Source organism: Numenius arquata, chromosome 2 (assembly GCF_964106895.1).
Source record: "Numenius arquata chromosome 2, bNumArq3.hap1.1, whole genome shotgun sequence".
NCBI lineage: Eukaryota > Metazoa > Chordata > Aves > Charadriiformes > Scolopacidae > Numenius > Numenius arquata.
In genome coordinates, this window is record NC_133577.1 from 10894401 (window position 1) to 10966489 (window position 72089).

Sequence of the window (72089 nt, forward strand, 5' to 3'; positions counted from 1 at the left end):
CCTTTATTTTTATCACTTCAAGCAAATATGTCTACAGCTGGAGACATAATTATATGCATTACTGAAACACATTTTTGCTATTCTTTAATTATATTTTGACAGGAAAGAAATGTCAAGGGAGTACCACTTGCTTTTTAGCTCTGAAACATTTCTATCTGTTGTGCACATTTGTCTCTGCTTTGTCAAGCTATCCTTTCAAATCTTACTTTTGTTGCCTTGCAGTCAGTGTCTTGCCATTGTTTCATGACTTAATGTTAAGATTTTATACAAAGATTTCATAAAGAGCAGCTACAGATTGTCTTCTCTGAAGATATGGGCCATCTTCGTTCAGTTGCAAAAGTATGAAATCCTGTAGAGCTTTCTTGATTTATTCCAACTGCAAATCTGGCCAGTCTCTCTAAGACTTCATCCCTGGCACACACTCCTCTCTGTCAAACGCCTGTGGAGTCTCCATCCTGTGTGACAGAAGTCAGAGGCATTAGTAAGGGTTACACATGACCAGGATTTGTGTAAATATTTTGATTTTGTTTTTCTGGTGTTTATTCTGATATGCATCAAACATCTGGGAAGAAGAGATAAAAAATGGGAACGCCAAAAATTAATCCTGTCTTACTGCTATATAAGAGGTACTGTTTCTGTCTGCTTGGGTTATTCCCCTGCGCAACAGCCAAGAACCATTCTCATCTGCAAGCATTTGTACGCATCTGAAACACAAAGTAAAATTTAGTCTGGCTTTGTACCAATTTGTTAATGAAGGTAGAGTTTGTCCAACCATCAGTAATTATTTCTATTTTCAAAGACATATTTCTAGGAGGAAAGCTCACTTTTAAAAAACATCCAGAGCCTATTAAAAGAACACAGCTGTAAGGCGATATGGGACAAGCTGTGTCTCATTAAAGTCACTGAAGTTATGAAAAGTTATGACAGCTAAGCAGCTGTCACTGTATCCCAATCACAAGAATTTACTAACAGGTCTCTTCAGTAATGTATGGCATTTTTATATCTAAGCTATACTGAGGAGCTGACGAATAGGACATGATGTTCTATGCTGTTTTCTTGAGATGCTACGTTACTTATAATTGAGAAATACTCTAAGGGAGTGATACACTGTCCGTAAGTGATGCTGATGATTTGGGTGTTACATTTCCCATAAAGTAATTACTGAGCCAGAGCTCCAATATGATGTTAGGAGACACTATTGCTTTGAAGAATTGTCATACAAGGCACAAAAGAGGCACAAACTTTCAGGATCCTGCTGTTATTGTCCTTGATGGTGCTGCTGTACATTTTTCTAAAAAAAATGCAAGCAGGCATTCTGCTGAGATTTCTGCCTGTGTAAACATGCCTTTTTAACCTAATAATGGCCTACAGTTGAGGTTGACCACTGAATTGCTGCTAATTCTTCTTTTCTAACTTCTTTCTATCATACAATTTGGAACCACAATTCAGAAAGGTCTTGTAACTAACCTGCCATCCCAGCCCTACAGGGGCTTAAGGTCATGAAATCTGCAATACAGAAAAGATGCACAAACCCCCAACTGAATGAAGATGTGCCACACACGCTGCCAACAGCTTCTGCTCTCTCCCAGGTTGAGCTCTTTCACATTTGTTTTCTTAGGCCCTTCTTCCTAGAGCTGAGAGAAGTAGTATTAATGAAAGGTTGTTTTAATAGTGTTGTTCCCTTCACTTTGCAACATGCCTTCAGGAAAAAAAATGGCCATTTTTAAAATGATGCTAACTGGGAAAAAATTAATAATATTTTGCACGCTTGTGTTTAGTCTAGGAGCCACCACTGAAATCAGCACTTGATTGATCAGCTATGATTGCACACTACTTCATGGTGCGTTAGACCATTTCTCTGGGACACGAACTTTTGAACATTGCATCTCATGAATAAAATTTCAGATCAGGTTCTTGGCAATCTCAGAGAGAACCCTACTGAACTGAGAGGAGAATAGGAGTAAAAAGGATGATGGAGAGAAAGTGGAGACAATTTAATCTCCTATTGTTTTTTTCTTACTGTTTGTTTGTTTTATTCAAGGAACCAAGCTGACAATGGCATCCAGGGCTTTCTTCAGCTTCATAGTTCCTGCTTTCGCTCTTTCCCCTGGTATTACAACCTCAGCCGAGCAGGGTTCAATGTTGTCCAAAAGCTGCTTTCCCCAACTTCACTTTTCCCCATCTACTCCCAGGGAAGGTGCACTAGTCGCTGAGCAACTTCAGAGGGTTGTGAGATGGAAGGAAGAGGCAACAGGAACATTCAAGTACATGGCGAAACCTTTTGCTTAGCAAGAAGATACAAAAAAAATGTGGGGCATGTGAAGTAATGGTTACACAGGAGTCCTGGCATGAGAAAAAGGGACCGTGTTAATGAGCAATGGGGAGACCTTGTGTGTATTAATGTGGAAAACAGAAACGTGGGACCACAGAGATGAAGATGAGATGTTATGGAGGAGGGTGAAGAGGGGAACCCCTTGGATGAGTTAGAAGCAGAGGCAGGGGGATGGACAGCACACAGGGAGCTGAGGGAATAAAATGGAGAAAGCAACAAGCTCCTGCCCATGTAACACTTGCTCAACTTTCAGAAGCTGTGAAGAAAGTGATCTTCTATTGCTGGGACACAAGTGACATCTGACTATTGTAGTTCCAGGTTGGCATGAAAGCTGGTTGACTGTAATCAACTTTCCAAGTAAGTTCTTTCAAACACTGAGTTTTAAATCCACTTACCTCAAGTACTCAAGGATGTATGTCTAAATTTACTTTCTCAAACTACATTATGCTGTTGAAAGCCGGTTGTTTTTTACCTTAGCAGGAAGAGAACATGCAAGGAATGGGAAAACACAGCAAATTAATTAGCATAAAAATCTGAGCAAATTTTTTCTGCTTTTGGTTCTTGAATAAAGCCTTTCCCATGCTTGCCAGGGACTAATAAAAAAATAGAAAGAAAACTCAGATTAGTTTTTCATGTCTATGGGACATCTGAAAAAATGTAGTGGATTGGTTCATTGGTATTTCATGTCTAGCTATTTAGCATGGCAATGATATATTTAAATTTAAATAGATGATAAATAGATTTTCTGGTGTGGCATTGTCTATGATTTAGATTATCATAATAATATTATTCTAATTTCCAATTAGGCCTTGTAGATTTGAAGTCTGAAACTTCTCTTATGTCAACCCTCTTTTTGATAAACCATATAAACCAATGAAGTGATTATCAGTTTTTAGTGGGAAGAAAAACATTCAAATGCTGTAGAATGTAAGACCACAGAATGAAGGTGGAAAGGATGACTTGTGTTAAGTTTGCTTTAGTGTGAGTTTTAGAGTAATTTTGGGTCAGGGAGTAGAATTTAATGTGCAACTGAAATATACTCTTGCACTTTACACAGACTTAGAAGTGGGAGGTCACTGTCCTTGTCCTATGTGTGTGCAAATGCAGTTGAAGATCTTGTTTTCCTCTTGGGCTTTGCTAAGTGTGCATTTGAGACCATGGGAAGAAAAGCAGATGTGAATAAAACCACTCATAGAGATTAAGGCTTGGTTTAAGACACACAGCCTCAAAATTGTTGTTTTTTCTTACATGTATGTAAGCCTGTTTATGTGTGTGTGTGAAGGGTGTATGCCTATGACAGCTTATGTGACTCAGGGGAATAATTTTTCAACTCAGTCATTTCACATTTCCTGTGTATTGTTCAACCTCCAACCCCGAAAGAGGACTCATGCAACCAAATAAGTTAAACTTGATGTTTCCCAAGATTGAAAGCAAAAGTGATGTGCAAATTAGATTCCACATATTACCTTTGTCCTTCAAGTACATTTGCACTTTGGTTTATGAAGGAAAGATGCAGGCTTCAATATGGGGCAAGATGATTGGAGAGGGCATTTTTCTTGGTTCCAATGCATAAGCTCAAATTCAGTATTTTCAGTATTTCAGTAATAATGAGTCTTTGGATCTGTGGTTTAGGTTTGGTTTATTATGATAAGGAAATAAGCAAAAAATATGGGTTCAAATCCCAATAGGGATTTCTTCCCCACTGCTTCTCCATGCCTAGTCCATCATGCTGCAGCTATTAAATAGTGAGACTAATCTAAAGGCAGAAAACATTGCCATCCTGCAAAAGGAAGCACAGGGTTTTAATGCTTCTTAGATAGAGGAAGAACAAAAACACAAATTGAAAAAAATAATCCATAATATAGAAATTTATAGAAATTTTATAGAGTTTTATAGAAAGAACTAAATCCGATTTCACATGTTTTTCACTCATGAGGGCACCTTAAGTTCTAGATGAGCAAGGGTCTTTTGGTCTACAAAATCTTCATGACAACTTAATCTCTTCTGAGTCCTGTCTATTCCATACTGGGGATTTCTGTTTATTTGAATTTAAGCTTGTACTTTATGCAGCTGGCCAGAGATGGTGCTGAGTGCTCAGGTACTGCAGAGTGAAATGCAGTGGGAACTGGAACAGAAGAGGTTTAGGGCATTAATCATAGCTACACTCAGCTGCCATGAGTTATGAATTTGAGTGAATTTAAAATTACAGAAAAGCACCCAACTTGTAATACTTAGCCAAACAGCAACAAATAAAATGATTTTAGAAAATGAGAGAAAAGGGTTGGGAAGCTGTAACACTTGGAAAAAGATTTATTTGTTTTGTATATTTGCGGATATTTTATTGCTCAGTGAAATAAAGGTAATCTTCTGGAGGTGAATTCATCTAGCCTTCATCAGATGGCTAGTGGGAATGGAAATAAGCTCGATTTACTAGTAGCATCTGTAGGTTACAGCTCATTTTTTACTGTCTTTTCTTAATTGCTCTCTCATTTCATATCTCCCTTTTATTCTAGTATGAAAGTCTGTGCAATAGTCTGGCACTTAGGATGTATGAGGAGTTGCACCATAAGTGGAGGTCAAGCTCTGCAAACCTTTCTTTTGTTATGAGTTCTTATCCAAAACCAACCCTATTGTCGTCAATGCCAGAGCTGACTGGGGTAAGGACCTCTGAGGCCTTCTGAGATGAGGCTGGAGAGTTGCTATGTATACTGGTCTTTAAAAATTCCTTCTTATGCTTTTATGGTCTGATAATGTCTTTTCTGATTCATGTAACTAACTAACACCAGAATGTCAATACAAAGAACAGGTTTTGCTGTTTGCTCCTGCTAGCAGCTGGATCAAGCCCTTCTGATGCTGGACCTGTGATATTGATCTCATTCATTAGTAACATGGACATGATGCCCGGATGCAGCTGGAGAGCATTCCAGTAGGTAAAGAAGGGCTTGTCCCCACTGAGCTCTGTTGGTGCTTCCGGATGGCTCCAGGATGTCCTTCTTGCAGGGGCAGCCGTATAAACTTGGAGCAACCTTAGGTGCTAGTCCCCTGCCTGTCCAAGCAAGGAATTTGTCTGAGTGGACCAAGATGCCTTCTGACCTGTGTCAAAGCCAACTTGACATGGAAACCAGAGCACAGGGAGAATGACGTGTATTTGAGTTTAGTCCTGACAGAGCCTTGGCTTGCTGCTCAGTCCCATGGTGTAGACATTAGCCAAGCAGGCATATGAGGCTGTTGCAACCCCATTCCTTTCCACATCCTTACATCTTTTTCATGTGTCATGCACTTACTAAAGTATGAATTCCTTTTGACCTTATTTACCAGACTACAGGAGTAATTTTTTTTTATTTGCATTAAAAATGTTAATTATGCTCCTAGATTTATATCTAGAAGATTGGAACCATGCTTTCTTCATCAGTTAACCTTCCTTTTCCTGTAGAGAGAAGGATCTCCCTCAAGGCAGAGCTTACCAGGTTTGTGTTGTTTCCTTCTCATTCAGCACAACATCAAAGTTCAACCCTTCCCCTCTCCTGCCGTACTGTGGCTTGTGCTGCTGACCTTCTGCAAGGATGCAAGCAAAAAGAAAAGTTGGAAAATGGGGAAAAAACCACTCTCACTACCTATATATTCTTAACTGCTGCTGAAGAATTGGTCAATATTCAAAACCAGGTTAGTAAAAATAAGCAATACAAAAGTGAAAAAAAAAAAAAGGTAAATAACTTTTTAGTTGTTCAGCAGTTGTATTCGCTTTACTTCAAGTGGGCTTTGTCAGTGAAAATCTTTGAAAATAATTTTCCTAATTAATAAGGCAGGCTTGTTATGATGGAACTATAACTAGTTTCTACATTTTCTACCCATGAATATTTTGAATGAGGAAAAGCCTATTCCACATCTGTGTTACTTTGGGGAAAAATGACAGTTTTAAAGGTTTGTGGACCAGTGAAAGGGAGCACTTCTTCCACCAACCCCTTGCCCATGTACATTACTTGTTGAAAATGCAGAAGTTGAAGGTAAATAAAGCCTATCTTAACCCAAAGACTCCCCGTGGGGGGGACCTTAAATTGGGAAATACTAGGTCTGCTCACAGTGTCTTGAAGATAAACAGGGAACAGAGATTGTTATGTATTTCAGTCCTGTATCATTTACTTCACCTAGCAAAATGAATCATAATTGGGCACAAGAGCGGAGCAACACGATAATAAAGTGTCTGATCTGATCACACTCTTTCTGTTGTGTATTTTGTCCTGCACAGCACATACACACAAATAACAAGTTAGTAGAGGGTAATTATGACCTAAAGGGTCATGTTTTGTGGGCACAACATGGAAGGCTCTTTGATGTTACTGAATAATCTAAATAATTTCCTACTTTGCCAAATATAACTTGACACCTTTTAAATATAAGTTTGCATTCCTTGACAGGCATAGTACTGGGCACCAGAAAATAATGCATGAATCATCCATGTTATTTAGACATGTGTGAGATAGATTAGGATACGGAAGGAAAGTAACTATGAATTAATATATTCTGTGCTCCATTGCATTCAAATAATAGCTAGAAAGACCTTCCAGCTGTCTTAGAGTATGAATTACAAGACTGCTCTGAGAGATTCTGAAGTAGGTGTCCCTATAATTTACTGTTTTCAATGTCTCAGAGATGTTGGAATGCTCCTGTCTCACCTGTCTCTCTGAAGCTTTGTAAAAGTTTCATTACTGGACTGAAATTTTTGTGCTGAGCTGGTGAGCAGACCTGCTGTTTGTTTTTTGATAACAATGTCACTTGTCAAATCTTCTCTGATGTGTGTTTTCTCCATTGCTTATCCTTACTGATCGTGTCTCTGGCCTTTTGTCAGCATAGCGTATTTTCCTCTATGATCTCTGACACTTGGGCCACTTTCCTGTATAGCCGTCATCAGCCTTATTAACTTGGCTGCTTTTTTTCATCTGAAAATACATACTTTTCCCTTGACTAAATTTGAGAAGGGCAAGGAAAGTGTGTGGTTTCAATTCCTGGTTTGAATCTTGGGCCCAGCTCCCACCATCCCCTTCCTCCATGCCCAAGGTGTATTTTGGGTGTGCATTTTCTTATACACCCGCCTCTAGCCTGCTGCAGCACAAGGCAAATTAAATCAGTATGTCAAAAGGCTCCAACTAGGGCTCTTGGTTGGCCGTAGCCTTTCTTTCTCTCTACATGGCCTGAGGAGCACTGGCAGAACCATGACAAGCCCATAGCTGTGAGAGGCTGTGTTATATCTCTAAGAGTCCTTCTCTTCACACAGATCTTTCCAAAAGGCAGTGAAAAGCATGCAGGAGAATAAAATCGTATTGTCCTGCTGACTACAGATGAGATACAGATGTGCAAGGCACCCAGTTTTGTATTACTGGGAAAAGCATTCAGCGCTGATGTGCACAGGGCAAGTTGTTTAAGAGGGTTTTTTTTGCAGCTTTTCCATTATTTGATGGAAATGCAATATTTAAGGCCCACGTACCATAAAGGAACAGCGAGTTTCTGGGCAGAGGTTTAAAGAAGCAAGCGAGGGTACCAATGCACAACGTTATTGACTGTGATGAGTAACCGCATGTGTTCACGGTCGTAGCTTCTGCCAACCTCCTGCATTCAAGAGGAGAGCTAACACCCGCTTCCCACCATGCTGGAGTGCACACGAGAGCCGATAAGATGTAGTGGCCACGCTGTAATTTCAGACCCTTGTTTACCACAGGACAGTTTGTCTGTGTGCGCCTGAGACCACCTGTAATAGATCTGAATTTGGTCATTTCCAGAAAAAACAGATGCATTCAGTTTTATGTGCATAGCAATGAAGCAATATAGTTCTTGGTTTTTTTAGAAACTGGTTTAGACGTTTAAACTGATGTTTCTGCTTTAACTTTTGTTTAATTAAACCTCTTTTTCACGCATTTAGGTAGCTGTGTATAATAGAAATATTATTAAATTATTTAATTATTATTCAATCTCATGATCTGAAGTTTAAGCAAATTGGCCTGCACAGGTTTTGCTATTTTGCCTCCCAAAAAACAGAGTAATAATTCCTCACATGGCTTGAAGAATAATTGTCTCAATGAGATTTGTTTTCACAGCTTTTGCACAAGCAGTCCTTTTGAACAAAATTGTTTGGAAAACAGTGTTTCTGTCTGGAGGAGAAAAAACAACTTTTCATGCAAAGCAGCATGATGTTTTAAAAACTATATTAGCCACACAGAAGCTGGAAGAAAAACTGTTTTGCATTTTTTTTTTAAATTGTTCATAAGTAGAATTAAAATACAATTAGTTGTAAAATAAGAAAGGAATTAGAAAATACATTTTATTATCTTCTGCCCATGAGCCAGTGCCCAGAAAACTCACTGAACTCTCTTATGTTATACTGTGAAGTCAAAAGACTAAAACAAGAAATTGAAGAAAAAACTGAGTCGTTACTAATGAACTATATAATAACTGTCTGTTTCTCTATTTTCCATTAGAACTAGTAACTTTATCACCTTTCTCTTCCCAGCACCCCCTTCTGCTTGGAAAATACAAGCCACATTTTGTGTGAGATTGTCCAATTAATGAAAATTATCATGCTAAATATGGGCCATTTATTCTTAACTAGCATTTCTATTTGAAGGTTTCTGCTTCTGTTTCAGTTCTGAAATAGAGCTTTGTTTTTGACAGCTTCTCTTTTTCTCGCAACAATAACAGCTGGTCTAAGAAAGGATGTCATCGCTTTTCACAAACTTTGTCACTCTTAAATATTTAAATTTTGGGGGAAAATGAGATTTTTCTTTCTTTGATGTTCTGTATAACAGGCCAAACTCTTTCCTGGTTGAATATTCAAAACTAATCTGAACTCTTTCCTTTTTCTTTTTGGAGAAATGCATTTATTTATTAGCATACCACCATATGCTACAGTGTTACTGCCCAGCTTTCTGAGACAATAATTTTGAGAAAGAAAACATGGATTTGTGATAGGTCCAATAGGATTTTTAGAATAAGAAGGGCAAGACGAGCAAGGATACACATTGTCTGTGCTCTACAGTAAGCTTTAAGCCTCATATATTAGAGCTGCAGTTATAATCAGTTGGCTTTTATTTCTCAAGAGTTTTTTCTTATCTGGGTTATAGTATTTCTTTTCTCAGCTGCCTGGAGGCCCCCTAGCCTCAGCCGAGCTTGACACTGCTGGCACCCCAAGTGAGTGCTGTGCTATCCCCAGAGAATGCAATGTAAACACGGCAGGTCTTGCCATGTAAAACCTCCTGGGTGGAAGGAACTTCCTTCACTTCAGTCCTGCCAGCAAGTGCACTTGAATTTGTGGGGCACAAATGCACCCCGTGGACCACATCAATTGGGGCTTTTCTGCACATCACACTTATCAATGTGAATCAGGCTGCATGGGCTGCTGCTGTCTTTCTGGGTGAAGATGTAGCCGTGGAAGGTGCAGGATCTCTAGCTGCAGTTGCTATGGAAACACACCCATATTTCACTTCCTTGTCCAACTTTCATTCCCATTATAAAAAAATACAGCTAGTTACATTTTAAGGGAGTAAATGAAAGTAAAAGTTTGGCTAGCTGGGATTGTTTCCATGTGGTACAGGAGGAGAGGAAGTAGCAGCATGTCAGACACCTCACAGGTTCAAATCCAGAGGCTCTGTCTGAGCTGGGAATAGGACATGATGAAATTCAATAATTTTTTTTTATAAGAAAGAATATATGAAAAATCCAGCAAAACACATCTCCAGCTTCACAGAAATGTTACCTGTCACAGAATCTTTAGCACTGATTTTTGTTGTTGCTGACAATTTCTACAAAATCAGTGACCTCTTTATTTAAAAAAAAAAGATTGTTCTTGCTATTCTGATAACAAGATTTCTTTATAAATTCTATATTCTCATAACTTTTAGGTATGTTTTTTCACCTCATAAACAATAACTTCAGACATATTTCTTCTTTATCAGTTTTGCGGTCTCCTTTATTTCTCCAAAATTTCACTTTGTTTCATTCTGTTCTTCCCAAACTAATCTGGTTGTGTTATGTGCTAAGAATCTCTGCTAAGTTCTCAGTAAAGCTATTTCAGCAATGTAAGTTGTAACTATTTTTTCTGACATGTGTATTGTGGGGGGTTTTGATGTACTGCTCTATATTTATTTAGAAAAGGAAAAAGTGAAACAAATGAAAAAAGTGATGTTAATTTTAAGGTCTAATACTGAAACGATTGGTAATTTAAGTGAAAGAAGGCAGCAAAATCCAAGAATACCATCCTCAATTATACTTAAGTTAAACTTCTTAATTTTACGTTTTGATAACTCCTTTAAGGAGTACTCTCAAAACCAGATCTATAAGCTGTGAAGACCAAAGCGGGAGGACCTGGAAGAGACAGAGCAAGCAGCACATAGATATTGAGGTTACCAAATACCCCGAGCAAGCAGGGAATTAGTCAAAACATTGTTGTAATGCATTTTGGTGCCACAGGAAAGGTGCTGCCAGGAGCAGCAGAGGGAACTGCTCACACCCAGTCTGGAGGCTACTCCTTTACAGCTGTGTTCAACATAGCCACCAAAACTTAATTGTGAAACCTGTGGAGGAATAAATGTTTTTATATCAGCTGTATCAGGTAATTTGGGGTGTTTTTCACCACCATGAGAGATGAACTTCTTTATCCATTATGGCTGCTTGCAAACATTTTGCCTGTGCAAACACAACCATCAGTGAGTCTGTGCTTAAGGCTGGTGGAGGAGAAGTGGAATTACCAGGCATCAGATGTAAAGAGCACCCTGATGCAGTTTGCATGTATAAGTCCAGTTTCTAGGAGTCTTTTCTGCAGCACATAGTACAAGCATCTCTGCAGGCAGAAAGAAATTGCATATACAAGTTAATCACAGTTTACATTACTGGGAAGACTAATGAACTCTCATATAGTGTGAAATGTTTTCTCTTCAAGTCTTCAGCCTCAGTAGAATCAGTAAGGCTTGTTATATGAATTTAATTAACATGAAAATCTGAATATATCACTTGGGTAAGGAAATAATTATTAGGAGTAATTCTACATCATCACTTATGCATGAATACCCCAAAAGAAGGAGCAGAGGGGCTCTGAATCACAAGTGGCTATCATTGCTCTATCTACTTTCATATGAACTTTCAACAAGCACTCAGCTGCTGGCACTATAAGTTGTCTTATCTTAAACCATTAAAAATCAACATACCCAAGAGAAGGTCAGCACATAATAATAAAATTTATCAAAATTCCTAGTGGTGATGAAATATCGTGTTGCTGAAGAACACACTAGGATTCAGACTAACATTATCTTTGAGTTTTTCTGCAATTCTGTCCCTGAAACAACTACAGTTAAGCCCTTTCTCTCTCAGCAAATCAATGGTTTTCTTTAAAGAAAATAAGCAGGCTCAAACATATGTCTAGAGAGCCTATCCTATGAATGAAATGTTCCTTCCAAAACATGGCAATCCTGATTTTATTAAGCTTTCAAGTTTTATGATTCCAAACTGTTCCTCTTTGGTTTTATGTGACTCTAAGGTAAAGTGCCTGCTTCAGATTATAAGCTGAATTTTGCAGAATATGCTAAACATACGTTGCATGCCTGCTGATGAAAGCTTTCTGCAAACAGCAATGGAACATTGCTGCCTGGACTGCTCAGCAGAAGGGAGCGGTGAGCTTCCACCTCTGCTGCTCAGTTACTGGGCTAGAAGAGCGAGACTTTTCAAAAGTATGCAATAGACCTGTATAAATCTCTATTCATGCCAAGTGGATTTGTTTCTCAGAGGGGAGATTTGTGCTTACAGTTTGGCTATTAAAAGGGAATTTTTTTACAGGAAGGAAGGGAGTGATGTTTTCAGTGTCCACTCCAAATTTCAGAGTTTTTGTTTCATGGCTAATGTCTTGTGCTTTCACTTGCAAGGTGAAATAAGTTCTCAATAAGTTGTATGGGTGGATAGGCTGTGCTTGAGGTATTTTTCTGATTAATGAAGAGAGTTTGGGACAGTTTGGAGTCTGATTCTTTAGCTATTTTGTTTATGAACTTCACTGGAAACTGTGGTCACAGGACAGCTGTGGCACATAGTACATAAACCACTTATGGATCTGTTGGTCCAAGAAGCAGTATGTAAATGTAGGATCATCACTCCTGTTCTATGTATGTAAAGCTTGATTAAACCACAAATGCACACAAAGATAGAATGACAAAACTAAAACAATGCCTCTCAAGCTAAGCAACTTAACTAAATTAACACTTATTTTCATAGATCTGAAAGGTCAAAACATTTTCAGAAGTCTAGTTAGGTATTCCCTAAATTCAATGCCTTCAACGTCTATTAAAAAAATAATTCAATCAAAATTATTTTCTAAATTTTTGTAGGTCATTCCCAATCAACCTCTTTTGATCACTTGATATTCATCATCTAAGCTGCACTGATTAATTAAGTTACTATGTTATTAATCAGGGTCATAAAGTATATTTTCATTACTTGTCTTGTTCAAAGACAAACTTAACATGTTAACATCTCAGAGCTTGCTTTCATTCAATACTCTGTCACATTTCCTTCATAATCACAAATTGGGAAGACAGTGATTTTGCTGATAAATGTTTATCTGGAGAGTTTATATGTTTATATGGCTTCAACAAAAGCCATATAGACACAGGCAAACTCAACAACAGTTCATTTGTTCAGTTTACAGACACAGACAAACACTAGCCCCAATATTCCATTGTTTATTATATGTCTTTATCTGCAATATCACTATGTAGTGTAGCATACTGAAGTCACTTTCAAAAATTTTCTTTTAGCAATTCTTAAACATGAAAACAGATGAAAGACCTTTCAGAGCAAAAAAAAGAATGAAAGGAATGTGACTAATCAGAGTGATTGAAATGGCCCCTTATTAAACAACAGTACAGAACAGGTATTTTAATTGTCACTGTAAATGGAAATGCTGACTGTCAAATTATATATATTACACATGTAAGGACAAAAGGGATGCAGCAAGATTTAAGAGGAACTGACAAAAATTGTTGATATAAACTTTTCTAGATTAAGTTATGTTGTGAGAGATACGATATTGCATCCCAGTGTCATCATAGTTTGAAAGCCTCTCTAACCACTCAGAAAAATTCCCTCTCTTAGCCCCTCACCTCCATCTAGAGGGTTCCCTTAATTAAAAATGGGTCATAATCTGCTTTTAGAGATTCAGAAATAGAAGGTCCTGCCTGTGATAAAAAATTAGGCTTTGGAAATACTGGCAACTTAATATGAGCAGTCAGTGCTGTCTGTAATAAAAATATTAATGTGATCCTAGGATGTCTAAATACATGAGCAGTAAGGTGATTTTTATGTCAACATATAGCAATGATAAGACTGGAATACTGACTATAACCCTACTATTGTCACTGTAAAAGGACTTCTAAAATTTGAAAGGAAGGCAAAAAAATAAAGCAGTGTAGTTCTGAGAGACAGGGAAAATGCCTCTCACAGTAGAGAGCTCTCAGTCTGCTAAGGGCAGTGAATTGCAATTCCTTTCTTGGGGTGTGTAAATATTTTCACTAAAAGAAAATACGAGGACCTAAAAGGCTACTTATTATGGCCTGCAAAGGCACACTGTGAACTCATGGCTGGAGTCTGCAATCTGAGCAACTCAAGAGTAGAAATGAGAAACCCATTTTTGACTGTGACAATGTTCAGCAGCTACAGCAAGCGACCAAGGGGAACACTAAAGGCATGTTGGTGTTTCTGTGGAAAGCTACTAGATAGCTGGAGAACAACTTTGAATGCAATAATTAAGATAAGAAAAAGGAAAACGTCTGTAAAGAAATTTAGGATGCATGTTTCCTTGACCATATTGACTTTGAAATACAGACTTCTCTGACTCTAAGCTGGTTATAGAAATAGTTGATGGAAACTGATTCATCGGTCATTATAATTTGGTTCCTCTAGTTTCATAATCAACCAAACATTAGTGACTGTCATGTATTTTATTATGAGCAATGTAGAACCCATAAAGCATTTTCCCATTGCGGAGCATCAATCTGAACTTTACAGAACTCAAGGAAAAAAATGTTATGATTTAAGTAGCAACTTCTGCTATGCTTCCTTCATATGGGAGTCAGTTTATTAATAACAGAAGCTCATCTAACAATGATGAAAGAACGTTAACTAGCTGGAAAACTGCTTCAGGTCAGAGCTTTTGTTAGAGCCATATGGCAGTTAACAATAAATCACTTATTACTTTCCCCTCTGGTAGTTTTACAAAAAGCAATAACTTGGACCAAATTAAAAGTAATGCAGGTGTCCATGAGTGGAGAAGATACAGCTACTCCTGTTCATCATTGTTGTACTAAGAAGCTGTAGTGTGGCTGCTGTGCAAGTAAGCCCTGCAAGTAAACCCTGCAAGTATCCCAAATGTCTCCAAGGGCTGCATAAAGTAAAGAAACTACCCTGCAGGTTCCTGGGGCGAGGGTGGTTGTACAGAGAATGTGCTGACACGTTCCCATGGACACAGGTAGGAGAGGGCACCTCCCAACACCACTGGCTATCCTCTGTGCTGCCACTGACTTCATTGACAGCAGGTTTTATTCCAAGCACGCTCTGAAATCCTAGGGCTGAAGATCAAGGGTAGTTCATCATCGGCTCAGTTTCCTAAGAAGTGTAATTAGCTGTCCAGCAGGAAGGCTGTAAAATGCCCCACAGAATACACAGTCCTAAGAACATAGTGTTAGATGTCACACTAAGACCAGTTTCAATCCATTGTTTCCTTTTTTCTGAGAGTTTTGGCCAGAACTGTGGCAATAATCCTACAGGCTGGGGCAATTGCTGGGGGTATTTTACAGTGTTTCGTGGACTCACTAGATTCTGAACCAGAGAACTAGGGTGGGTTTTTTTGCTCTAGGAGAGGAAAAAAAAAAAGAAACAAAAATACTGATTACTAGACAGATTAGACATCTCTAGATAACATTCATTTACAAATGATGGCTTTATATAAAACTAACCTGTTTGGGGAAAGTGGTTAAGCATCTTGCAAATCTTACAAAGTAGAAGAGCAACTGGTCTTCTCTCAGCAAGATGACAAGGAATAAAACTCTGCTGATGCTTTTCTTAGTTTGCAGCAAAGAGCTTCTTTTCTTGATGTCAACAACTTACAAAATGGAAGGAAGCCACTTAATCACTGACAATGTGTCTATTTATTATGCAGCGTGTAGAAAACATCTGTGAATATTCTTATCATTGGCTTTGAAAATACCCGTTATAAAGTAAGCCATGCAATTACCTCTTAAGGTGATAAAGTGCTCATATTCTTCCTGGAAACTGCATCTGAAGAGTCTTCAGTTTTCCAGAAGGTTTTCTCCTATCTCATAAAATCACTTTATTAGGAGATCAGTTAGCATTTATCAACTATGTCCCATCATGATACTTTCAAGACTCATCTATTTGAAGACTAAAGGCTACCATTATGCAACCTTAATGAAAGTACATGGGCCACTGCAGTAGTAGACACTGAGAGCAATACAATACAAGTATCATTATATGATATTATTATGTAAATAAGCACTGTGTTCTGCCTTTCAAATACACTTCAAAGGAAGTTAGAGGAAATCTTAAAAGCTGAAAGACTTGAGAAGAAAGTACAGTAATATCAGGCAGGAGTTCGAAATGCAATACTCTCAAACATACGCATATGTCAGTGTCTCACAAAGGCACTACCAGGTTGTCTAGGTGATGTTCTAAAGAAAAAGACCAGGGAAGTAAGAGTTCCATGTCTCAAGTAAGCGTGGTTATTTGTAAGAGACTACTGACTGATTCTAAGAGGATGTTCAGACAAAGCTTATTGAAGAATTTTAATGTGAAAGCTCTCCACAAAATATTTCTGTACAAACTGCAAGGGACAGAATGCCTGTAAGTACTATTTTGTAGGGCATTTTGTCCCCCAAGTGGAATTTAGCTGAAGGTAGTGTCACATTTCAAATTACATCCACAAGAATATAATTAATACAAGATAGCATTTTGACAGCATATGTTTGATCTTGAATATTCAGCAACTATTTTTACCCAGACCAACTGAAGAGCTGAAGTGAAAAACTACAATTACTTTTAAGTAGCGTATAGGTGCTCTCACCCAGCTACTTTTTTCAGTCAGTGCATGAGAGCGAAATTAATCATGTGCTGGCTGCTTGCTGTTAACCTTTTGCAGTGTTTGAGGGGAAAGCATTGAAATTCTAAAGCTCAGAAGGGTTGAGGTGAACCTCAGCATGTGTTTATGTAGTTATAAATTCCAAGAAATCACTTCCAGAAGGTAAACAGAATTTGATATATGTTTTACTTGTTTTCCGTAGGTGGTAGTTAACCCATGGTACTATTGCTGCTTCAGCAACTGCCTATTCAGGTATCATAGAATCACAAAATGATTTGGGTTGGAAGGGACCTTAAAGATTATCTAGTTCCAACCCCCCCGACATGGACAGAGACACCTCCCACTAGACCAGGTTGCTCAAAAAACCATCCAACCTGGCCTTGAACACCTTCAGGGATGGTGCGTCCACAGCTTCTCTGGGCAACCTGTTCCAGTGCCTCACCACCCTCATCATAAATAATGCCTTATTTGTTTCTAATCTAAATCTCCCCTCTTTAAATTTAAAACCATTACCCCTTCTCTTATCATACAGGCCTTGGTAAAAAGTCTCTCTCCATCTTTCCTATAAGCTCCTTTCTAATATTCATGCCTAAATATCACTCACCAATATTCTGTCTGTTAATAAAAATGCCTTCTGTTTACATTAAAATCATACTAAAATTATTTTTACAGTGTCTTTTAGCTTACTGGAAGTGGTATTCTCCATATACCACCATTTTACTGCTGAGGTTTTCCCATTGTTATATTTCAATGTGCTTGTTGGCCAAGATCTGGACTTTTCTTAAAAACAGACCTGGCTTCTGCTTCAGAATAAGGGTATGTTTGAGAGAGAAGACTTGTATTTAATATTGTCCCCTAATTTAAATCATCTGCATGGCATATGTCTTCAGTCCTTTTTTATTACTAGAAACTCTTAAACTTTGGGGTTTTTTAAAGCAGATTATTTTTTTTAAAGCATTGTCTTTGGAGGAGTGAGGGTTGACAGGATTTGTGAAAAATGAATGCTTTTTAAACCAAGAATCATCTGAGAATGACAAACCTTGTGCACATAGCCCATTTTTATTGATGATATATATACACGTTAGCAGTAGAGCTGGCCTGCAGACAGTAGCTCTCTTTTGTAACCTACTGAGGTTTCAGTGTGTGTTTATTTCAGATTGAGAGGAAAAATAGACCTTATTATCATATTCATGAGATAAAACTGACAATATGCCTGTTTTTATATTGAAAGGGTCAGACTTCTGATTTTACATCAGTCCTGAATAAGAAATGGCTAGTGACTCCTGCTCCTCAAAGTCTTCCCTGTAAATCATGTATCTAAATAATCAAAAATCTGCTTCTCAGGAGTATCTAGGTAAAAATGCACTCAAGCTAAAAATAAGTGTATTGCTTCTGCTTTAAACATTGAAGATTAAATGTTGAAGATTTGCATACTTGAAAACCTAATTTTTATTTTTTTTTTCAGTTCTATCAGTAGACCTAATAAAACAACTTTTTTTGCAAACCCTGCTTCTGTTACATTATTATTCTTATGCTTGCACAGGAACAAAATAACTGAGTTGAAATAAGAACCTGTCGACATGCAAGGATAGTCGTATTCTCACTGGAGTCTGAATTGGTGCATACATTTATGCTTTCCTACTGTATAGCCAAGATAATTTTAAACTGCTGACATGGCCTGTAGTGCTGGAGTACTGATTTCACTACAGTGGCACATACTGAAAATGAGAAAAAATGCTAAGGAAGACCCTTATCTTGAAAGTGCAGACCTATTTAATCAGACATTTACAAGAATAGATTATATTATTATTTTCTCTTCCAGTTAAAAGCAAGTTCAGCAAATATATCCTCTCTCTTTGTTTCCACCTTTCAATGAAACCCTCATTTCCACCGTGAGTCTTCCAGCTAGAGAATGGTGCAGAGCACCAGAATAAAATCAAAGCATCATGATAGCCACAAGCCCCGAAAGTCACCAAGCCACTCATTTATCATGAGAACGGTTACATCCTAATGCAATTTCTCAACAGTTCAGAGTTCGCCTTTCAGACAAGAAAACAAAACCAGGTGTAGAGCAGAGCTGAACTCGGTGCCTAAATCTGTCATATCCATCTCTGAGGCTCTGCTGTCAAGTTCAGTGCAAACGGAAAGGGTCAGGTCCTGAACTGACAGGAATCAGCAAGAGCTATTCCGAAAGTAAATGTACGGTGCTGCGTTACGATAGCTAAGGAACCTGCTTGAATGGTGTTTAAATACCAGTCTGGTTTTAGGGCGAGGCAGTAAGAAGCATTTGACTTCATCCCAAGCATAATGCCATGCACAGCTGTATATTTTTTCTGAGGGCAGACTGGAAGATCTTAATCATTTTACCTTGCTCAAAATGGGCTGTATTTTAAAAGTTATGCAGACAAATGACATGGATGTCTGACCGGGAAATTGTGCCCAGACGGCACGCACCAAACCTGTGGCCACTGTCTGACCAGACCAGTCATTGTATTAAATGGAGTTCCAGACAGTGTATCTTATGTTCTTCTCCCATCTTATTCTTGGTGATTTCCCACTGTAGCAAACAAGAACTAAGACAAAAAGGGATTGGGAGAAGAAAGATAGGAGGCACTACAATGATCAAATACTTCTTCTAGACTGCACCTTTGTCTGCAAGTGCCTCCACTCCTGCTGTCGGTAGTGACATCCAGCCTCTGTTCCCTCTTTCCTGAAGGGAGGACAGTGTAAAGAAAAAGTTTCTGGGAAAATTTTTACCCAGCTTGCTGCTCATGTGCTGGTGGCACTCTGCTTTTGCTGTTGGGCTAGGTGTTTTAAAACATATAATTTACATTCCTTCCTCATTTCAATTTTCTTAAGGCCCTTTGAAGATGCTCACTGGGACCATCTCTGTGGTGATACTGCAAGGTGGAACACCCTGCTTCTTCCACACTGCCCTGTCTTAGAGCAGATCAGAGTGCCCCAAGAGCTCAGAATGCTGCACCATAGACACCCAGGAGCCTTTACTAATCTGCAAATGGTCACTGAGCACCTCCTCATGCTTCCCAGCACATCCTAGGATACCTCCTGCACCTTGCTCTGTGCCCCAGCCAGTACTTGGTTGAGTGGGGCAGGCTACACAGTACGATGGTAGACCTGCAAGAATCAGGTAACTGCTTCTTTCCAGTGACCAGCACAAGCCTGCTGATTCTCAAGACAGATTATTTATAGGAGTCAACAGTTTGAACTGACACCACAAGCTGCAGATTTTAAGTACTGAGCAGTCTTTGCCTCTTCAGGATATTTAAGGCTGCAGTGGCAGCTGCGATAGGGTACAAGAAGTTGCTGCTCTCTGATCCAGCTGTCCTGGTGCATGAAGCTCACTCCACTGCTTCAAGGTTGTAGGGCCAAGTAATGTTGCTGTGTATTTTCTGCCCATCTTCCAACTTAGGAGTTATCTGGGGTATGGATTCATTTTTTGAAAGGCAACCGAGAGGGTAGTAACCCTTCAGCAAGTAGTGTCTGATTAACAAAGCAATACACCCCTCTGCACCCTCCCACCTCCACCAAAACCCCCCAGAACTTTAAGACTCTTCTCACAGCTGCTGAAGCAGGAATGTCTTGTCTGGGAAGTTATGACCGTATAAAAAAGGTCATCTAGAGAAAGAGGCTTTTTACTTTTCTGCCTCTTGGGCTAGCTTCTGGGTACAACATGACACACTTTTTTTGACTTTAAGCACTTTCAAATTTATTTTAACAAGCTGTTTTACCAGTGACAATGTTGCCTTCTGCTCAGATTTGCTGTGTGCAATAAAATGCACAGAAATATCTGAAAACAGAGCAAGTTATACTGTTATACTGCTGGCAGTATAGCAATTCCACAGGCTTCACTGCAACTCATATGTCTTTTCTGTTGACATTTTTCCTGTCCCTGGACACGTGCATCAGAAGCAATTTAATGACTGTGGCGTCTCCAGCATGACTGAAAACTGGAAGCATTCACCTTCATATTCATTACGTTTTCTTTCTCTGAAATTATTTCAGCCTCATTAGTGGATCATAGCATCAAACCATTCCTCTTGCATGAAGGTTTAACAAGATGGAATTTCAGTTGTCAAGTTTCAAAATTTGAGAGATGGAATTAAGTGTTTAGAAAGCATTTTTGAACTCATTTAAATTGGTCAGGGCAGGGGGGGGCAGGAGGAGAGGGAGAGTGGGGGAAGACCAAAAAAAAATCTGCATATTTCTAGATATGTCCTGTAGAAATGACTTGTTTCCTTCTGTTCTCATGCTCCCTTTTCCAAATAACTTTCTAAAACACAGTGGCCCGCAATCACTTGGCCAGTGAATGTTCAGCAAGTTATCTTATATGTTTATTCATGCTTCTGGTCAGTAAACTCTCCCATATAGGGAAGGGGACTCTAAAGTCTTTGCGCTCTGGATCTACCTCATGGCCTGGAAGTACTGGTCTTGTAAGTAACTGCAAAGATTTGTATGGTTGAGAATATGATGAGACTGTTTTCTCTGTCTATCTCCACCCCATAGGAAAACAGAAATTAGTTGAAACCCCAAACTTTTCAGGGCAGAAATTCTGTTTCAGTGCATTTCTCATTTTAGAAATGCATGAAAAGCTTTTAAAATGATAGAATTGTTTCTTTTGAGATGATAACAAAATTGGAATCTCAATTTCAATCTCTCTGAAAGAACATACTTTCTATTTTCATAGTTAAAACGTTCATGTTTAATGTGAAACACTGAAATAAAAAAAATAAATAAACAAACACCAAATTATCTGAATACACCCATTTTGCTCTTTCTGATCTTTGATTAAAACCAGATGTTTTTTCCTCAATCATATCTTTGCTCTCTGTAGTGGAAATTTTATGATTTTTGCAGCTATTTTATATGGCATTACGCATTATGAAATCCAATTCTTTGTGTGGAATAATCACAGATAGCACAGTAGTTGCACTTTAAAATGTCAACGAATTAAAATACGGGGAAAGATGAAACATTTTGCTGTGTTTGTTTGCTATATTCTGAAGTTTAGTGAATGTGTTTATGAGTTGAAAGCCTCATGAAAAGGTAATGAACATTGTTTCTAATCCAGCATTGTGGAAATCTTACTTGGAGTACCTATTATTTCAGGTTACATGTCCCTTGAAAAAGGTGCTAAGAATTATAAGTTTTCTTCTTTCATGCAGAATGCTCTTTCTCCTATTTTTTGCTGGCCTCTATGCTCAGAAAAGAAGGTAATAACAAAACCCAGTGTTTTTTCCCCCTTTTCAGTGAATTGTCTGCTTTAGGCCTAGTTTCTACAACCATTGCTTTATGCAGGGTAGCTCCTGTCTCATCAGGAATCCTACAGAAATAGTGCAATTCCTGGTAACTCAGTTGGTTTCTCAGGAATAGCAGTTTGGTGTAGCTCCTGTATCCCACACTGGATTTATGGCCATCCACAGTAGCTGTGTGGACATTTAAAGCAGTAAATTAAATGAACCTGGAACTGTTCTCAGAGTGAAGGCAAATGGCATTGAATGGCCTGTGTCCGTGTCTCTAAACTCTGTTATCTCCCAAATTGGGGGATTGCATCAAAATTTCCTTTTGGAATTTGGCCTTGGTCAGTGTTTATGCCCCAAGCAGGTCTAAGAATCATTTGGGTAAGTATTATTTAGCTAAAGTTGAAATTTAGCTACAGCTAGAAACATGTAAGGGACTAACAACTTAACAATAGAGGTGGTGGACACCCATTGCTCTGGAGTATTCTCTGGTGCTGGTATAGGAGTGGGCATGAGGATCTTCCCTAAAGCAGACATAGCCAACTGCCTTCCTCTCCCTTAGATGTATCTGTGATTACACTGCTGCAGGTGGTGCTAGATGGCAGTAGCTTTGTTTTTGGATGGAAACTAATTACAAATGCTTTTCCAATTTTCTCGTGAATAGCACTTGCATGATTGACATATAGCAGGGCTGACACAGAGAAAAAAGGAAACTGAGACGGTGTTTCATTTTGTTTGCAGTAAAAGCATATGTCCTGCCCTGCAAAGTTGAAAATGAAGTACTAACTCAAGGGTACATGTAGTCGAATGATCATCTTAAATGTACCACACCTGGCCCTCTAGCACATGAGAAATGTCCATGTCAACCTCATTCCATCTCCGTCCTCAAAAAAAACACTGCACTGGACCGTGTGTGGTAGGATACACATTTGTCCACAGCTCTGATTGAAACTTTCATGCGTATAGAGTGCTGATTTATCTGAAGGGAGAGGTAATTAGTGTGTACTTTGATGAGTGTGCAGACAGATGCCTTCTGGACACAGACTGACTTGGGGGTTTATGTTGTGCCTCATTCATGATGTAGCCTGAGATGTGATGCTTCCTCTTTATGCTTCTAGTTTAGGCCAGCGTCCACCTTTGCTTATACTTCTTTTACTGTCTTAGATGACCTTTTGTGGCTCTCATGATACCTACTTTTTTTAAGACTGATTATTCTTACTTTATGGGCATTTCTTTCATTGGCCCCAAATGAATAACTGAGCTGGCTCTTACTCTTTCTGTCATTTTGTTATTCATAGCACAGTTATTCTTGTTGCAGGTTGCTCAGTTATGTGATTAAAGACTAATCATGTTGAACTCAAGGACCTATCAAGGGCTGGAAGAACAATAACAGGCAGAAGAACCCAAATAGCCTAAACAGTGGAACTGGAAAACTCGGCTGCTCCATAAGACTATCCAATGGCCGGGGGAAAGATTGAGATTGGCCCTGGAGTGAAACCCACCAAGATGAGTCGGTGAGGAAAGACAAAATGTGGGGAAAGAGAGGGGTCAGGGTGGATCGAGGAGGAACAAAAGAAAAAAAAAAAAAAAAAGGAAAAGGGGAAGGGGCCAACTGAGTGCAAAGTTCAGCAACTTGTCTGACAGAGCCCTGTGCTTGATGAGCATAGTCTGTCCTCTATCTGTTCTACGTAAATCTGATTTCTGACTGCCTTCTGTGTGGTTGTGCTCTCTGCTTAGGGTGTACTTGTGTGAATACTTGCAGAACTTAACCCACAGTAGCTGGTGAACATGAGAGGTCTGTCAGCATCTGGAGTGAGCTGTGAACCTCAGGAGCTCATGGGTGCCACAAGCCAACAACTGGAGCAGGGAAGGGGCACTGGCGGCTGCTCCTGGAGAGACTGAGAAGGCCAACAGCAGCAGTGACCCATATACCGTATATGCCATACTGCTCTAGCAGACTCCAATCCCAGTCAGCAGGAGAGAAGGAAAAGGACTGGGCCACCCGTGCTGTTCGCATTGAACTGAGGGCTGTGTACATGCAGGTGGGTGCTGGGAAAGGCAGTGCTTTCTCTCAGCATCAACATGTGTGGCTGGACAGGTGTGTAGTGTGAGTGCACACACAGTCAGGAGTGGGTGCTCAGCCTCTCTACTGCTTACATCTGGGGACAGGGAACCCCAACAGCCTTGAATCCATCTGTGGGACTGGGACAGGAGGAGACTCGCTGGGTCCCAATGCCCATCAGGTTCAGCTACCTCTAATACAGACAAAGTTTTCATCTTGCCAAAACCCATGAGCACCGTTAACTTTGATGGATTCCTTTCCACCTTAGTAAATTATCTTCTGTTCACTTCTAACTCACTTTTACCTGCCGCTGGAGACTCAGTGACTTGTGACCTTCTTACTGCCCTGATGAGGTCTCTAATCCTGTATTTCAAATCGTTATCTAAACTGCCTTATTTTCTGTCTGTTCTTTCCTCCTTACCTCTCTCTTCTCTTTTTGAAGAAAACTGCTGATGTTTAACATATAAATAAATAAATACATTTATTAAGGAAAGAAGCAGAAAGCCTCTGCTGAGGGTCCTGGGCTATGGCCTGTATCTACAGTAGTTTTCTGGAACAATTTCATTATAATTATCTGTGATTATTTTTTTTTTTAAATTTCTTTCAAATTCTGGTTCAAATTCCTTAGTATCCCCTAGGTACTGTTAGTCATTTGAACTGAACACTGCAATGTACAGAAAGAATACATTAAGTCTTACTTGTAGACTATCACTTAACTTTTGAACAGCTGGGCTCCTTCCCAGCTGTTCAAAAGCCAAATTCTGGCTCCTCAGGAGCAGTAATGTGTAAATTTCATCATAAATCAATTTAAATAGATTGCCTTTGATAGAGTAACAATGTCTGAAGTGGAAAGTCAACATCTAACAAGAATATCTATTGCCTTTAAGAAAAAAGTGAATCCTGAATACATATCAGCCTTGCTGAATGAGTTTATTCACAGAAATAGCATGGCATAAAAGTGAAAAGTACAAGACTCATGACTAAGTGAAAAAAAAAAGTGATCTGGATATGTTCAGCAGAAATTTGCCTGAGATGAGAACTTTTTGCATGCTTGACCATTTAACCCAGATTCTATATATTCATAGGGAAATGTAAGATTGTTTAGTGAAATCACCGAAAGATGTGGGGGGTCACATGAATTAAGTAAAGCATGTCAGACTTCTGTGTAAAGTTCTCAATCAGATATCAAAAGGTTTATTTTCTGCCTGAGAGCTAAATTGGAGCATTTTGCTCCAGTGATTAGTTCCAGTGACTAGACACAGTTAGTTTCACCAAGCTTGGACTATGAGGTCCTGAAGGGAAGAGACAGAAGGGCTGAAACCCTGCTGGATCTGTGGGAGAATAAATAATTGTAGACTCTGGGGCTGCACACCAGGAATTTAATTGAATGCATCAACTTATCTCAGAAAGGATAATAGGAATCCATAAGAAGATAACGCCTTTCAGATACACCTGTCAGAATTTCTAAAACAGTAAGATTGCCCCTGGCCGTGATTTGATCTTTACAGAAAAAGGTATATGTATTCTTTCTGGTGACTTTTTAAAGTGGTTTCAACATATCTGCTGTTATGTTTTAGAAAATACACCATGAGTGAAGCTGTCAAAGTCAGAATCAAAAGCAATTAGCTGAGATACTATGAGCATTTCAGCATGCTCATAATTAATCTCCATATGATTTGCAGGACCCTTTTATTTATTTTTTTTTTTTACCTCTCCTGCTCAGACTAACACATCCTTTGTTTATTATTTGGGAGATGTTATTAACTTTTTTATGTTCTCTGAAAGACTTGTTCCATATGTGATCACATTAAATAATTTGATTGGAAAAATAAACAGGACAAAAAAGAGACAGAAGAGGAAGGTTGAAAATGGGAAGGAAAGGCAAACGAGGAATTGGAAGGGGCACAACCTTAGAAGGGGAGAAGGGAAACTAAAACTGAAGAAAAGAAAGAGGTGATGAAAGAGATCAGATTCCTTAGTAAGAGAGAAAGAAAAAGTGGTCCAAACAGAGTCAATGGAATGAAATCAGAGTTTAGGAAAAGCAAAAGGGAAAAGTCTGAAAACAAGTGTAAAGAGACAGAAATTTACCAAACATCTTATTTAAAAAAACTTTCATATGAAAGCTGTAAATGTGAGGTTTTACACAAGTTCAGCTGTTTGACTTCTACAGCCAAAAGGACTAGTTTGATAATCTTGATAATCTCTTTAGTATGAATTGTTGGTTTTTTTGTGAATGAGTTCCTGGTTTAATACCATTATGGAAATAAAGCCAAATATGTTAACTTTAAAAGTTTGTAGTAGAAGCTCCAACAAAAGTCTTGGCAAATTTTTTCAAAGGTTCATTACACTTATTTTTACATCTATTTCAGTCTAAATTAGTCTAACTTCAACTTTAGCTCAAAGCCTTCTCAAGCAGATTGAAGAGCCCTCTGTCAAATTTCTATCCTTATGAGGTACTTGGACTTAGATGAAGCCATTTCTATGATAAGGAAAATGGTTGAAGTTTTCTGAGTCTTGTTATAAGGCATTTTTCAAAACCTGTTTCATGACTCCCTTCTTGCCTTGGCTTTCATTCTGTCTGCTTGTTAATACACTTGTTCAGATGGACACAGTAGTCTTGTAGCAGGCAGAGATGACAGACTCTTGGGGTTTCTACTCAGCATCCTCCAGCTTACACACCTGAAGACAGCAATAACATTGTGGCCAAGGATTTAGGTGTGGCCCAAAGGCTGCTGGAGACAGCACTGGGTCTAGGCTTTGGGTTACAAGGTTGGGTGACTGTGGCAATGGTTGTAAGCATCACTATTGACTGAACAAGTCAAGGGAGAAGCAGTTCATGTTCATTTACACGTGCACCTGTATATCGCGTTGCCTTCCCAAATCCTTCACCTAGGTGTCCATTCTGAGGTAGCAATGCTTGTCCTAGAAGCATGGCATCTAGACTTTATCCCTGAATAGACAGATGTCTTTTCACTTGGGTGTTGGTTTTGGTTGGTGTCAGGGTCAGGCTGACAAGTAATCTACAGCACTGTATGGCATTGACAAGATTGTCTTTATCAACAAACTTTTGCTGTCAGAATCAATTTGTTAAATTAGTCTAACCATATCTTTTTTTTTCATCACCTGTTGCACATCTTTAACTGTTAATTTCCTCTGAAGTATTTAGCTGGTCTGGTTTCAGCCTTTATATTTATTTTCGTCAGAATTGCTGATATCAGTCTGAAAGACATACAATTACCCAATCAGCCTAGCCAGCCTGTAAGATGGATGCCTCAAATGTTTCACGTCTCCAGCGCTCTGAATTCTTCAGAAGGTTCTCAGACTGAAAATCACTGTTCCTGGCTCAGGAAGCTCGCTGGCTGTCACTTCAAAGCTCCTCATATAGGCTGTCATGCCCAGTCTTAGTCATCATTGCTGTTGTATCCTACTGAGTTACTATTAAGTTACTGTCATTGTCTTCTAGTATTTTTGTCAAATGAAGAACAGAAATATAGAATATTTGTCTGTCTCTCATTTAACTGACAGTCCTATAGTTTCTATTTGTTGTGGCCATTAACATTAACAGAATTTCTTTTTTTTCTCTTGAACATAAATGTCTTGTATTCTCTTTAGCCCTGTTTGCCTTAGATTTTCTTTTCTACTTTTTTTTTTTTTTTTTGGTGTGAATTCACTACAGATATGTCTTGAAAAGTTCTAATTTTAATTCCCAGTTAAGTAGATTTAACAAGATGTTACCCTGTAAAGTCTGCATATGATCACATTCTGATAGCCACCACTATCCTCTTTCTTCATTCTGAAAGACATCCTTCACTTAGGTATGTTTTTGCTGTAAAGAAGTGGGGGTTTTTTTCAGCAAGATTATTTTTATAACTCCCTTGTCATGCATTCCCTTTACAGAATAACCAGAGCCAATCTTTCAGCTGCATTTCACATGAGAGTAAGGATGGGAAATTGCTCAGGTTTGTGAGCTGAACAGGAAAGAAACAATGCCCATGAAAACAAAATTATGGATTAAGCATCCTTTTGCACAGCTGAAGCATGGGGCAGCTTTCAGGACAGAACAAGGAGAAGATGGAATAAGGAACTTTTGCATGGAAATCTCTCTGACAGAGGTACCCACATCCTGGGAGGCGAACAAGGGTGTATCATTATTTCTTGGACTCACATGACAGAGGTTTTAGGCATGTTCAGCCCTGCAGCTATCCTCTTTCATCCTCTCTTGGAAACACTGTGGTGCCGGACTCGGTCAAATGGGTGTTTCAATGCTGATGTGGGAAGAATTGGGGCAAGTGGAATAAGCTACACTCCCGTCGTTGCTGCCAACTTGCTCTTCACCTGCAGGATGGAAAAGTTGCTGGGCGGGTTGGTTTTGGCTATGTGAAGAGTTGAAGGCAAGTCATTTGGAGCACAAAGTGTCTGCTCATTCCCAGTCAGCAGAGGAGGGAAAACTGCTCTTACTGGGATAAGCAAGGAAAACCCGAGGCTATTCTTAACTCTTGCTGTGAGATACACAGGGTGAGATACATAAGAATCTTGGAGGTTTTCTTCTTTTTCTTTCCAGCATCAGTATCAGCGTCTGTTAATGTTCTAATGGAAAACTTATTGATGTTTCTATTAATTAATTTTCTATTTACTTTATTTGTGCTTTTGACCAAAAAACCCACATAACCAACCGACAAATAAAGAGGTAGTTTGTAAACGTAAGGTTCCTGCTACCTGATATTGCTTATCTACAGAGTAATATTCCCACTAGTGAATCTCAGAGGCAATTATAGAATATAATTGTATGTGCAGATGAAAGAATCAAGTACCTAGTACATAGAGAGGGAGTGAAAAGTGCTATGCCATGCAATCAAGCACTACCAGAGTTTAAGCTGTGTAAACCGGCCTTTTGTAACAAGTTATCATAAAAAAAGCAATTAGCATAATTTCTCATTCTCTTTAAAATGGAAAGACCTGCGTGACATTTACAATGTGCCCAGTCAAACAGCTGTTTGACTATAATGATTCAGGAAGTGAAATAGGGGTTTTTTTATTACTTTAAGTTAAACATGTCAATTTCAATTTGGAATGGAAATTGGCTGCAATCCACATATGATACTCATACATTTAGTGTTGTAGCAAATAAGTAGATAGATTTGGCACACCTTTGAGGAAGCTAGAGCAAGTCATTTCCAGCAGATTTGGTATAAAAACAAATTAATTTCATCTCATTATTGTTGCCAGAGTGCAGAAAAGTCTTCTTTTTTTCTTCTGAAACATGAAATAAGAGTGGATGAGATAAAAATTGCTCTGACAGTGAGAACGAAAGTGCTTTTTGGATGAGTAGAGCATTACTGTTAGCAGTAGAGAACCATCTCAAATAAAGCAGTGGGTAGTTTCCAAAATACAATGTACTATTTGTGAGGAAGGCGGGTAGCATAACCCATCTGGGAGAGGGGACAGAAGGAAAAGTAATTTGGAAAACAACGGCATACGGCAAACGATCCCTGTTACAACTCTGGATTTCACTGGGTTAATTCTAACAATGTCTAGTCTAAAACCTTAAGACGACTGAAGGTCTGCTCTGCAGGAAAGATGAGATAGTCTTCATCTCCTTCCTCAAATTCTAGAAGGTCTGTTCTGGGACAGACTGAGTTGGACTGACCAAGCCTTCATGTCTGTGTAGCAATTTTCACCTGCACAAAGCAGAGTCTACGTTCTCCCAGAATCAGAAATACTGGTGCCAGTTAACTATTGTTTCTTGACACATATGTCTGCAAAGCGAGATCAATGGAGTATAATTAGCAAGATTCATCCCTGAATGGATATTCAGCAAGCAACTTCCAAATGTGTTCCACACCAAGTACTCACGGACACTAAGAGGCTGACAAAATAGATAAAATGACACCATAGGTCATCCAACTTTTATAAATAAGCAGAAAATCCTTAAACAATGATAGCTGTTGGCTAGGGCAAAGCAGTCAGTCAAGGTCTGACTGCTAGAAACACAGCAATCTATCACTTTATCAGAAGGCCTTCCTCATCTGTTGAAGCTGATTAAGCAATCATCTGGCAAGGTTATAAAAGAGCCTCCTTCTCCTTTAGTAAACCTATGGTCTGGAACAGCAGGAGGAAAATGGCAGAGCTGATGGGGAGGCTGCAGGTAGCCTTCATCTGGTGAAGTGTCTCCAGAGCAGGTGGAAAAGAGACAGGCAGAATGGTCGGAGGTGCGTTTAGCTTCTGTTTCACTGTTTACTCTTTACTGTCTCTCTTAAGGAAAGTATAGCTTTTCAGAATTTCTGTGCAAAGCATATCTGTGTGATGTGCTTTACTCCTGTGTATTTCTGAGGAGGTAACCTGTGAAACCACGGTCCTCCGAGTCTCATGCCTTGTGTTCTGAAGTATCAGTGCTGGACCTTACACACCCCATGGGGCTTTGGAAATCAGGCAGGATGGGCACCCCATCTATGCAAGTTCAGATGCTTCTCTGTCATTATAAAGTCTGACTCCTCTGATTACATAAAAAATAAAATTGAAAGACAAGATCTATTCTGTGAGAAGGCCTTTGAAATTTTTGCACTTTTTCATATGCAATTCTAGCTGTTGCTTGCCTACAGCCTAACTCCCAACAATGTCTTCTGTCTCATTAGATAAAGAGAATCCAAAACGATCTCTGGCTTGGGATTTAGACTCATTTGACTTCACTGGGAGGATGCATTTGCTTTTTAATCAGAAAGAGTGCTTGTGTTTTTCTCCTTTTCTGAAAGTCAGCTGAATGCAAATTTAGGACCTCTTTCAGCTGGAAACCAGGAGGTATTTCCCTGAAAGGAGGGTGGTTGCAGCAGTTTAAATCCCTTTGTGGAAACTAAATTGTTTCAGCCCAGATTCCACTTCATATTAGCAGCACTGAGAGCAAAATTAAAGTTTAGTCTAGATCACTAAGAGAGAAGCACTTGTAAGTATCCCTGAATACAAGACTGCTGAAACCGTACCAGTAGCTCGGCAGCCTTGAAAGAGCAAAGCCAAAAATACTGCTGCAGCTGTCTTGCTGATCAGCTTGTACTTATTCAAAACTGTGCAGATCTGACATTTAGTACAAAAATAACCATTTCCCAGTTCATTCACAATTACATGGGGGAGTTGGGTAAACTTTGCAATGTGTGCTTGTAAATAAAGCTCCTTATCCCTGGAGTGAAGCATTTCTAATAAGTAATTAATTGAAGATTAAGTTCTACATCTTGAAAATATTAAAATTTTGCAGGAGCTGACCATTATCCATATCCTGGGTTACTTTCATGTTTGTCTCATTTGCTTAAGCAAATTCACCGTTTTGAATCCAGGTCACATTATGTGTTCTGGGATCAGTACCTTTTCTAACCTTATTATGCGATGGAAATTACCTTCTTGACTGCCACATGAGGAAAAATAAGTTGCATTTTTGAGCAGAGGCACTGAGCAAAAGTTGCAGGATCTCAGGGTTAAAATATAGTCTTGTTATTACAAATAGACATTTCATTAACTTTCCTTTGCTTTCCTTTGCACAGGGGTATTTGTCAGTCACCAGGCGCCTTTCTTGTTATTTCTGCTTACTGGTCACAACTTTGCTGCTTGTATCTGACTTCTCTTTTGCAAATATATAATTAATTTTATAATATCTTTAATTTAAAAATAATTCTTTGTTGCCTAAGCAAAACTGTTTTGTTACCTATTAGGCTGCAGTGTGTATTTCTCTGTCCATTGTTTCTACTCTTTATTTCTTTTGAACCATGTTGGTCCATGGTTGAAAGGGGAGAGCAGGACTGCCAAGTACAGTGTTTTCCCTTTCATTTATCTGGTCAGCATTCCCTCTTAAACATTTCTCTGCCCTACAAGTATCAGTTTTTACAAGAAAAGGAGAGGCTGTGGGATAATGAAGACTTGGATGTGTGCCCAGTGACCTCCAAGAGCTGACCAGGAATGTACTTTGCCACAGGTGCCAAAGGAACAGCCCTTTCCCTATCAGTAATGCCTGTGTGCTCAGTCTTGTGCACTTCCCATTTTTTTCCTTTTTCAAAGTCCGCCTTAAAAAAAGGGAAGTAGGTGATCTAAGATCTTGAGAATTCTGCTTCTTCTTTCAGGTGACCATCCCTTAACCCAAAATATGTTCGTGCATCAGGCTGTAAATCTGTATCTGACAGCAGAACTTACAACTGGTGAGGGTCTTACTACACTTACTACAAGTGAGGGGCTGATCTCATCAAAGCCAATAGGACTGTGGTATTCAGCATCTCATTTTTTATGCACAAATGACTCTAAGCCACCCTAGTGTTATATCCAAGTATTCTGACTTTGCTTAATCTTTTTTTTTTCCAAAGATTGTGTTCCCATCTCAGCTGAAGTTCAAAACCATTGAGCTACTGTTTTAATTACTGTCAAGGACCTAAAGGATAATTTTAACTTTTAGTTTCAGTTACTCAAGGACAATGATCAGCTGCTTCAAAGACTGTGTGCATTTTTGTGTATGTGACAGTGCAGAAAATGTTTCTGTTATGTCAATTCTGACGCCATCTGCTTATCTGGAAAATAAAAAACAGCCCTCAAATGTATTAAGAAATTACAAAAACACTTTGGGTAAAAAAGGATAAATGATGGATTCAGAGTACACCCAGATTAGAGTGTTTTCTCTGAAGGGCTGTCCTAGTGTCTCAAGTCTTAATCAAAACTGATGTTACAACTTATGTCCAATGTCAGGGCAATATATACACTGCAATAATATATGAAATAAGAATGTATGCAACATTATGTGACAAATATTCCACTTTGCTCTTAATAAATAGGTAAGCTGTAGACATAGAGAACCTATTCTAAACAGGTTCCAGGATGTATACACATTTCTTAGCTTTTGACCTGGAAGACTGTTTTCTTGTAAAGGATTTTGAAGACTGAAGTGTGTGTGTATCGCCATGGAAGACAGCCATATAGAATGAGACAACATAATTAAATGACAGCAAAGATTACTGTGTAATCAGAAGGTCTGTTCTCCTTACTTACCTGAAATATTTATTTTGTGGGAAGCCACTTTGTTGACCTATCTTTTTCAGTCTTTCAAGACTAAATTGTGTTACCAGGTATTTATCTCTGCTTGTCAAAGGTATTATTCAAAACTAACTTTATTTTTCCTCTGCAAGACTCCTTCTATCTTACTCTGAGTTACCCCCTCATCATGTTGTTGACTTGGAGATACTTCTTATTTTGCTTTTTTCATTTATCCCCCAAATCAATTTCCTTTTGGTTTTTTTTTTGTTATGACTGTCTCCATTTCGTGATGTTTCTTCAGCATTTCTACCTTTCTTCCACTCAAAATTTTTTATTCTTATCTGATGATTTCAGTGACCAGTTCTTGAATCAAACAATCAAAACGTCTTTTGCTATCTACCTAGATATTTCTTTTTCTATTTGAAATGTCTTTAATATCTTTAAATGAATGCACTTGTGACTCCCAGCTTTCTGCTTACCCTAAATGCATTTCTTTGATGTATCCTTCAGTCTCAGTTCATCTAAAGCTTTCTACAGTGGCGTAGAACCTGTATAGTGACATATGGAGTGCGGCAGTCCAGAGGAATCAGGAAACATTAAACTTAGACTTTATCTGAAACAATTTGTTTCAGCTGCACATGGTGGCTTTAGGGCTAAAGAAAGGTAGCATTCATGCTTTACAGCACAGGCCTACGTCCTGAGTCCTTTCTCTGCCTCTGCATAGCAAGCGTGTGCGCACTGGTGTGTTATTCAGAGTTATTGCAGAGGTACAGAATAGCTGTGTGTACACGGACAGCATGTTTCCTTGCGTTGAGAGTGCATGGAAGAGTTCCCTTGCATGTGCATTTGATGACTGTGGCCTCTTCATATGTCTCCATCTGTGTGGGATCTAGAGTCTGTGTAAACCTCCAAAGGTAGCCTTCCTTTAAAGAAAGAAATGATGATGCCTATAACTATTTCCTACAGTGTGCTACGAGGGTTGAAACATCTCCCAGGAGGCAGAAACAAAGATAAAATGTCTTTCTCTTGAAAAAGTCAAATGCCATTTCTTTTGCACACAGAACAGCCTATCTGCTGGAATAGCTGAGGACAGAATCTGTTTTTCTTCTGAAAGCTCTTCTGGAAACATGACACTGTTGGAGACAGAGGGAACAAGGAACAGAAGACTGCATCAAACAGTTCTCTGGGAGAGAAGATTTCTGGGTGTTACTCATCATAAAATGGTTTGGGTTGGAAGATTATCTAGAAGATCAACCATGGGCAGAGACAACTTCCAATAGACCAGGTTGCTCAAAGTCCCATCCAACCTGACCTTGAATACCTCCAGGGATCCACAGCTTCTCTAGGTAACCTGTTCCAGTGTCTCACCACCCTCAGAGTAAATAATTTCTTCCTAATAGCTAATCTAAATCTACTCTCTTTCAGTTTAAAACCATTATCCCTTGTCCTATCACTACATTCCTTGATAAAGAGTCCCTCCCCATCTCTCCTGTAGGCCTCCTTTAGGTATTGGAAGGCTCCTATAAGGTCTCCCCGGAGCTTTCTCTTCTCCGGGCTGAACAACCCCAACTCTCTCAGCCTGTCCTCAAAGGAGAGGTGTTCCAGCCCTATGATCATCTTTGTGGCCCTCCTCTGGACTTGCTCTAACAGGTCCATGTCCTTATGTTGGGGGCCCCAGAGCTGGATGCAGTACTCTGGATATCCCTGTTTAATAAGAACAGAGTCCCTGCTCTTATAAAATTTCTTTTTATTTCAGAAGAGAAATTCCCTTTGCTTGTCTGTTGAGGACTTTGACTTTTTTTTATGCTTTGCTTTTTGCTGTTGTGGCTAAGTACACAGGAATCTTCAATCAGTCTCCATTGTACTAGCTACAGCTCCCAAAGAGAGAAACTACAAGTACTTGAATCCAGTCAGTGAGTGTTTTTGGCACAGGGGTTGCCATAACCTAGCAAGCAGACCAAGCAGGAGAGCTGCAGGATTCAGCCGTTGCACAACAAAGAAGACAATTTTGAGCAATGATGGTTAGCCTCAGGCTTGCATGTACTTCCTAGGGTACCCTTGGTAACAGTCCTCTGTGTAAAGACTGCAGATCTATGGGACCACGGTGCAGTTTCCTCCTGGCCTTCATTCTGTGAAAATGAGGATGCAGGAGGGAGAATTATTATGTAGTGGGATTTTGCCCAAGCAGGGGATGAGCGTGCATTCAGGGTGTACATCCAGAGCCTGAAGCTGGGAGGCACTCAGCGGTCACAGCTAGAAATGAAGGAGGAGGACAGAGGGCTGCATTCAGTTTAAAAATCCTGATTTATTATGGAACGTAAATCCCAACACATTGGTACTCGTTATCTAATGGCAGGTGTTTGAAGAGACTTGTTCTGGTCTGCTCTGACCCACAGGCCATGTCTATATTCTCATGTAGGGGTTCAAAGCTGTTTGTGCCTGTGATGTTATGCTCCCTGCATGCTCTGCATTGCCCTTTTAGAGACTGTGCTGTAAATCATCATGCAGTTGGGCAGTCAGCGGAAGCCCTCTCTTCTAGGGCTTTCAATGTGCTTCTGTCACAGGCAGTCGAGCAGCTGAGATTTGGTACTGATGGCAGAGATTTTTCTCTCCCGTTGCAGCAGGACAGCGGCAAGTTCAAAAGTTGAGCCCGAGGTTCTGCTGAATAAAAGCTCATTAGTTCCACAGCTGATCCCTTTTCTATATGACTGGCATATAGAAGTCTGAATTCTGTCACTTTCTGTTGGCTTTGAGTGTGGATGTTGAAAACAGAAAGGCTTACAAATACTTCCAGATCCAAGTCAAGAGCAGCAAACCTTCTATAAACCTGTTTACTCTGTTAAAAGGAGCTGTGCATGTTCCCAAACTACTTGAAAGCCATACACCCTTTTTGTCTGTGGATGTTCAAAATGCTACTCTGATCCTTAGAGGTGATTTTTATCTTCCCTTCCCATGAAGTAATAGTATGTGCCCAAGCTTGTCTGCTGACTGTAAAGCTTGTGCTTGGCGACTTACTGTCATCCCTCTCTTCCTGTGAAAACTGGAAACTTAAAACAACTGCAGCTTAGTCCTTCTGCTTTGTTACCCCCAGCAACCCAAAATATTTGCTGTCATTCACACCACCTCACTTTGCACTTTATTTGTCAGAGTACACATCCAAACTGCACATCGTACACAATTTTGGGAGAAGGAGTATTGGCAAACAAAAGAAATTAAACTGAGCTGCAGAAGTTGTTTTTATTATGTCACCATCAAAAGTTTATGGGAACAAGGTGAAAGGAAGTGCACAACAGGTTTGCTTTCAAGGTGCATTTATACTGACAATTTTTTTTTGAGTCTTAGAGAAAGAGCAGTCTGGCCTGTCCTTGAGTTATAGCTGTAATCACAACTATAAATAACTGTTTAAAATCAATTCCAGGAAAATATCGCATATTTGGAAAGAAGGGAAATTCTCCTTTGCACTTCTGCCTTGCATGGGAGCAAAACTGAAATATGAACAAGCAAGCAATATATAACACTTCATCATGTTGATGTGAAAATGTCTGAGTTCATGGGGATGCTGTCACCCAAAAGAAAATCCACTTCCACAAACAAGATGAATCAAGGAAATACAAAACTGAAGAGAAATAAAGAGCCCATTCTTACCAAGATCTCCAAGTGTTTTAGGGAGACTGCACTGAGTGGAAAAATCAGGGGACATAAAGCAAGAAAGCAGTTCTGTAGTACCAAAGAGAAGGAATGAAATTGTGTTTATAATTTGGCTTCTGAGCCAAGCCAGAAAAGAGATCCTGGCAATGGTGCATATCGGTTCTGATGAGAGAACTTCAGAGGACATCTTAAGGATCATAGTCTTTTCAGAGAGAGAGAGAGTGGTGTTTTGAGGCATGTAATCTAGATTCCCTGAGAAACCTGTAATTTTAATGTTTCCTTCTCTTAATAAATACTATTTACTAATAAATAGCAGTAAGACTGTGAATTTCTGGTGCCTCTTAACTATCTGTAAAGGAGAAAAACCGTAAGAAAATATATGTATGATATTGATTACTGTAAATAAGACACTTTGGCAGGTGTAAGGACTGACACAAATTTACACACGCTTCTGAGTGGTGCTTTTTAAATGACACGATGAAGTAGAACAGTCATGCAGTTATAAACAAGATGAAGCTCTTATCCGAGAGGTGATACAATGTGTATGGATTAATTTCCTATAAGTACTTATCATAACAGTTTCATCTGGACTTTTCATAAATTAATCAGACTTTAAATTAAAGACTGTAGGCTTCAGATATTGGAGGTTCCCTTCCAAGGAGATTTTAGTAAGAAGTCTTGGTGTCAAAAAAAGGATATTGAAAACCAGCTGAAGTTTCCTATTGTAGTCACAATCCACGGGGAACTGTATTTCTCCTGTACTTACCAGTCAACTTAACATTCTCTTCAAGTTGACACCAGGCACAGGGCCTATGGAAGGTGCCTTCTCTTTTTCGGTATTAGATATCTGTCTTCCGGACTGGCAGAAAGTAAGACAAAGCCAGACTTTTGGAGCCTTGTGTTTGAAGGACAAGAGGCGGTGGATACAACCTTGGATACAGCAATTTTTTTTTTTTTTTCCCCTTTAGCATGGGAATGGATCTATTCAAAATGCGACTGTAGATGATCTTGAGCAACCTGCTTTTACTAGATTCTCTATGAACAGGTTTGATTAAATGAGTAAAGGAGGTTTCCTTACAACCTGCATAGTACTGTAATTCCTAATAAATATTAAAATATGAGAAAGTTACAATCATTTACCTGAATCAAGTGGTGAAACCGCATATTTAAATATCCTTTAACATCTGAAAATGTCCTCTTTATTAATGTATTAAAGCTTTATTTTGGAAATAGCAAGTCATTAATTGCATTGCAGTGTAACTTTCCAGTTTAACAGAAGAGTCAGTGGCAGCTCCCTGTGACAGGGAACAGTAATAAAAACGTTTGTTTTTCTAGTTAAAGAATCTGACAAAATGTCTGTCTAGCTCTGTGTTGTCATGCTAGTGAAAGAGCACGTGAAAGTAACGAATAACAAGAATATGAGGAGAAGTGCTTGCTGGAGGCTCAGAGGTTATCATGGGCTGATATTTAGTTGATTCAGAAACACTGTCCTAGAAGATTTTTTTTCTTGTGTGCGTTCAGTCACTTTCACGAACATATAAAATTTTACATTCACAGTTTCCTACGCTAAGCAGCTCACAGCTTATTGTACACTATGTGAAGAATCACCTCCTTTTAGCTGTTTTGGACACACTTTCTGAAATTTTACTTAATGGCTTATGGTTTTGGTACTGGGAGGGATAGGGAGCTATTTACCTTTCCCATAGCATGTGTGGTTTTACAAATCACTGTTTTATCTTCCCTCTCCATAGTGTTTGTTCCAGGCTAAGGTGTTCTAGGCTATTATTTATGTAAATATATGTGTGTGTGTGATGTTTTGGGAAAGATGGTGACCGTGGCTGTGGGATACTATTGGTGCCTACTCAGCAAAAAAAGGGTGATGTGAGTAGACTTAATTCTCAGAAGTTAGCAACTGCCAATTACTTGTATATTTGTATTTATTTCCTGAAGCCAAGCAGGAAGTATTTCCAAGCCCATGAGCCTCCTAAACTTATTTCATTGAGAGAGTTCCTCTGTATTAGTACAATTTACTATCTCTGAGGAACCATTGAATCCTGCATGCACTGGTTTCACAGTAGTGGTCTTTGCTTTACAGCACCAGACAGGCTTTCCTGTAAATAAAACAAATGCCTGTTTGTCATGAATTAAAGCATCAGAGTGAGAATTTAATCTATAGACTTGGCAAAAAAAAATAATAACCAAAAGTAAATATAAAACAAAGCTTTGCTCTATGCTTACAAAATAAGAGACCTTTCTAACATTTCTAATGTCTCCGTCAAAGTCTTTGTCTCCTTTCCTCTTCCTTTGATCTGTCTTTTCTCCTCTTTCTCTCCTTTAGTACACCTTTTCCCCTCTCTCCTTTCCTCCTGTGGTGTGCCTTAACTTGCATATCCCTCTGCTCATGCAGTGGACTGGATATAGTCCAACATCTGGACTAAATCTTAAATCTCTTAATCCCCACCTCAGATTGTCTTTTTTATTTGTTACAACTAAGAGACTTTTTTTTTTTTCTAAACATGGTTCTTTTGTAGCACCCATACTTAGGGACTGGGACTTCAGTTTAGATTTTTCTTTTTCTATCCCCGCGTGATGAATGTGAGCAGGTAAAACATAGTAATGAGTTTTGCAAACAAAGGGCATGCCAAAATCTGTTGATCCATTACAGCTTATACTGCAGTAAGCTAAAATGTGAAGCACTATGATGCCTGACATAAACAGGAACTTTCTGACATTTTTTCTCCTTATAGCAAAATACAATTAATTAATTCTGTAACGATAAATAGAAAATGCGTGTGCCTTCCTCTGTAGATCACAATTATTTTTTTTTTTGGATTGGATGCATGGTTAAAAAGCATGTCCTTTGACAGCTAATGGTGAAATCTGGACTTTTTTTCTTTTTGGTCATTGAGCAAAAAACTGTGATGTCTTTAAGAGCAAAGGAAATATAATTTCTTTTGTTGGCTCAGGCTCAACCTGGAAGTGCCATAGGACAAGATGGATGAGGGGAGCAGTAATGAGATACATAGCTGTTTATTTCTAGGTCGCTTATTTGAGTCTGATCCAGGTCAATATGACCTGAAATTTCTTGCAAATTGATAGCTGATTAGTTAAACATGAAATGAGTTGGCATTGCCCCTATTACATTACAATTTCTTTATCTTAATTTTTGAAGCTGAAATGGCAGACATTGCACAAATAAAAACAACTGCGGGTATAAGTTTTGGTGGTATTGGATGGATTCCAATTTTTTATCACAGAAATCATTCTCTCGGCAAGCACTGTCTGCAAGACTGATGCTGCAGCTAGGTCCTAAAATCCCTGCAAAGACAGGAAATTTTAAATTGCCTGGGTAAACAACTCCTAACTGCAGGGTGAGATACTGGTTGACAGGAAATTCCTTTTAGGACAGTGGATAGATAAGATCCCTAGCAGCTGCAAGTGTATTCGCAGGGTAGGTGCCATCTGGACCATCATTTCATATGAACCCTCTTAGGGGGACAAACCCTGTGAATTCAAAGCTTTGCACCCTGTTTTCATAGCATGAAGCCTTCTCAGAGCTCTTACTCCAACTACTGTTTCCAAGACTTCAAGGTATCTTTCTGCTGGGATTCTGGGCAGGGTTTCCTTCAGACCCTATTTGCCTTCATCAAAGGTTACCAAGCTGCTGATGTTTTGAATAAAATTTTTTTTCACAGGAAAATTTCTGACCAGCTGTTTTCCCAGCAACCTCTGTTTCTAATGCTGCCTATATGGAGCTCTAACCTCTCTGAAACTGAAGATCCCAGATGATGGATGAATACAAAATAGCGGAACTAATATGGTGCATGCTAATCTTCTTGGCTCAGACACGTTAGTTTTTGATGTATCACGTCCTCTAGCCATCACCTGATAACTGTCTATTTTTGCTAGCTATTTCAATTGTGAGCTCTTTCAGGCATAGATGTCTGCCTCATTTTTCACACTCAGCACTTTTTAAAACACTATAAAATAATAATTACCCTTGTTACTCCGTTTCATGGAAGTCTTGTGACTAAAAAGAAAGAAGGTTTTGCTCTAACTTGGTGCTCCAATTCTGGCAACACTGTGCTTTTTACCCAGGCACATCCCTTTTATACAACCCTTACATAGATTAGATAGCAATAGAGGTAAGAGAATATTTATAACAAAGAATTAATGTCTAATGTGGAATTTATTTATTCCTGATCTGCTATGGGAGAACATATTCTTTAATGACTTATTCAGGTGCAGTTTAGATTTGTAGAGGTACCCAGAGTTACTATTTACTGGGATAAGAGTCTAGTCCATTTTCTGATGTCTTTGTGATGGAGTTTTTCAGCGTACAAAAAATAAATAAAAACAACAAAGGATATTATCAGGTTAGAAATGTTCTGCTCGGTAGTGTAGACGAAAAGATGGTGGTCTCCTCTAAAGCATATCTAAAACAAAGATCCAAAATCTGACAACTTTTAGAGCAGTCCAACCATGTTGATTTTATTATGCTTGTATATAACTTGCCAATCATTTGTCCTTTCCTAGGGCAGGCTCTGCAAGCAAGCTCAGGCACTAGCTTAGTGCTCTCATTTTTTGGTTCACAGGTAATTAGTACTGAATCACAATTGATTCTCCAAAAGGAGTTTAGGGTGACTTAAATGTTTTTAGTACAGGGTTAACAGGGAGAATGACTATTAAGAGTGATTTCGTGTGTGCACTGAGAAAAATGTTTTGTCCTGCAATTTTTTAGATTTTCTCCAAGATAAGAAAATCTCTGAACTATTTTATTTAGAACAAACACAGCAAAAGTTTTAATTATGAAGGAAGACTGTAATACATTACAAATCCCTGCATTAAAAAAGTGGCTTATAGTTTGAAGAATGTGTAGGAACTTCAAAAGCTGTGCACACCAAGTTCTGTGGTTCAGGCTCCCAGGTGGTAGGGGAGTGTGCCTATACTGGGGATCATCACTGAGCACGTAGGCTGACTTTCCCCAAGAATAGAGTTCCAGGTCCCTGGTTGAACTTTTAAGAAAACGATGGCCGGTGCTAGACAGTCATGACCCTACTGAGCGTATTCCAATGTTACTGCAGTATACCATGCAGAGCAATTTACAATACCCTGCAAGTCTCATAAAGAAGTGCATCAGGCCACAAAGTGTGGGAGATGTTGGAGGGATATATGTATCATGGTAAGGGCTCAGCACAGATATGAAAGATCTGATCCAAAATTGTTTTTTCCCTGAAAATTGTTTTCTTCACCGATTAAGGTAAGATGTTACTCAGTAGCCTGGTGTGCCAGGTTATTTGATCAACTGTGCAAATGAAAGGAAGAAGGAGAGTGGGGCTTTAGTTGTGGTGAAGAGCTCATGGCGTATTTCAAGATCTCAGTGGTTTTTTCAGGACAAAATATGTCTTCGAAAGACATATGTATTGCCAGTGACCTCTTAAAGCACACCTTAATCTCAACCATGGCCTGGCCTGTCTTTACACATTGAGGGCCCCGTGGGCTAAGTTAGATATAAAGATGCTGAAGCTGATCAAAAATCAGAAATTCAGATGTCACCTCTAATCTGGAATGACTTCCATAATTTCACCAAAAGGCACTTCATTAAGAACAAAATTGCTGGAAATAAAGTTGAAAAGTCAGAAGAGAGCCAACCAGGTGGGGTTCACACTTTATTTTTCTTGAAACTATAAACTCTGCAAATCTTTCTAAATTCATATGCCTGTTTTAAGCCAATATCAAAATATTGTCCTGTGGAGTGCCAGACTAGTTCAAATGTAGAACAGAAATTTAATAACTTGTTCTCTTCCACCCTCTGTAGGTAATGCAGTATACTGATTTGACTTTGGTGTAAAGCCCAACCTACACATATATTCAGATGTTTATTGGAAACAGTAAATTGCGATCTTGGTTTGTGTCTGTTTGTGGGTGGGGTGGTGTGTAGTTGTGGGTGTTTGTTTTGGTTTGGTTTTGGTGTTTGGTGTTCTGGGATTTTGGTTTTTTTTTTTGGTTTTGGTGGGTATGTGTTTTTGTTGGGTTTTTTTTTTTGTTGTTGTTGGTTGGACTCAATGATCTCAAAGGTCCCATCCAACCAAAAAAGATTCTGTGATTCTGTGATCTCCTGATTTATAAAACCTGTGGTTATTAGTCCCATTGAAGTGGAGGACTTCACAGTGTCACTGCAACCAGAATGCTTCTGAGTAATTCCAGTGAAATACAAGTCAAGTCAGAAAAATAGATGCATTACACACACACAAATAAAATCCTGTCTTCATCTTCATTTTTGTCATTAGCATCTGACCATAATTTACTGTAATATCACATTTTTTTAACTTTCAGAAGAATATGCACATATGTCCTAAAGAATAAAGAAGGGAGATTAGTATGTTTTGCAGAGGTATGTTGTTGAAGTTAAAGACAAATGCTTCAAATAATTAGGCCTCACTTTTTTTAACTTAATGAATAAGCCATAAAAATGAGATGAGAAAGAATAACTCAAAACTGCTGGAAATTGGGTCCTTGAGAACAAAAGGAAAAGATGCCATAGTGCAATAGGCACTGGTTGTCTTTGAATACCAGAGAATAAGGAAGGTGCAAATCTCATCATATTAGTGATGGATGTAATGTAAGCCATGAATACTTTTCTGCCAAAGAAATGGAGTCACTTTTTTAGTGAGTTCTTGAAAATTTATTAACTGTGTGCAGCTACTAGGTGTCTCTTCTGTTGCTGCCGCTCTGCTATTCTAAGGCGTTCACCTTCACAAGAACAATGCTAAGGAAACTTCAAACAGCCGTCCCATTACAATTTTTAGGAGAAAGCTGTTCCCCATTTCACAGCCAAATCCTAGAGGAAATAGCAGGGAACTAATGAGTATAGGGGCTCTCTGGTGGGATACACAGATGCTCAGGATGGTGAGTGAACACCAAGGAGGAAGAAAAGGGTAAGAGGGAAAAAGCTTTTTTACTGGGAATAAACGAGAGAAGGGAAAAGGGAGTTACTATGAGGGAAGGAGAGCAAATTTGATTGCATCTTTTTAATACAGTGAAACTTCACATCTTTTCCCTATGAAAAGAAAGAACAAAACCTCATTCTAATAATGATTCACAGTGCATTAAAAAGAATATCTGATTATACGTCTCCAAGACTGTGAGCAGCTGTGCTCTTGGAATTATTTAAAAAGCTGAAAGGTATATCCAAATGGTCCTCTGTAGCCGAGTAATGGTGCTATTTGTATTAAATACAATGTTCTATTGATATACGCTATTTAATTTTATGTAAAAAAATTTGTACAGTCATGATGAAGAGCCTGGGCTCTTGTAGAGAAGGAAGAAAGGATCTTGTAGCAGCTGAAAAGACAATTGTAACAATGTGTACATTACAGCTCTAAGAATAATTGATTATTCTGTTGCTGGCAGAAGTATAAGTCTTAAAATACTCCCTATTGCAGGAAAAAAAAATTTTCCTCTAGTTTTAGAGGAATTTTTCATCCTCCAGTTTTAGATGAAAACATTCATTCTATCACTAGCAACAGTAGAGGATGTCCTAGGGGAGACGGGACACCTCGGAGAAGACAGTGAGGTCAAGAGATCACATCAAAAGACAGGTGAGGGGGTCAGTGGTGATTTGTGGAGGTAGGGGAGCTTTGAGAAACCGTGGGGAGACAGGGACTAAGGGTATGGAAAGAAACAGTTAGTAAGCTCTTTTCAGGGAAATTTCAAGGAGTTGAGTGCAGGCTTTCTTTTCATTGTTGCTTTTCCTTTACGGACTATTGCCCTCCTTTGGTACCTGCCTGATCTTACCCTCTGTGAAAAGCCTACCATACCTTTTTTCAGCATCTGCTGCCCAGGGAGCAATGTGGGAAAAGAGCTGAGGCTGCCCTCTCCATGGAGAGGACAGTGGGGCCAGGAGGTGCTCTGGGGCCCAGCTGCCCTTGCTGGGAAAGAACAGCTTGTGGGAAGGTGCCTGTAGACCTCCAGCCAACACTCTTGCAGGGTGTACAGCTCTGTCCACTGCTCCCACCGGTCCTGCCAGCCTGCTGCCCGCCCCTAGGGCCACTCCAGTGCTTCCTATGGAGCTGGCCCAGAGCCCAGCCAGCAGCTGGCTCTAAGTTTGTTGAATTTTCTCCTTTTTTTGATACTTGATATTTTCCATTGGTTATTCTGACTCTGATGGGTTCTCAACGTAAGGACAGATCATTTTGGTTTCTAGAGATAACATGATGACTACTGCTTCAAACTGTTTAGTGCGTCATCTTCATTCATTTAAAGAACATCAATGCTTATTTATTTTGTTTTGTAAAGCTAGAAAGTATTTTAAACTTTCCAGATCATTATTTTTCCCTTCTCAGAGAGAAGCAGGAAAGAACTGTTCTTCCAATATTTACAGAAATGACTAGGTAACTTTCTAGTTACTTTTCTCATAAACAGGAGGGAATATCCATCTTTTATAGCAATAGAAAATAAGAACCTGTGAGATTAAATATCCCTGGAGAAGTATATAGCAGGTGAAAAGAGCACTTAAGTTTCCTGTTTTTCACTGTTGTGTTTTACATACCAGCACTCCAGCTTGCTTAAATCAGTTTTTTTCTTATTTTCTGACATGTTAATACTCTACATTGTCTATGCTATTGAAAATGCAAACGCTGTCTTAGGGGTGAAAGTGAAGAGGAAGGGCATAGCTCCACTGGCTTTCGAGCTGAGATTTCACTCCCAGGGATTATTAGATTTATGAGTCTTACTGTCTTCTATGCAGATACAGTCACTTTTGAACAACAGGTAAGCTAAAAAAGCTCTCTACAGTGGAGCTGGGAAGGCAGGGAGGTAAAAAAACTTGATGAGCATTGGCTAAGGTCTGTGATAATGGACATGATAAACTATGTGAATAGGAGGTTGGTAATATTATTTGTTTATATGTTGTTACAAATTCAGTGTTACAGTCTTGAAACAAACAGTGCCTGCCCCAAAGAACGCCCAGTGTAAGGACAGAGGGAGGTTCCTGTAGTTCAGTACAACTTATCCTTGAAGGAGACAGAGATGACCAGGTGGACTTTGAGGAGAGACTTGAATTACCATTTAGGAAAAGAGCTTACCAAATACATTTTGCCAGATACTAGTCAATAAAGTAGCTGTGCAGAAAATGTGAACTTGACCCTGAAGACCGAGATTTTTCACTGAATCATACAGAATCCAGAAAGTGTTTCTCCAAACTAAAAACTTTTCCTTGTGTAAGCCAATAATGTAAAAGACGCATCAGCAAATTCTTAGCTCTAAGTCTCTGTGTTGTTGATATATTGGTTAATCTCAAACATAATGAGTGTTTGATTTTCACGTGTACTGCAAAATGCATGGTAAGCATGGCCATGATACTATTTTACGAAGTGTTTGCACACAGTTTTAATGTCACTAACATCAGTAATTTATTGTTCTTATTTATTCAGCTGAATACAAGAATAAAAGCAACATGAAGGAAGGTTCTTTAAATCCATACAACTCAATTTTTAAGATTTTATAAGATTATATGGAAAATCAAATCAACTGTTGATTGAATTAAATAGAATAATTTGTGTTCCTTATATTCTTCCACTGTGGAAGGCTTCCACCAGATTAACTGGTGATTTAATTAAATGGAATACTTTGTTTGTGTTCCTTATATTCTTTCACTGTGAAAGTCTGTGAATTTTAATTAGCTTATGATTTTTTTTCTTTGATTACAAGCAGTTATTAGACAGGGTGAGAATTTAATTTTGAGAGTGTCATTTCCATTACTCATGAATAATTATGATAGGAATACTTCAGGTCAGAATAATTATGTTTTTAAGAGATGATTTATTGCCTTGATTATATTTTCTTATGGCTAATAAATATTTTTTTAAGTTGAATATTTAAACATTTTCATTTCTGTAGATGAATTTATTGATTAAACAATTTACAGTGGCATTATGTTGGCTACTAATTAAAAAAAAAACCCTGGAAGTACTCTTCCACAGCTTAGTTATTTATGACTCTCTTTATTCATTGCAAAAATATTGATCATCAACAGAGAGAGAAACAATTTTCTTTATATCAGATATGAAGCTTATATTATCCCCAGTAGTTTCATTTTCATGGTAATTTTAAGTAATTTACAGTCTTTGAATGTCTTTGGGGAAAGGCTAATTCATAAATATTCAGATTTGGGTGAGCTGACCAGGGCCAAAATTCTCAAATGCTAAGCATTTACTCTCAAAAAAAGCTATCTTCTTTCAGATGCCTCAGAATGACAGCACCCAAAATCACCAAGAAAGAACAAAAACTTTGCTTTTTCAGAGTTATGAAGGTAGGAACTTATTTACCTATCAATGAATAAACTTTTAAAGTTTGAGAATTTTTGGTTTAACATAAACAAACAAGAATTTGGTTGTTAGCTGAGACCAATTTCAGTTCCAGTGGTCGGTGGGCTGAATAACGGGAAGGCTGTTGATCAGAGGCCCTGCCTTACCGATTCACCAGAAATTCAAATTTTCTGTGTCTGTTTTTAAGTCAGGATTATTTTTTTTTTCTTTCTGGAAATAGCTTTTAGAGGTTTGTAGACCCTTGGTGTATTAATTCTACCATCTTTTATTTTGGGAGAAAAATAACAATTATACCCTTGGACAAAAAAAAAATAATCAAGGAAATCAAGGAATAACTTTCAGAAATTTCTGAAGGACTTTTCATGTTACTTCAATTTGCTTGCATAAGCTTCCTACATTGTAGCATGATTTGTATTACATATTTGTGTTGTAAGATTAAGAATTATATGCAAGTATTATGCTTAGCAAACAGTAATTTGCGCATGTGAACCTAGTGACTGTGCTTGAAAACTGGTCTGCAGCTTGCGCTACCATCATTGCCGTGGGTGATGTAGATGTAATCGCTGGAATTTGCCTAAATGATCCCTCCTTTTTTTTTAGGCTTTAATAGCACCAAAGACTTTGCTTTTACATCCATCTGGGTTGTTTGATCAAATTTATGTACAGCAGTACGTATGTCCATACTACACAATATGTACAGATGTCATACATTCACAAATTATGTGAAAGAATGCAAAAATTATATTTTTGGCTGCTCATGCATAGGGTTATCTGGTTTGCACTGAAATCACAATTACTATCTGTACAGACAAGTTTTTTACCTTTCTCAGGTGACATGGTTCTCTGTAAATTCCACCTTTTTCTTTTTTGATGTTACGTTTTGCCTTTTCTCTGCAAAGAAGCTTCCAGGGGCAAAAGAAAATACGTCATAATTTCTTCTTACACTCTTAGAGCATGTTGATCCTTCCTGAAAGCCATCACAGGCAGCAGTGCTGAATGTGTTCTCTTTTATTGCTTTCTTACTCCATCCTTATCTTCAATCTGTCCTAATAGAATTGTACCAGACACATCTGCAGTGATTATTTTACCATATAACAGAGCAAATAATTACAGGTTTTCTTGTGAAATTTACTGTGTAAGGAAATTACTACTACAGCCTTGCCTGGGGCTAGATGAATCAATATAATAAGCTTTATCCACTGTTCTTTTCAGAAATCTTTCTTGATTTGTCTGTGAACGGTTTTTAAGCCGAGAATATTTCATAAACAGTAGATTGTGGACTGTCTTCACCCTTACTAAATTAATATGGCCATGAAGCAGGCCTGGGATGCAAGCTGGAATTCATTACCACCCTGAAAACCCAGCTGGAAGGAAACAATTTTGCAAATAAATGCTTGGTGATTGCAGGTATGTGAGTTTACACATCAAAGTTTTCAGTTAGACATTTTTCAGAAGCTCCCTGCTCAACCATGCAGGTCTCCCACTTCCCTTGCCTGATTTTTCTCTCCTAGGGGTGCATTGCAGTAGATCTGCAGGGGAAGAGAGGGAGAGGAGCTCGAGTTCAGTCGTGTTTGGGGCTTGCTTTGCTTTGCTGATGACCAAGGAGGCAGACTGTCTCCATGTTGTTAATATTGCACTACTTGACTGAGCTCAGACAGATTGTATATGTAATTAAACTGCCAGGTTATATTTTAATTGGGTTTTTCTGCAAGCCAGCTAAACTAAAAGAAAAATGAAATGAAAGTGTGATCACCACAAACAAGGGCATGTTTAGATTTTCTTTTGTTCCTGAACAAAAAAGATATGAAGCATCCACTACTAATGAAAGCTAAACAACCCCTTACAGTAAATAAAATTAATACATTGGAAAAATTTGTGCAATTTTGAAAATTTATACTGTGATAGCAGAAAAATACCAACAAACTAGAAATGTTCAAATCGACTAACAGCTGTTCAAACATACTATCATGCACAATTTGCTTTCCTAAAGAATTAAAGTAAATTGTTGTAGGTCCTCATGAAACATGGTGGTTGTACATGAATCCAGCCAGTGGGATATGGAAAACCTTTAACTGAAAGGTAATCTATCACATATAGGTAATGCACTACATAAACTAGAATAAGATTTATATTTATATTATGTATATTTCTATTTCATGTTTTTTTAGCCAGTTGCCTTCCTAAGGCAGTCTGATGGCATGAGCTAACCACTTTTTGAAATAGTTTCTGAAATGTTTTTTAGATCCATTTCTTTAGTAGTAAGCTTTACTTTTTGGGAAAGGGACAAAGAAACATAAAATTTATCCAAATGAATCCAACCAGTGTGAAACTTGGTACAAATAACTAAAACCTTAATCCTCAAACATATAACTGGATAGTTTATTTATGGGGACAAGAAGGAAAACTCAAAATTTCAGAGTGAGATTGCAAAGCGGATCAATTTCAAAGAACAGATAGATCAATGGGCAGCCCTACTGTTTTCCAAACCTGTTTATCACAAATGTAATGTGAAGAGGAAATTTCTCAGGAATAATAATAATAAAAAAAAAAGCACGTAGCTCCCCTGCTTGTTCATTTTTTTTGGTTTTGCTCTTTATGTTGAAATTGGGAAGCCAGTTAAGGCTGGGTGTAATGGTCAAATCCAGGTACGATGGGTCTGGAAAGAATACTGACTGAACAGAAAAGCACAGTGGAAGACACTTTGCCTGGGAGGTCCGCAGTTGCCTGAATAATCTGTTGGCTGAATTCTCATGAAAATTATTGGAAATTTCTAATACAAACCTCTGAACTGCTATTTTTTGAAATACCTCAATATGTGCTTCTACAGACCTTTCATAGCCAATGAAGGACTGCTTTTACTACCTGCTGGTAGCTAGCTGATGGTGGACTTGAGGTTGGTTATGCCTACCCTGCAGGTCAATCACAGCTTTTTAAATGTGAAGCACAGGTCACAGAAGAATACACTGATCTGCATTCACCACAGCAGGGTACATTTTTAGCAAGCTGACTGTCACTGTTCAGGCATACAACAAAAACACTGAGCCACTTTCGCCATGTGGTGCTGTTCGACAGGAGTTAAAATATAGCTTTTGAGAATGTCAACAGATGTTTAGAGAGACATTGTAATGTTTAGAGACTTTGTAATTTTGCAGAACTATGATTACATGAAGTTACGTAAACCCTAATTCTTGAAGATATGCACCCTCAGCTGGGTAACAGTTTGTAAAGTGTCCATGTCCTGGTGCCTTTTAACAGGGTTTTTGCTCTTAAATCATCCCTGTGTTTTTGAAAATATGGCCATATGGTGCCTAAATATAACTGTAGGAGTTTAAATTTAACTCCCTGTTTGTTTTTTTTTTTTTTTTTAAATGTTTGTCTTCACTCTCTTAAATCTTGGCTGAGACTACTTTCTCTTTTAGCTTCAGAGTGTAGACCCTTAGGATGAGTAGGTTCATCCCCCAAATACCCTCCCAGATTCACAGCAACAGTGCATTTGTTTGTGCTCAGCAGTTTCTGTTGAATAGGTTGAGCTCATGGCATGCTTTTCCATTGTCTATTTAAATGCTTTACTGTGAATTAATTGGTATCAACTCTCCCAGCTCTTACATATATATTCTTAATGGCTCTTCCGGTCATTTAAAAAACCAGGGGCTATGTTGCTGGTAGCTTGCTATGCAAAAGCAGCATAGAAATGGAGGATGGGAAGGACCTGGGTCAGTAACTCCTGCCAACACCTCCTAAAATGCCCCTAGAAAATTTTCAGGCTGTATCCTAGAGGCTGGATAGGCTTTCTTGTCCTTATTCCTTCTATTGGGAAGCTGTTACAAAATGTTATGTTTGAAAAGTTATCTTTTTAATTGCCAGCTCAAAATTATTTACGGCCAGTTGCTCAGCTGCCAATGTAGTAAATACACATTTGCAGTTGTGTTGATTGTTAGCTTAAACTGATTTTTCCCTGTCTGGTTTGTACCTGGACACGTTTACAGAGTAATTAAATGCTTTTGTTTTACTAGACTGAGGAAGGTTCTTCTCCAGCTACTCTATAGCTTATTCCTGGGCCTAGTACAGGCCTGTTCTTGGGACACATGAGCTATGGTTTTAAATACTTACGGCTGTAGAGGGCTTAGGACCCAAGCTGTCTGGCCAGCTGTAGTACTGCCTAACTGTTGGGCTATCATGGGAACATGGGAAGCAGCCACTGTTTTTCTAAAAAGAGAAAGGGACCAGTTGTTGGAACAGAAAAGCACATCTGTGTATAAATGACTGGTTTTGAATACTGTTTTCTCATAGACATCTGGGCATAGACAGCTAAATGGAGAAGAGACGACAGGGGTGAGTTTCAGGCCCATGCATTCTTCTACTCATTTTCTACTGAGTGACAGAGGCATCCCGCTATTTAGCTGGCTGGAGCTCAGAATCACATTCAGCTCCCTACCTTTCGATGTACAGAGAGTTCAAGCATTTAGTCCAGCCTTGTGAATTTGGTCTATGGAGTTGGATATCCAATTCTGTCGTTGTATTGAATATCCAAATGCATAAATTCCTGTTTGGATATCACCTTAGTGTGTGTGGGCCCATGCTGGGTTATTTAATCCATGTTTGCTGAAGGCTAGTCCCATACGCTTCCTATTCTCTTTTTATTTGTATCTGAAGAACCTTTTGATGGTCTGTTGTTTTTTTGGTTTTTTTTTTTTTTCCTCTCTTCTTATTGCTGTTCTCATCTACTTGGCATAATTAGTGATCAAGAGTGTTTATTATTTTTAAAGATTTCTATTACTCTTTATTTCCTGGAATGTTACCTCAGGGGACAATCCATTTAGTTCAGTCTGTAGCCTCCCTTGCAGACTGAAAGTGGATGATAAATTAATTTGAACAGAGGCAAGGAGGTTAAGCTTTTTGAATATTTATTTGATTGTATGTCCCTGCACAAATTGCTGTTTCATGAGAAAATTCTCTCTCTCTCTCTCTCTCTAAACTGGTGATAGTGATATTTGGGAAATAAGTGGAGTCATGAGACTAAATTAATGGCTATTAAAAAACTGGCTGAGAATTTTTAAATGCAAAGGACTATACAAAATTACCGAATGTTACTTCTGTGGGATAATTATGGCTAAAATTTGTGTTGCTTGTAACAGAATTTGTTCATATACTTGTTGGCATATTTTCTTAGTGTTCTGTGCCTTGCTTATGATGAAATTTCTATGAGATTTGTGTGGTTAATCCTATTTAGAAAAAGCCAGACTAATTTCTACCATGGTAGAAAGCACTGCAGCAGTCTCCTGGAAGGCTGCCTCTCCTAATTATGCAGTGCTTATAGCTTCATGATTTAACAAATATTGGCTACAACATAAAGCAGTTTTCTCTATAACTTTTGAAGTTTCTGTCTTCTGTAATGTCTGTTTTAGTACTATGGGTTGAAATGACATTAAGAAGAAAAGGCTCCTGTGGAAAAGACATCCTAGAGCATGTGAAAAGATTTGGAAAGGGTCTATCATGACTGAGTTACAGGCTTTATGCATTCATAGGTCTAAACAGAATTGCCCTGGGTTTACACTATGGTAGTTCAGTGCAGGCCCATCTCATGACTGCCTCGAGACCAACTACAAATTTATGTACCTTTCACAAGGCATTGCAGTGAAGGAGAGGTTAGATAAAAGGCAATGAGGCAATCGTATGGAAAAATGAGAAAAATTGATTGCTGTTTGTTGATGGCTATAATGTTTAGTTGCCTATCAGTCACTTCAAAATAATAAAAATAACAAACCATTACTGTAAAAATGGACCTCGTTGGGTCAGTGCTGCTGATGGAAATGGATGACCTTTGTACCAACAAATTTCCGCAAACCCTGAAACAGATCATAACAGGAGAATTGACCTATCGGCAGAAAAATTTTAATTTACTTCCACTAGGACCACAGGTTTCCTATTTGGTGTGTGGAGCTTCCGTAGTTGCTGTTCAACAGCACTTTGCAATGGCAAAACAGTTCCTTTCCTGTAATGATTTAAAAGGCCATTGTGCATCACCCATGCTCAAGCTGAGGCCTTACTCGAACCCAGAGAAGATTCAGCGAACCTGAACAAGATGGTCTTGGTCCATCCCTACCCCATCAGACAGTGTAATGCACAGGCATGTCTACTCTCTGCAGGGAAATGAGATGGCTTTGGCTGGTTTGTCTGGTTCTTTTCACTGAGAAAGCCAGCAACATCCTGGATGAGACTTTCTTATGGCACATGAACATAATGATGCTTCTTCCAGATTGGCGCCAGTGTTCCTGTGTAGAACTGCATCGTGCTGGAGTGGATGTATTAGCTCAGTCCATTTCTTGCTCTGTATTCTGCATTGGTGCTGATCTTTGTGACACAGATTCTCTTCTCTTGGATTCTCTTTGTGCTCATTCCTTTTATTTTTCTGCCATCTGGAAACGGCAGTAAAAGGAAGAAGAAAACAACAAAAATGGAATAATTTTTTTTTCATCCATACAAAACCTACAAATCAAGTATTTCCTAGAGAAGTAGGAATTTGAAGCTAGGTTCAGTGTAGAGTCTTTAACTGTACTGGCGACTGAGATCACTCATGCTTAAGATTATTTCAATATAATGAATTTAAGCACCAGAGTACTACACTATCTAATATAATTCTTTGACTTAGATGCATTGTATTTAGATTTATTTGCCATTGATGGGAGAAATTGCTTGTTCCTGACATGGTTTTTGCTGTACTAGGAATAATGTGGCTATTTATTGAGACAGTGCAATGGTGAAAAAGTTAGGCTGTATTTCATCATTGCCTAGTCCTCTTTACAGCTGCTGCCTCTGACTGAAATACAGTGAGTGCATCAGTACTTACTTGTAAAGACAGGCATGTTAAAGGTGAAACATTTGTTTCTGTCTGCTCCCATGTTTTGGTGAAATCCTCTTGGCCATGGGACTTTACAAAGAATTGAGCACTGACACCTCCACTTGCTTTTGTTTAGAAAATGCTTGCCTGGAACATCAGGAAATAGGATCTACAGACCAGTTCAAACATTGATTGAATACTAATGCAAATATGTTTTGTGGAGTTCATTTATTCTAGAAATGAGTGCACTGGAAATAAATTATGAAGAAAAATCAGTGCAAATATAATTAATATACTATTACCTTAGAACTATAAAATAGTGACATATTTTAAAAAGAAATATAAAAATAAATTATACAACTATGGATTTGACAAATCTATTGTTGAATCATGTTGTATGGCTGGCCAAAGCCAAGTACGTCCTTGGAGAGTGGGGATTAAAAAAAAGACTTTGGAGCAGACAATGGCAGCATTAAATGAGTAATTCACCTAGAATGACAGTAGCAGTCCAAATTGCTCCTATCCCATAGGAGGGGAGTGGTCAGTGGCCATTTGGAGATGCAGATCACAGAAAAAGCAGCCAAAAGTCTTGAGGTAAAAAATTTTGGATATCAACTACATGTATTATGAAAAAATATTTCCTTTTGAATTACTTCAGGTTACTGCCTGTTAATTTTATTGGATGTCCTTTTTCCCTACTGACATGAAAAACAATGAATAACCATGGCTCATTTATGCTTTGTCCCCATGTCATTCATGTTTCTCCAGCCTTATGTCATGCTCTCTACCAGTTTTCTCCCTTCTGTAGGCTGTAGAAGCTGTCTTGAATCTCTAATCAGTGGAGCAGTATCCCTATGCATCTTTCCACATCTTATTTTGAGATACAGAAAACAATGTCATAATTTATACAGTGGCAAGATGCAGTTTTGCTCTGTGCCTTCCCTAATAAATTCTAACATTTTGTTTGTCTAGTGGCACTTCACACAACACTGACACTTTCAGAGAATAGCCTGTATCATGCAGGATTTCTTTCTGTGTGTAACAGCTAAATTGGAGCTTGCCACTGCTTAGGTTTACCTAAGGTTGGTTTTCCACAGTTGTGTTTCTTTCAGTTATTGATGCTAAATTTATACTGTCATTGCAATGCTCATATGAGAAGGTCCTTCAATGAATTTTCATAGGCAGCTTTCATTTTCACTACTCTGGATAGTTTTCATATCATCCATGAACTTTGCCACCTCACTATTCACTTCTAAATCATCTTTGAACGTGTTAAATGGTATCCGTGCTGACACAGAGCACTTGTGGGATGTGGCCATTGACTTTTCTCCAGTGTGGAAACAGTCTGCTTATGTGCCCACTTTTGGACCCCTTTCAGCAGAGGTGTGACACCGCTGCAGTGCTTGCGCAGAGTTAGCTGGAGCTGTTGCCAGGAGCCAGCACAACAGACGTGGCTTGAGGAAGCAGGCAAAGATGCAAGTGTTTAATACTTTAAAAAAATACACTATTATTATATGAGACAACTTGTCATGCTTATTTTGCGGGAAAAACATTAGGGAAATGGTAGTGTGGGCATGGGAAAGGAGCATGGGGAAATGTAGCAGTGAGGCAGGGAAAGCTGTTAGCATCTGTGGAAGACAAGGTTGGTCAGCAGAGGTCGGTCTGGCTGAGCTCCCCGAGCTTCCTTCCAGCCTGAATTACTCTGTGACCCTGGAAACACAGCAGTGATCTCTGTTGTCCAGCTTTGCCACTTAGTCCAAATGCCTCTTCCTCCTGTGAGATGCTGGCATGAAGCAATGCAGGCTCCACTAGAAAGCCTCATGGTATACAGGAGTGAAAAGCAGCGTGTTCAAAATTAAAATCCTGGAGGTCACCTTTTCCTCGGCTAAGAAATTCTAAATGTCTTTGTGTTGTGCTGTTGTTGCAAGCTCTCTGCTTGCCTCCCGAGTCCAAGATCAATTTCTAATCTTTTACTGTTAGTATTAATGATCACTTTATTTTATGTATTAAAGAGTTAGATGATCTGGCCTTTTCAAACTGGTTGGTCTTTTAATCAAAATTGTATTAATCTCACCATGTTCAGCATTTCCACTTTACCAATCTTTTCTGCTGCCTCTGGAGCCTGGTATGCCCTTTGCTATGGATTTGAGAGCAAAAAATACTTGACATGAATACGGCAGTGCTCTGGTGGAAATCAACCATTTAAAAAATCACCTCTTAGCATAACTTAATTTCATGCTTCTTTAACTCCCTCCTGTCAAACCTGCTTAATACCTGTACTTTAATTTTGTTCACATTTTTCTCCTAAATACATTTCTGCCAAATGTACTCTTACCATTAAATTGATAACATATGGTGTAATCATTGCTTCTGAGAAGCAATAAGAAAGGTTGGTTTCCTGAAAGGGGTTTTTATCTCTATATAGTTTGGATTCATTAACATATATAGCCAATTAATATAAATTTCAAAGAACCAGAGAATATAAATTTCACTAAAATTCACATGGGTGACTTTACTTTTTTTTTTTTTTTAAATTCTATTATTGTTTTATCCTAGCCACCAGGTATTTTGGACTTGATGTTCATGGGAACATTGGAATAGTTAGATTTGTCCAGATCAAGGCTTATCTAGCTCCATATGCTGTCTTTGTGGCCCACAGCAGCTTCTTAGAGAGGAGTAAAAGACTAGGGCAATCATTTCACTGTTTCTTGGATATGAACTTCCAGTTTCCACAGACCTGCAGTTTAAAGGTTTGGGCTGTTGGGGTTTGTGTTGGTTTTGTTTTGGTTTTGTGTTTGGGGTTTTTTTGGTTTGGGGTTTTTTTTTTTTTTTTTTTTGGTTTGGTTTTTTGTTTGTTTTTTTTTTTTGTTTGTTTGTTTGTGGTTTTTTGTTTTGTTTTGTTTTTCCAGCTAGAGCTGATATTATACCTTTATTTGTCCCTGCATTTTTCTGTGATACCCTCATCACTTTTTAACCATACACTTTTTGGCATGTTTGCAACCTATGGCAATGTGTTACAGAATTTACCATCCCATCGTGTGAAAATCTCTCTTTCCTTTTGATTGTTTTCAATTGCTTCTTAACCATTGAAGTGGCCCCTAATTTCTGTCCTTGGATGGTGAACAGTCATATTTACATTCTTCAAGCTGTGATTTCATGAGCTCATGTCACAGATTTCTTTCCCTCCTGTTTTCAGTGACTTAGGACTGCTCTGAGTTCACTGACTTTAATGGAAAAAGTAATAATTTGCATTGGAAGGGCACAGAGGGGTGGCAGAATTTAGGTGTAACTCGTACGTTTCGATATCATAAGACAGTCAAGCCAGTTCAAAAGATGAGTTACATTCTGTTATTTACAGGTTTGCTGACCTCAGGATCTGTGGTGGGCTATGAGAAACAATATAGTGGGCATTGCTTTTGTAATCTATATGTTGATGAATACCATTTCGTTTAACAAGTTAATAGTGACATTAGATAAACAATTCTGAGAAACAGTGGTTAGTCATTTCTGAGATGTCTGCTGGAATTTCTTTTGAAGCTTCCCAGTAACTTTTAAATATGTTGAGTGTTCGCATAAGAGTTATCTATGTGATTTGGTTTAGATGGAAAAAATATAACATCAATAGCAGTATGACTGTCTACGTGCACTTTTGAATTTAATGGATTGAATGTGTGCTTCAGTAATTATAGGTTCATCCTCCAGAAAACGTGATTTTGAACTTTTAGTCTATAAGATATGGCTAAAATTGGACTGATTAGAAGTGTTAAGAATTTATTTCAGTAAGATGGGCTTTGTTCACTGGTTTAATTAGCAAAATGTGTTTTGTTGTGAATGTGGTATTTGTGATATCAGCCTTCACTTGTGATAACAGCACCAAAGTTGGGATAACACACAAAATGGCCAACTTGTATCTATCCAGACCAAGATATCACAGATTCTCTGTAGTACAACACCTCCTACTGAAAAATGGAATGGAAATGTGCTAATTTACTGCTGGCTTCATGCAGCAATCTTCTGGCTGAGTAAGACAATAACGTTTTAAAGGCGCACCATGGTAAAAAACATCTTTATAACCTCATCTTTCCAACAGTTCTGCTTCAGGCAAGACATATGTCCCTCCAGGACAGAAACTGCTGGCAAGGTTCTGCAGTACCACTGTGTTTCTCATTTGTTAACTTTCTCTCAAAGATTCGAAGTCTTGCAGCTTTTTTGAGCTTTTTTGAGCTTTTTCTTTTGCACAGATTTTTAGGTCTTCCAATAATCTGCAATTTATGTAATCAAATTTAATTAACTAGCATAGCTTGAATTTCAAATATAAAATTCTGACTGTCTGTCCTAAAATATTTATGAGATACCTTGTTGCAGAAGGGTAAAATCATTTGTGAAATGCTGTTGGTTGCGGCAATTCTGGATACAGTTTTTCAACTAAGTTTTAAAATCACAAATGAGCCTTGCACAACCACAAGAAACAAAAATAGCATGGAAGAAAATGTTGTACACACAGATACAATGCTTACAAACAGATGAGAGGTAATATGAAGTTAGTATATAGCTTGCTGTGAGTTATTAATTTAATTTTACTACAAAAAATCATGGACAGTCTATAAAATTCCACACTGGCAAAGAAAGGGGATAGCAAAAGCACAGATTTAATTACCAGCTAAGTATTTGTTCAATCCCTGTCAAACCAACTGATTTGGCCTGCTTTAATTAGGCACCGAGGGAGTAAAGTTAAATCATTAGCTGTTTTTGGCTCATCAGATTTTTTTGAAAATTGGTTTTTAAAGTCTGTGTGCTCTGCAGAAGGAGGGAAAGTGTTCCACACACTTTTATGCTATATTACTTGGATTCTGAAATTCAAGACAGTATTTCATATTTATTGCAACAAATGCTGCCACAGTAAAGCAGTTATTGAAACTGTAATTGACAATACAGTTCAGAATTATTTAAAATTGTTTACTTTAGCAGATGGTCGTGCATATGCTGTTTATTTTAATAAAGAGAAAAACAGTATAACAGTTCTAGTGCTTTTATTATATTAATTTCCGAGGTAGTGAACCTGAAGTGGTTAGATGTACACACAGATGAACGGACAGATGGTAAACGAGCCATCAGTCCATGCTTCATTCACTCATTCACAGGTACAACCACTGGGATTCCCTTCTGAGACTGCCTCTTTCTCTCTGGCTTTAAACAGAACCTGGGGTGAGTGACTTGGGTGTAGAGGAGTCCCTGTAGGTATCTGCAGCATGAGATCCCTAGCATCTGTTTGGTGTAAGCCATTAGTGTCTCTCCTTGCTGAAGACTATTATCTTTGAAAGTTAAAGCTGCCCAACTCCTGTGGTTGTTTTCCCATTAAGTTCTACTCTTTGTTCTGTACCCCAGAGGGAACTGCAAATTTCCCTCGAGGATATTTTTCATTCTTCTTCCTTAATGCTTCCTATTTTATTTGGAAATGGATTGGGTTTTGTTTTGGGTTTTTTTTTGAGATTTATATATGGTCAGCGAGCTATCTGATTTCAGGACTACCCCACCAGTTATGGGTTTTGTTATTAGCAAATAATGTTTTGTCAAGCTCTTTCTGGATAAAATCTAGTGGGATTTTAATTCTTCTAACAGTTTCTTGTCAAGGCATAGCTTTGTAATGATAGATAGGAATGATAGAGTTGTTCTTTAGGAACAAACACCACAATTCTTGAATGACATCAAATCCAGAGTGTTTCAATTTTAATTTTTTTTTTATATATATCTCATTTGTATTGAGTCATACTTTGCTGTCTTTCACAGCTGATTCAAACACTAGTTGCCCTTGCAGCATAAATTTATTTTATTGATTTGATTAATTTGTATATCTATGTCCAGATTACTAGTCCTCATCAACTACTGGGTGTATCTTCTGAAGTTCATTAAGACATCCTCAGCAAAAGTTGCAGTAGTGCACCTTAGCACTGCTTGAAAATTCTGGTTTTCTTATAGTAAGCTAGCATATGTGTTTAACATGAATTTACTGGCGTTTTGTTGGGTGAGCTGCCCAGAACATCAGTCTTTTCCAAATACTTGCAGCTTCTGCTGCAATCTGGATATTGTTGTGTGATGTTGATGTGCCACTACTGATTAATAAAAATTCAGTCTCCTGCTTTCAAGTCAATGAAGAATTATGTAATGATTTATTGCAATGGTCTTTCCTTACTTGGAAGCTGAACAAGGCACAGGGAGAAATATTTCAAATTCCAAAATTAGATACCTAAATCTAACACCTATTAGGAGTTTTATGTATTTGAAAGACATCAGCATGTAAATAGAGCTACTCAAGTCCATTTCCAACTGATGAAATATTGTTGACATCTCTAGGTGGCAGTCCTGTGTTCATAATATTACTTTTCTATAAGATAAAAAATACCTCCTTTTTATATATTTCTGAGGCAGTAGAAGTGCTAACCAAACAACCGAAGCACTTAAGATATTGTCTCCATTTCCCACAACTGCCCCATTTGCAAAAGGAGCAGATGTAACAAGTAGTGTCACTGCATCTCCTGCTTGAAAGAATGCTGTTCCCAACACACTCATCCAGGTGAACCCATGGGCCAGATGGCCCTTGCTCATCTTCCCCACAGTACCCCACATGTGAATGGCAGTTTTGCTCAAAGCTCCCCTTCGCTAACACTGTGGTATATTCCTTGTCAAACTGCATACTCTTGTGTGCAGGGTTTTTCTGTATATCAACATCTTCTTTGAAGTAGAGTGATTCATTGCTGAAATGATAGACAGCTGAGAAATAAAAATTACAAGATTAATCTCCTGGAAAAAATGGTATTCACAGGTAGTGTATCAGACTGCTGACTCCTACCTATAGCCAGTTCTGTCCTGCTTGTTCATCATTATGCTCATAATGTGCCAGAGGCTTTTTTCTTTGTCAGGCACAAGCATGTCAGGATATCTCCCCATTCCATTTCACTCATTGGCAGTTCCAGAGTCTTCAACACTGAGCTTTTGACAAATAGAGTTTGTAAATGTTCATGGGAGGTGAACGTTAGAAAAATGAAACACTTTTTATTTCAGTTCTTAAGATTTTATATAGCCGTTCTCCTTATTTAGTAGCAGTACCTTTATGCTAGCAGGGAATTATGAAACTGCAGTTTAGTTCAAAGAAATATGAAGTATTCATCAGCAATATTTTTTGTGGTCCTGCACCAGCTGAATTTGAATAATTTAAGCAATTCTGTTTATATTCCACTTATTTTGACTTTTCTACCTAATAAAACCCCCATTTTTGAAACAATGCTGCAAGTCCACATATTATGCATGTGATGCATTTGCAGATTACTGAAGTTTTAAATTATAATTGCTTCTTGAGAAAAGGGAAGGAAAATGAAATTAAAATGAAGAGAAAGTAATGTGATATGTTTGCTGGTTCACCTTCTCCACAACCTTTTTGAATATTTTGCAGACAAAGAGAACAACTTCAGTATATCGGTATAATTTCTTTTTTGGTGGAAATATACTACATTTATCTTTTTTGTTAGAAAAATTTAAAAAAATCTTCTGGGAATGTAGGTTTTAAAATATGTGGTACATCTTTAATAGATGTAAAGCCTGGGCAGCTCTCATGTTTTCTCTGTCTCAAAAAATAAAGTTCACAGCATCCTCTGGAGCCTCAAAGGCCAATTGCTTTGCGTACAACAGAATGTAGATATTGTTGTCATTATGACTGTAATAATATTGTTGATGGGAACTTAATGGGAGCCTGGACAAAAGCAGTTTTAGCTCAGAGAGATATTTTGGCAGGAATTTCAATAATGAAAGTAAAGCAATTAAGTCTCCAGACATATTCTCTGCTTTTACCTCTACAACCTGTGGTTTATCTCACTTTTCCCTTTCCCTCATCTCCAGAACTCTGTTACTTGAAAGAATTTAAGATAATTTTACTGAATTTGTTGTGATCATGGTTAGGAGAGAAAAGACTGTCACAGGTGAATTGTGGGCAAGATTTAGGAAGCAAAAAGAAGAGCAGATTGGTGCTATCGTTTATAAAAAACTTTTTTAGGTAAAGCTTATTAGCTTTGTGTTCCCCAATATCTCTCTGTGCCAAGGGAGCAAGAAAGTTTTATATAAAGATACAGTTATGCCATTTCTGTGCTATTCCGGAGTCTCTCTTCATCAGATGAAAAATCAAGGTGGCTTCACAAAGCCCCTGGGTCTTTGAGTCTTTGTAGAAGGGAAGACTTCCAAATCTCTAATCTTGCTCCATGTTGGTGGGCAAAACACACCAGAGTTTAATGGGATTCATTAACAGTGGTGCAACTCAAGTGATGGCAAAATGTACTGCAGAAGAGACATAGCTTGGTTCATGGGGGTTTTTTTGTGCACAAGGATACAGTTTAGGGGAGTAACCTCTCTATTTTTAATAAATAATTTTTCATTCCTACTCCCACTAACATTTATGAGCACATAGGTAAGTAATAACAGAATAAAATCCTGAAGTGTTTTTCCCTGGACTGACTACCAAATAGTTCAGTTCTTGCTTCCAGTCACTTGCTGCTCAATGCTATAACTTACTACTTCTCAGTATCCTTCAAACAAGAAGCAGTCCTTTAAAAGCACTGAGGAAATTTATGATGAGTTAAATATATAGGATTATTTTTTCACATTACTCAAAATTCTGTATATGTTCTGATGTGTATCATCCGTCATAGACTGCAGTGTTTGAATAGTGTAATCAATGAAACCCCAAAAATAAATAGTTGAAATAATCAATCCCGGAAATAAACAAAGACCTTAATCTGCAGCATCCATAAGACTTATTTGCTGACCACAGTTCTTGACTGGCATCCTTTCAGGAAGACAAAAGATAGCTTTTGTGACATTTTTGAAGTGTTTGTTAAATAATAAATCCAAAATACAGCCTGCCAGATTTCTAGCCTTGACAATGGCTTAATAATAGTATTGTAACATGAATGCCAAAGCAGAAGTACGCTGAATGTGCCCATCAGCTTACCACTGTGGTAGGGTGGTGCTTATTTCTGTTAATGAATATTTAGATTTTTGTGAAAAACAAAGTTGGCATATAAAGCATCTGAGGTTTCAATAGCTTGTGAATGCTTAGAAATCCTGTTCTTTACTGTTTTCAGAGACTCTGGGACAGAATTCTTCCAGAGTTTTCCACAATACAAAACGTGTAAGTCCACAGCAGTGGTGATTCACATTAGTTTCCTATACTTCTGTTTTATTATTTCCTCTGCCTTCCCAGTTTTTCAGTTCTCCTTCTTGTATTGGTTATTTTCTGAGATGGTAGGACTAGGTCAACACTGAAATTAAATAACTGGTTTGGGAAGTTATATAGTCACTGTGGTTTATTTCTTTTTTTCTGAGAGTAATTAACTGTCAGTGCTCCATGGAGGAAACAACATGCTATTGACTTCTGCAGAAACAGCAATGACGTGTTCATTACTGAGGTGTGACTTCCAGCTGGCAAGCAGCTTTGCAAAAAAGGGCCTGGAAGTCCTGGTGGATGCCATGTTGAACATGAGCCAGTGATATATCATTGTGGCAAAGAAGGTTAATGATATCCTGGGCTGCATTAGGAATGTTGCCAGCAGGTCAAGGAAGGTGATCCTTCCCTTCTACTCAGCACTGGTGAGGCCATACCTGCAGTGCTGTGTCCAGTTCTGGCTCCACAGTATATGAGAGACCTGGACATACTGGATAGAGCCCAATGAAGGGACACCAAGATGATGGAGGGACTGGAGAACCTCTCAGATGATGAAAGACTGAGAGAGCTGGGACGGTTTAGCCTAGAGAAGTGAATGGCTCAAGGGGATCTCATCAATGTATATAAATACCTGAAAGGAGGATGAAAAGAAGAGGGAGCCATACACTTTTCAGTGGTGCCCAGTGGCAGGACCAGAGGCAATGGGCACAAACTGAAACATGGGAGACTCCCTCTGAACATTAGGCAACACTTCTTCACTGCGAGGGTGACAGCGCTGGCACAGGTTGCCCAGGGAAATTGTGGAGTATCCATTCTTGGGTGTATTCAAAAATCATCTGGATGTGGCTCTGGGCTATTGGCTCTAGGTGTTCCTTTCTGAGCAGAGGGGTTCAACCAGATGACCTCCAGAGGTCCCTTCCCACCTCAACCATTCTGTGATTCTGTGACATTTGCAGACATTACCACAGATTCACCACTGCCAGTATGGAGCCACCTCCATGACAGCATTTTGAAGGGTCCTGCACTTACCTACTTGTTTTGGTGAGCAAATCTTGCCTATTCCTCCATTTTGAGTGTGGTAAAGAAGATGACATAAGCATTTTTTAAGGAATCTATGTTTAGATTAAATATTAGGAAAAAATCCTTTACCAAAAGGGTTACCAAACATTGGAACAGACAGCTCAGAAAAGTGGTGGAATCGTGATCCCTAGAGGTATTTAAAATGCAGGTAGATGTGGTGCTCAGCAACATGATTTAGTGGTGGTTTTGGTAGTGTTAGGTTGATCGTTGGACTTGATGATCTTAAAGGTTCCTTCCAACCTAGATGATTCTATGATTCTATGTTGGTACAGCTTGTTTTCTTGCAGTTTTTTTAGGATCCTTGAGAACCTGTTAAAAATGTCATGTAATTATGTTCTCAAGGAAGAAAATATGCTAAAAAAATTGGTAGGTTAGGCAACTTTCACATTACATATAAAGAACAGCCAGGTAAAAAAATTTGCTGGAGCAGCTAATTAGTGTGCTTAACAATATAATGAATTTATGCTGTCAGGAAGCAAAACCTACTCTTACACTGGTGAAAATGAAATGTCAAGTAAGAAAATGTTCTTGTCCTGTATTCTAAAACAGGAGGTCAGTATTGCACTTGCTTTTATTTATTTATTTATTTATTTATTTATTTTTGTGTGTGTACCTAGATAAGTACGGCATCTAAGATGCATCTATTTTGCTGATGCAGATGGTGGTCAGTTCTTAACTCATGGTTGAGCCTACCTTACCATTACTGGCTGAATGTATGCTATAACACCTTGAGATGGCTTTGGCTAATGAAAAACTGGGAGCTGACTAGGTATTTTTCAACATCCCGTGTGTAATGAACTCATCAAACACTCCTGTCAAAGATAAGCAGTGTCAGCACAGCTTGGGGCATCTGTGGCTCCTGGGACTTATACTTGCTGATAAGTAATTATAAACAAGAAAGCCCTGAGAAATAAAATTAAGTTGTTCATTCATGGAGAAATTTATCCTTGTACAGCATCTTACTGAAAGCTCATATGCAAATAACAGTGTATCTGGGCAGCTTTCAGGCCGTTCTAGAATTCTGTGAGCTTATTAAATATTTTTTTAAAGCAGTTATGGTTCTTTAATGTGTTCTTTGGATTTCCAGAGTACTTTTTTAAAAACTTTGTTGGTTCCATCTCTGTTGTGTTTCACAGGACATTTGTGCAAGAGTAGAAGCGTACAGAAGTCACTTGTTAGGGGCCTAAGAGGTCCTTAGTTACTTTGAACATTTATGTGCAAGGTGTTTGCATTAAAGTGCAAAGTCCTCTGGAGTACTCAAAAGCATGTTATTTACTTTTCTCTACTGTAACTGCCTGCCATTGTACCCATATTTTTATTCCACATTATTTGTTTGTGCTGAAGATGCGCATCCCAGTAGCTCTTTGTCTTGCTAAAGAGCTATGGAGGCTATACTAATAAACTGAAAGTTGAAGAAATCACAGAATAAATCACTTGAGAAAATTATCATGGTTCCTTTCCAACTTTACAGCTTCCAGCACTAGGGTCAAAAATAGAACCCTTACCATAATGTCATCTGGATGTAGTGGGACAGCATGCGGTCAGTCAGTAGTCTGTGTATTAGTCCTGCACATATTCTTTTCTATGTTCTAATAAATGCTTTTCTTAAATGTGAATATTGTGGAGAAAACTCACAAAAGAATATTTTCCCAGTTTTAACAAGTGATTCTCTTGAGAGATTTCTGTTTCCCACTTTAGACTCTGCGTCCCGCTTTTTCAAATACTCTAGTCCAATAACGTATTAATTAGCACCTTGGTGTTTAGTCTTCTGAAGTTAATAGATTTATTAAATTCCACTAGGATTTTATTAGAAGCCTAAAAAAAGGCCTGATATGATGTGTTACAGGGTTGATTCTTTTTTTCATTGCTTTCTAAAAAATGTTTCCTTTGTTTACATACATACAATTACATAATATATGCTTAAAATAAGTTACATAAAAATAGTTTTTCTCAACAAGAATGACACATGAAATAAATATATTTATCTCTTTTCCAAGTGTCCTCATTAGTCTGATTTTTTTTTTTTTTTTTTTTTTTGCACACCCTGCAAGTGAAGAATGAGAAAGAGAAGCTTCATTTCAAATCTTAGGTTGGTTCTCAAATTTCAATATATTCTGATTCACATAACTCAAAGTGTTCATAACAATAAAAAGGTATTCATATGAAATTAAACTATAGATTTTAAAAAAGTCTGTTAAATGATTGGCCAAAAGCCTTATCACATATAATACTTTTTTTATTCCACAAAGTTGTCCATTTTCACCTGTACTGTTTAAAATCATGTATGCTTCTATCAGAATAGATAATAACAAATCATTACTTGGTGGAAAATTTACCTTATAAATGTCAACTTCATACTTCAGGCACCTTTGAGTTTTATTTTACTTTCTTGAAAATATATTAGAAAAATTAAAGTCTTTACTCAGTTTTGACCTATGCTCATTTTCTACATGATTAGTGGAGTATGGTTTTCAGCAAGACTATCCAGAAGATGATAGCTTTCAGAACTAGCCAAAGGAAAAATGGATTTGAAGAGAGTGAGGGATGTGAATGAAGAGGCACAACCTCCTTTCTTTTCATTTTCTGTCAGAAACAAAAAGCTAATTCAGATAGAAATGGTACTTTCTTTCTTCAACATTTTGTCTCTTAATGCTGACCTACGACATAAACCCGCTGTCTTCTACATGTCCGTATTTGTCCCCTTCTGTCATCTCAAGCTATAGGTGAGTTTTGAAAAAAGTGTGGAAAAAAAATTTTTCATATTTTCTGCAATGTTTCTGGAATGTTTCTGGTTTTGTTCAATCACAATTTTGATTCCCATCTATGTCAAATGGCCTCTGTTCCTTTCTTGGGTTTCAATCCTTGGCTGAAGTGAAAACCAGACTCTAAACAATTTTTCTAAATAAAATATAATTATCATGATAAATAATTACAAGATCATAATTTATAATATTATATATTTTGTTCCATAGGCTATTGTAGCATGATACTGAAATGTGATACTGAAAAAGAAACATCTTAGTTCAATATCTTCATCTTAGTATCTTCATTATTAGTTATTCTACTTTAAAAATAAGTTGGGATCTTTCCGGTTTTGTTTGTTTCCAGTCCTGCCAGCTCAGACAAGATTCTGAAGACAAGCAGGACTTGTGTGTGAGTCAACAAGAAGTTTTCAGTAAGTGCTACTGAACCACTGTCAGGAAAATGCCACAGAATTTCACAGTGGAATGTAGTTGATTTCCTTTTATGTGCCATTTATGCAATGGTATTGCAAAATAGTAAAATGCTGAAAAAAATAGATGATTTTAAATATTAAAGTAAGCAGACCAGATATTATGAGTATGTCTGATGTCTGCTGAGTCAGAAAGCATCATGTTTTCTGACTGATTTATATCTGGTTCTGTACCATAAATGCTTGAAACCTATATTGTAAAATTTCACCTTTTCTTCCTGTGCTAACATCAGAACTAATCTAACAAAAGAAAGAAATGGTGAGTTACTGATGAGTTGTAAAGAAAAGTGAACCGGATCTCTTCTGAGCATCCCGCCAAGATTCCCTTCTGCAAACTAATATATGTTGGTTATCATACATTCATATCTAACAAACAGCTGTTGGATTAGAAGCACATGACAAATACAAAAAGAAAAAATAATTCAGATAAAATCAAGGAAAAAATGGTGTCCAAGGTTAATAAAAGCTGGTGAGTGGGGGTAGCTACATAGGGGGATATTTTAAGGAAGAAAAACGTTAGAATGAAGAAACACCTTCAGACCAAGATAAATGAAAAATCAGAGACAAAGCCAAATTACTTTTTTTTGTAAGTCATTAAAGCTGTCTTTAAGCAAAAAAATACTATCTGGGCTCTTTGATTCTTCAAGTAATTCATAAAGTACAATAGTCAGATTAACCCTGCAACTTCTGTTTTTAGATTGTCGTATAGATTTTTGAGTGTCAGAAATTAATAATGATGTATATCTTGCCTTCCTAGAATGTGTATATCTTAAAAAATCAAGACTTTGTAGTCAAAAGTGTAGTCAAAATGTAGGTTGGATTGATGGGCCAGCATTAATGGTATAAGCTTCAACAAGACCAAGTGCCAGGTCCTGCACTTGGGCCACAACAACCCCCTGCATCGGTACAGGCTTGGGGAAGTGTGACTGGAAAGCTGCCTGGCGGAAAAGGACTTGGGGGTTCTAATTGACAAGTGGCTGAATATGAGCCAGCAGTGTGCCCAGGTGGCCAAGAAAGCCAATGGCATCCTGGCTTGTATTAGAAATAGTGTGACCAGCAGAAGTAGGAAGGTGATTGTCCCCCTGTACTCAGCACTGGTGAGGCCACACCTGGAGTATTGTGTCCAGTTTTGGGCACCTCAATACAAGAGAGATATCGAGGTGCTGGAGTGGGTACAGAGGAGGGCAACGAAGCTGGTGAAGGGCCTGGAGAATAAATCGTACGAAAAACGATTGAGGGAGCTGGGACTGTTTAGTTTGAGGAAGAGGAGACTGAAGGGTGACCTCATCACTCGCTATAACTACTTGAAAGGACATTGTAGAGAGGCTGGTGCTGGTCTCTTCTCAAAAGCAAGTAGCGATAGAACAAGAGGGAATGGATTCAAGCTGCAACAGGGTAGGTTTAGACTGGACATTAGGAAGAAATTCTTCACAGTGAGAGTCATCAGACACTGGAACGGGCTGCCCAGGGAGGTGGTTGAGTCACCATCCTTGGATGAGTTTAAGAGTTGCTTAGATGTGGTGTTGCAGGATATGGTGTAGGGAAGAACTTTGTAGAGTAGGGTAGATGGTTGGACTCAATGATCCCAAGGGTCTTTTCCAACCTAGATGATTCTATGATTCTATGAAAATGGCTTTTAAATTTGAAAACACATTTAACTAAGAGTCCCAATCGTGCTGTGTTGCTACCAAGACTAGCAGTTTCCTAAACCCATGAATATATTAAACATTTTTTACATCAAATATTCATATGTGGATATTGAATCAAGAATATGAGGAATAGTAGATAAAAAATATTTTATATAGTTACCAAAGTCAGAACAGCATGATAATTCAGCTTCAATAACTGTGTGTTAGAAGTTGACAAACTGAATGTTTTCTCTTCCAGCAACAAAGCATTTAGGCACAGCATGAAACAGTGCTCTCCAGACCTACCATTAATATTCTGCCTTCTCACACCTCCAAGGGATAATGACAAGTTCAGTGATTTGTTTGGATCAAAACCAGATGAATGAATGGAACTGCAAAGCTCGTAAACTGAGGTGGTCTATCAAGAAAAGCATTTTACTTGCTGTTGCTGTGAGAATGTTAGCAAAACTTCACAGCATACTGCAAATAAACTTTTTAATCTCTTTCCCAGCTCTTCTATAGTAAAGACTACCCATAGCATTTACAAAAGAGTAAAAAAGGTTTCTAGAGGGTAAATGATAGGTAAAGATATAATATAAGCATAAGTAAAATGAGAAATAGTTGTTTCTTTCAGTTTGTGCATATGGTCTTCTCTTGTACTTGCATTTTCTCTGCAGCTCATCTTTCTGCTTCTAGTGAAGCTGAGTTTTGCTGTACAAAAAGCGGTTTTATATTTTTTGGGTCACTGCTAATGCATTTCAAAAACAAAATACTCTATAGCATCAAATACATTCCCTTTCTTCCTCCCTTCTAGAAGGGTGCCTTTACCTTTGTAATATGAAGTATTTCATTGATCCATGTTGGAAAAGCTAATTTTTGAGGATAGGTATGATGGCACTTCTCTTTCAGACAAATCCTGACTATTTTTAGTCATTCCAGATGTTAAGCTTGATGGAAAATCCACAAAATATAAACCTCAAAAAATAACAAAATCTTCCTAGAGGTATCAGACAAGAATATTCTTTATTTCCTTACTGTTGGAAGTGAACAGGGATTTGATTTGATCGTATGAGGTGTAGCATGGATAGTATTATTAAATTTCATTAATACAACTGTTTGTATGAAAATATCTCTGCAGGTATTAAAAGGCTGTTGTCAACTGCTCTAAAAAAAAGCTTAAGATTCATTCTTCTGGGAGAAAAAAGTTGTCTTACCATGCTAGAGGTGGCAGACAAGCAGTTTAAGGCAGTAAGCCTGACTAATAGAAGCCACATAGTCCATGTTTTTTCTGAATTATTTCTCGGGGAAATTTCCAGCTTACTCTAGGGACAAAAATAGTGTTCTCTTTAAGAGCAAACTGCAAATGCTCAGATCAAGAAGTAGATCTTAAAATGACACTTGGAGCAGAAAATGATTTCATGGACTAGATCACTGCCATTATAACAAATTGCATCATGCTGATCTACAGATGATTTTATAGACAATAATGGCTAACGTTTTAACAGTGACAGTGGTAAATTGAGAAATGTTTTCAAACTAAATTAAAATCAAAATGGCATTTTATTGCATTGTCTTTAACTTTATAACAATTTCAGTTCAAGGATAGAATATTAATTTTTGTGTATGTATTATTTAGAGAGTATGACCTTTCAAACACAGAATACTTTTATGTGAAAGCAATGATCTAGGAAGTAGAGTTTTCTCATTATTATAACAGTGACTCAGGAAAAGTGAGAAAAGATCACTAATTTCTTTCTTCTAAACATGAAATTTTAAGCCACAGTTGGAAGAAAAATAAAATTGACAATGTTGATACTTAGCAGAGCCTGCACGTATAGAATAAAGAAAAGGTCAAGGACGTAAAGATGGAACAAATTTAGGCAAAGACCTTAGAAACAGTTTTGGGATGACTCAGCCTCCTGTTTTTGTCAAAAAACATTTAGTGACATTTTCCCTAAAGCATCCAGCATTGATTGCCTGGTTCCTTTAACCCCATTCTTACACTGGTAAACTCAACTGTCAGAGATGACGATGAGGAAGATCCTGACTTTGAGCAGTTAGACGAAGCCAGAACTGTCCAGAAAGATGCAGTGCTCACGGACGTCCAGTGGGGTACTCTCAAAAGAGCTTTTTGGCAGCTGGATTTGACCTGGTTTTCATGGCCTCATACTGGTAAATGCCATTCATAATTTTTATTATAATTTTTCCAAAAGAAAATGAAGGAACACCACTGGAAAGCCAGTGGCTGTGAAGTGAGGATTGGTTATGGGTTAGTGGGATGTATCCTTATGATTGCAATGATTCACATTTGGCTGATTTGCTGAAATGCTCCCAGTATGCTTGTCATTGCTGAGTGGAAGAAAGGTAGACTATAATTTAAGCAGTATTATTTCTATAATATTTCCATGACTGGCTGTTTCACATGGAAGTCCCTTGGGCTCATTATTACTTTGAACGCTCATGACTGGTGTCCTTGTATCATCAAAGGGAATCAAAAGGCTGGATGTAAAAGACCCATCTTTCTTTTTAATTCTGAGACTGGACTTAAAGGTTAGGCTAACAGCTTTGCTTGTCTCTTTACCTTTGTGGAAGAGCCCAACTTCATTACTGAAATGCATATGTAAGCTTTTTAAGGAGGCAACCAGCAGGGAATTAAGGCAGGTAAGAAAACTCTTGTAAAATAAATCAATATTCCATTAACACCTGGACTATAAAATGCAGATGTGCTTGGGCTAGAATGGCCAGCCATAGTTACCACAGCAGCCAGCAGCACTATACACTAACTCTTTGTCTTCTTATATTGCTCTCCGTCTCTCCCACCTTTCATTTCTGCTTTTCTTATGTAGTACTTATTCTTGTATTTCATGTAAGATTGCACTGTTGAAAGTGGAAGATATCCACTCTGGAAAGAGAGGAAAGACTGAAATTTGACCCCAACCCAGGATTATGGTTATTTGTGATGCTATATTTCATTTTAGATTTGGAATGTGTTGTAGTTGTTAATGAAACAACAAACTAGTTGTTAATAGAATCAAAATATGAATGGTGGAAACTGAAATTTTTTCAAAATAAAGACCAAATATTTTATTTTTAAAATGCTGAAATAGGAACTGAGGTGCTGTTAAAAACCTTTTGTTATCCATATTTTTTTAGTGTAAGTAAAAATAGATGTAATATCTATATAATATATATAAAATAAACCTATATTGTTAATATAGATTTTATTATCTATGTTACCACAAATTTTTAAAATGAATTTACTTAAATGGACATATGCTTCAGCCATTTGTGAACCAGTAGCACGAGGTGACAGTAAAGGACAAATGTGAATTTCTAGCTGTATCTGGCATTTGGTT